At 41.4% G+C, this 72,089-nt stretch overlaps 1 protein-coding gene and 1 pseudogene across 1 annotated transcript; both read right to left on the reverse strand.

Annotated features, from left to right (window-relative positions):
* Positions 1-11,285: 11,285 nt before the first annotated feature.
* CYP3A211 (cytochrome P450 family 3 subfamily A member 211) lies at positions 11,286-43,853 on the reverse strand. The gene is made up of 13 exons (XM_012759052.3): positions 43,667-43,853; positions 39,955-40,048; positions 37,693-37,745; positions 36,015-36,114; positions 34,327-34,440; positions 33,976-34,064; positions 32,503-32,651; positions 21,052-21,179; positions 19,928-19,994; positions 17,682-17,842; positions 16,605-16,831; positions 14,133-14,295; positions 11,286-11,844 (listed from the first exon to the last, which is right to left on the reverse strand). The coding sequence occupies exons 1-13, from the start codon at positions 43,735-43,737 to the stop codon at positions 11,749-11,751; spliced, it is 1,512 nt and encodes a 503-aa protein (XP_012614506.1). The 5' UTR covers positions 43,738-43,853; the 3' UTR covers positions 11,286-11,748.
* Positions 43,854-69,555: 25,702 nt separating this feature from the next.
* Positions 69,556-72,089, reverse strand: part of LOC105868329 (uncharacterized) — a 9,813-nt pseudogene continuing 7,279 nt past the window's right edge.

A 72,089-nucleotide genomic window follows, 5' to 3' on the forward strand; every position in this document is an offset into this window, starting at 1 on the left:
CATTCTACTAAGTGAAGTATCCCAAGAATGGAAAAATAAGCACCACATGTACTCACCAGAAAATTGGTTTCACTGATCAACACCTAAATGGACATATAGGAATAACATTTATCAGGCATAGGGCAGATGGGAGTGGGGAGGAAGGGATGGGTACATACATACATAATGAGTGTGATGTGCACTATCTGGGGGATGGACATGCATGAAGCTCTGACTCAAGGGGGGGGAGAGGCAATATATGTAACCTTAAAATTTGTAACCCGATAATATGCTGAAATTAAAAAAAAATTAAAAATTACAAAAAAAGTGCTTAAGCTCTGACTCGGGTCAGGCAAAGGCAATATATGTAATCTAAACATTTGTACCCCATAATATGCTGAAATTTTTAAAAAGTGCTCAAGAATACTTTTTTCTTTTTTAAAAAAGTGCCTGTTCTTTGAATTCTCTGCTTTGGCATTTGATATAAAATACAGTGAAGCATCTCTATTCTCAAAGAGATTACATTCTGGAGAGTGGAGGTAGATAATAAACAAACTGGAAAATATACCGTGGTCAGAAAAGCAATGATGAAATTAAGCCAAGGGAAAGTGACTGAAAGTAATAGAGAGTAGTTCAGGTTAGTTGATCAGCAAAGGCCTTTCTGAAGAGGTCATGTTTGTGCTGAATCTTGAATGACAAGAAGGAGCTAGGAGAGTGTGCAGCAAAGGATTATCACAGCAGTCAGGCCTGTAAAAACTCTGCACATTCCTGAGAAAGAACTTGCCTGTGACCACCTCCAGGAATACAACCTTTAAGCCCTTGGAACATCCTGCCTGCTAATAGTATCTTTGTAGATCTGGCAGGTGTGGCCAGGCCAGATAGAGTTTTGGTAACAATGTGATTTAGGGTGATGTCTTGGGTCACAATGTATAACTATCACCGTGGTAGGGACAGGAAACTGAGTAACTAAGGTCAGTCACTGGTGTGCCCCATGCCTACCTGACTGGCCCCCAATAAGAACCCTGGATGTCAAGGTTCAGCTGAGCTTTTCTGGTTGGCAACACATGTGCATGTTGTCAACATTATTCCCTGGAGAATTAAGTGCTGTCATAAAACTCCAATATTAGGGGGAAAAGAGGAAGCTTATATCCTATGTGCCCTTTACCTTTTCTGATATTGATGTCTATTCTTTTGCTTTAATAAGCCATAATCATTAATAAAACAGCTTTCCTGAGTTCTGTAAGTCCTTGTCTAGAAGAACTAGAGGAATGTTAGGGACACTAAACACACAGAGGAACTGGAGGGATAACATTGTAGGCTAAGTGAATAGCTTGTGAAAAAATCCCAAGATGGGATGCAAATGAGATTTAGACAAAAAGCAAGCAAGGTGTCTGCCCAGGATTAACATCAATGAGAAAGAAGACTTGTCCCAAAGGGTAGGTGTGCTAAGATCCAAACCTCGGTTGTATCTGAAGCAACCTGAAATGGTAGAAATCAGACAGGTTTAAGAGCCACACAAGCATGATCTCAAATCCTGACTCTAACCTTATTTGCTGTGTGGTTCTAATGAATCTGTTTAACCTCTTTGAACTTCAACATCATCATCTGAGTAAGGATTTGCTGCATACTTCATGGTTTGTTTGAAAAGTAACGGACATAGTGAATATAAAATCCCTGGTACATAATGGGGCTCACAGTTTGAGTTTTCCCCAAAAGCAGACCCTGGAGTTAAGATTTGGATATCTCTATATAGTTATTCGGGAGTGAATTCCAGGAAGCATTTTGAGAGCATGGGGCTGTGACTCAAGGAAGGTAGAAACGTGTATGTTAATGAGCAGGTCACTGCTGCAGGCAGCTGGCATTGTCATTGGCATTGTCATTGTCAATGGCTCCAGCTGCCATTATCATTGACTATGTGGAATATGCCTCGGAATTGGGTTGAGGCACAGGGAAGCTGGGCTGTTTTTCCACAGCTGGGCTGTTTTCATTCTTTATTTGTGAAGGATTGCTCCTTTGGGCATTAACTAGGTGGCTCCTTTTGTCTGTCCCTCAGTGAGCCAAGCACATGCCAGGGGGCAGAGAGCGTCCTCAGTCACATAGGTATGGGAAGGCCCGAGCTTGGAAACCCTCTCAGGAAAGTGTGTAGGGCACCACAAGCATGTGCTGCAATAGATGCATAACTGAATGTTAATTTTCTTCTTCCTTGTCCCTTTTTGCCTGGAGTATATAACCTCAACTCCCCCAGGAGAATGAACTTATACATAAGGCACTGGAAACTTGATAGAGGTAAGACTGTTTTATTTCTCTACCAGAAGCACCATGCTTGGCAAAAGAGCTTAGGAATATAAATTTCTTGAACTGGATGACAGTTAGGGTCTTTCTAGGCACAGCCTTTCCCTCTTGGCCTGCTGGCTGTGATGCTGTATTCATCACCTGTTCCAGAGCCTTCCATAAGCCACTCTTAATAGCTTGTAGGCCTCTCTATGGAGTCCAGCACACTTTTGAGGGCAAAAATACCTGCAGGGAGAGAGCATGCAGGATTGCTGGACATGTCCAGAGGGATGACTGACAGAGCTAGAAGGAGCAGGTGACAGCTAGATTGATCTCCGCAAGGTCAGCTGAGGGTATAACTTGACCTTCTGCATCAGCTCATTTAAATCAGGGGTCACCATCAGAGGTGGACAATGGATGTCAGAAGAAAGTGATGCAAAATGGACAAGGCCCAGGCCTAATTAGCTTCTTCCAATACAGCTGGGTAGAGAGTAAGCCTTCATTGAAAGCACAGAGTCAAGGATCACAGAGGGTCTCTGAGTCACAGTGTGACTTATGAAAGGGGATGTTGTCGAAGGCAAGCTAAGAATGAAAGATGTAATTAGCCAGATTAGACCAGACATGAGGTTAGGAAAAAATGAAAACACAACTGGAACAGTATTGTTGGAATGAAATAATCACAGGAGTTTAGACTCCAGGGCCCCACTGCAAATCTGTGATTCATTCACTTCATCATAGGCAAGACCCTTTCATTTTCAGCTTACTCATCTGGCCCTTGGAATTACATGTTCTTCTGTCCAGCAGGTAAGTTGAAAATTTTCCAGGTTGCAGACTTTTAAGAGAGGTAAAATTCAGGCACAGTAGCTGTGATCAGCAGCTTGCTAGACTATGTTGCAATTCAAATAAAATAGCCAATGATGGCACATATCTGATATTTCTTTAAACAGCACCCTCCTGGTAGAATAAAATTAAATATTAAACAATGTCCTCAAATGAGCATATGAACCTTAGGAAGTTCAGATCATGATCAGACTACTTTAGACTGGTTGAGAATATGAAATCAGCTTAGCCCAGGTATGCACTATTAGGGTCTCTTCTTGTGGCTGCCACTAAATGTCAAGATTTTTTTGACAGCTCAACTGTCTCAGAATATGTACTTCAAAGTAGAACCTGAAAGGTAGCTACTTGTACGCCCAGGAATTATATTTGTCAAAGAAAAGACCTATAGATGCTGTCTGAAACATAACAGATTCCTAACCATTAAATTATTAGGAGGAATTTTATCAATAAATTTTATATCTGGTGAAGTTACTTTAGCAACAGCGAAAGCTATAATTTTCGAAATATTTTAAGACAGGAAGCAGGGGCGGTGGAGCATGCTGTGATTATTATGACACTCTAAGGGGTAGAAGTGATGGATTCTTTTATTTTGTTTCTTGCTTGACAGTGAGTGGATATAATACAAAAAATATAGAGTTCCTAGGTACAAAATATACTTGTGGAAGCCAAATAACCTGTATTATTGCAATTTTGGTTTTTAGCACCAGTTTTTATTCTGTCATATGAGGTAAAAGACAAGACAAAAATAATGAGAAGTCTATGTTAATGGGTACAGAATTTGTAAAGATGTAATTTGTGACATCAGTAATATAAAGAGTGGACTTCTGGCAAGACAGCCAACCTGAGACACCAGCTGCTAGAGCATCTCAGTAGGATGAAGTTTTAAATGAAGTAGAAAAAACAAACACACAGACAGACATAGAGCAAATGTGGATCTGAAGAATGGGTGCCAGAAACTTCAGGAGACTTCATGGGAAGAAGTTTCAGTGCAGAAGAAGGAGCAAGATATCAGCAAAGGTGAACCCCTGAGAAGTTTGGAGTCCTGTGAGAAGGGTAGGTGGAGTGGTTTCTTTCTTCCTCCCTTGCACCTCTGAAAATTGGTGGGGTCCCTAGCTGCTGGAGAGACTTTCTCAACACACAAACCCAGAGGCTTCTGCCACCAGAGAGCTGGGCATTGCTTTTGGACACGGTACCAAGCTATAATCCTCACTGAGGCACTTTCTGCCTCCATAGACCCAGGCAAGGAAAGCAGGTGCCATACTGCTTCTCCATCCACCATGCACCTTTGTCCTACCCAGAGTCTTCAAACCTCAGGTCTCATCCTGCTTGTTCCCACACAGACATTTCCCAACTCAGACTCCAGGAGCTGCAGGTGTTCAGTGGGTTCTGGGTGATCTGTCTGACTCCAAAACCTGGATATTGTGGGCAGCATGCCTCCCAGAGAGAAGGTTGGAGATGACAAGATAGACTCTCTTTACCCCCACTTCCCCTTTCCCACCAACTGTTGCTGAGAGAGATATTTGAGCCACCACACCAAGGCTTCCACAGAGAGTGGGGACCAAGCCTTTCCTTATGCAGCACATCAAGAGGTTCTCAGACTGTGATCTCCCTGCTTGCCAACCCTCCCTCATGCTACTTGCCTGGAAGCTCCATCAAGCAGGGCATGCCCAACAGTGAAGGGACATTGATCCTGCTCAAGTAAACCATGGGTGACTTGGGTTCATAGCACTTCTCCCTGGTATGGTCAGGGATTGACCTTCTTGATCCCAAGAGGTAAGGAAGTCCATATGAGAAGATCAAGGGGAGATTGCAAGTGAATGTTGGGTGTGGTGTGTTCTCTGGGCATCCTCTTCCCCCATGGGAGGACCGTACTCTCAGCTCAGGCTGGGATCCTGGGTGGGGAACCTCCCAGACTACCTCACAGTTGGCAGGGAGCTCAGCTGGCTTGGGCTCCTGCCTGCCAGCAGATTGCAGAGACAGACTGTGGAGCAGTGGAGGAGGGAGAGGAGGGAGGCCCACTGCAAAGTATCAGCATGTGAATCTTGGATAGACCTCCCTCCACAAGCAGTCCTTTTGGTTGAGTGGCGCCCCTTAGCTACTCCCTGGAAGCTCTGTCCAGAAGCTGGGAGCAGACCTTTAAACCCTGCCAAAACAGCTACCTTGGCAGCTTTTGTGGAGCCTGAGGGCAGGCTCACCCAAGCTTGCCCCATCCAGCTACCCTCCCCTACCTGCTTCAACTGTGACAGGAAATAAGGATTCACCTGGAAGTTCCAGCACCCCAAGCAACACCTAAAGATTTCAACTGCTTCTCCCAGGGGACTAGAGCCAGTCACAGGATCCAAAAATATCATTGTAGCTTGTTCCTTCTAGCAAGCTCCACCTACTGACAGGGAGGTCAATTTGCACATTCTTTACAGCATTTACTGACACAACAGTACAGCATGTGTGGGGGTCCAAGGAGTGGCCATTTGGGTGAGCAGCTCCACCTCCCCACAGAAAGACTGTGCTACTGATAATGGTGAAACAAACCCAACCTTAGCCTTAACATACAAGCATTTAGCCCCCTTCCCTGTGAACAGCTCTCCTGGTTTGGAGAGCTTGCCCTGACCTTCCTACCAGTGCCTCCCTCTAGTGGCTGGAAAAGCAACATCTGAGCCCTGCTGAGGCTTTGCAACGGGTTTCAGGTTCACACAATGTAGCCATAGACTGCCTTTCTTCTACCAGCTCCTTGAAGGTGGTGGGACAAAGAAATCCCCCCTGGAGCTACAGGGTCCATTCTAATGCCTGGAGCACTTAAGTACTCCACCTGGGAGGCCAAAGTCTACCATAGACACAAAAGAACATCTCAGCAGCTGGCTCTATCACATCATCAATGAATACCAGAGAACACAGTGATATAACCCATCAGGGAATCTCCCAACACAAGCAAAGAGTAAACTAGGGGGTCTAACTCACTACACACTGTTGGGAAGAGGTGAAGATAGCAAGTCAGAGGTAACCAGGGAGGTACCTCAAACCTGCTAGAACACCCCCTAGACAATTGGACCAGCACTCCTCTTCCTGGAACATTCAAGGATCAATCCTGGGGAACCAGAGGTGGGCCCTAGAGCCAGGCCTAGAACCCCCTGATCTTAACTGAGAAGCCATATGATAAGGAACCTGCAAAAGGACTCTGAAACATGAAAAATCAGAGCAAAAGGACACCCCCAAAAGAGAACAATAACTCCCTACAAATTAATACCATAGAAAATCAACAGATTGAAATGAAAGATGAAGAATTTTGAATATGAATTATAAGGAAGCTCAGTGAAATACAAGAGAAAATAGAAACCCAACACAAAGAAACCACAGAAGCAATGCAGGAAATAAATAAAAAAATTATTAGGGCAACCAACTTATTTTAAAAAACTAAATAGAACTTCAGGAAATGAAAAATTCATTCAAGAAAATGCAAAACACTGTGGAAAGCCTTAAGAATAGGCTAAATAGGCAAGAAGAAAGAATCTCAGAGCTTGAAAACAACACTTTTCAGTTACAAAAGTCAGCGAATTATACAGAACTTAGAACAAGAGGAAAAAACAAAACCTACAAGAAATATGGGGGTATGTAAATAGGACTAATATGTGAATCATAAGCATCCCCTGAGGGTGAAGAAGAAAATACACAAGGGTTGGAAAACCTATTAGAGGAAATAATTGAGGAAAATTTTGCTGGCCTTGCTAGACATTTAGATATCCAGGTTCAAGAATCTCCTGGGAGATTCATCATGAAGAGGAAATCACCACAAAACATAGCCATTATATTGGCCAAAGTAAACACAAAAGAGTACCCCTACAAGCCTTAAGGTGAAAGCAGCAGGTAACTTAGAAATGAAAACACATGAAACTTACTGCAGAGTTCTCGACTGAGACTTTACAAGGCAGAAGTGGTTGGGCCCCATTCTCATCTTTTCAAAGAGAATAATTCCTAGCCTAGAATTTTATATCCTGCAAAACTAAGCTTCTTATATGAGGGAGAAATAAAGACTTTCTCAGACAAGTAATCACTGAGGGAATTTGTCAAGACCAGACCTGCCCTGCAGTAAGTACTCAGGCCTGCATTATACATATATCAGTATGCTAGATAACCACCAATGTAAAACCACTAAAAAGCTCAAGGTCAGAGCCCAGGTACAGCAATAGCTACCCCAGCTTTCTTTTGGTTTCCATTTTCCTGGAAATTTATTTCCCATCCCTTCACCTTGAGTCTGAATGCATCCTTATGGGAAAGGTGCATTTCCTGGAGACAACAGATATTGGCTTTTGTTTCGTTTAATCCATTCAGGCAGCCTATGTCTCTTGTGTGTGCAATTTAAGCTATTCACATTTATGTAGACATTTGATATTTGGGCTATATTTCTGATTATACTGTTGGGAAGACTCTGATAGTTTTGCTTTACCTCTCAAGCCATTGTGGAATCAGGGTTCTTAACTTTAACTTTTTTGTCATTTGACACTGGTAGGTGTCTATTGTGCTGGTCAGTATATAATGCATATGTGAGTGCTTTCTGCTGGGCAGGTCTGGTTTTTGCAAATTCTGTCAGTGATTGTTTGTCTGGGAAAGTCTTTATTTGCACCCACATATAAGAATCCTGGTTTTGTAGTGGAAAGAATTCTAGGTTGGCCATTATTCTGTTTTAGAAGACTGAGGATGGGTGCCCAGTCCCTTCTGGCTTACAAGGTTTCAGTTGAGAACCCTGCAGTCAGTTTGATAGGTTTTCCTCTGTAAGTTGACTGCTATTTTTTACCTTACTGCTCTAAGGAGTGCTTCTTTTGTATCTACTTTAGCTAGCCTAATAACTATGTGATGTGGTGATTGCCTTTTCTCATGGAGTCACTGGAAATCCTGTGTGCTTCTTGTACCTAGATAACTAGATTTCTGTCTAGGCCTCAGAAATATTCCTCAATTATTCCTAGAAATAGATTTTCCAGCACTTCTGCAATTTCTTCTTCACCCAAGGATGCCAATTATTCTTATGTGATCTCTTTGCATAATCCCACATTTCTTGTATGCTTTGTTCATGTCCCCTCTTTCTGCGTTATTTTCCTTGATCTGATTTGTCTAGCAAAGAAGTGTTATCTTCAAGCATTGAGATTCTTTCTTCTGCATTATCCATTCTATTCTTAAGGCTTTCTGCTGTGTTTTGTAGTTTCTTGAACGCCTCTTTCATTTCCAGTATTTCTGTCTGGTTTATTTGTAATGATTCAATTTCTTTAGAGAATTTTTCCTTCATTTCCTGCATTGTTCTTGTGGCTTGTTTGTGTTGGCCTCTTCTTTTCTCTTGAATTCCACTGAGTTTTCTTTCAATCATATTTGGAATTCTTCATCAGTCGTTTTAATCATTTCATTTAAGTTGGTGTCTGTTGCTAACGAGCTGATGATTTCTTTTGAGGTGACTTTTTACTCTGATTTTTAGTTTCCTGAGTTTTTTTTACTGATTCTTTCTAATCTGTCTTCTTTGTCAAGAACTGGAGGTGTTAGGGCTGGTTTATTACCCTATCTCAAAGTCCCCAAGGGTCATTCCTTGACAGTACCAGGGAGGGGAGTGCGGGTCCCATATTGCCTTAGGGGTGTTTTAGCAAGTTTGATGAACCTTTTGGGTTATGTCTGACCTGTTGTCTTTGCCTCTTCCCTGTGGAGCATAGTGAATTTGGTCCCCCAGCTTAGGCTCCAAGCTGTTAAATTGTACCTGTTGGTATGAATTCACTGCTCCCTATTAAATTGAGTTTGAAGGCAATATGTTTAGCTATGGGGTTGTACCCTTTCTTATTGATTGTAGTTTGTGTGCAGGAGTCAGTTACCCAGGTAACCTGTTGTCTCCATGGTCGGCTGTGGTCCCCCAAATAAGGTACATGAATGCCCTAAGCTTTGGGAGAGGCCTGTAGCTCCTGGGGGTTGCTTGGACCCTGCTATCCCCTGAGATGTGATAGGATCAAGACAGGTCACAGCTGAAGTGCAAAAGCTTGGGTGTTTGAGCTTCTAAGCTTGCTCATGTGGCCACTAGGGGGAGCTGTTAATATGGATTTCAGGGCTATCTCTCCAAGCTTGGAGGGCTGCTCCAGATGGAAGAGATAAACTGGTGCAACTGCTGAGGTCTCCAGCCAGGTTTTTCCTTCCCTGTCCACAATGCTGGGCACTTTCCCCTCTGATATATCCACTTATGTTTCCTCTCCACTCACTGTTCTTGTGTCTGGCCTGCTGGCATGTATCTCCACATGTCAGTGGTGGATAGGGGGATCTCTAATTGTGCACCCTTTTCTACCAGTAGACCCCAAAGGAAGGAGAGTAGGCCTCTCAATCCTCAGGAGTCTCTGCAAGGTGGATGCTCCTACCAGGGCAAGGGTGGAGTGGATGAACCTCACCTGAAGATTCCTGCTCTCTTAAGCTCCTCCACACCCTCCAGGTGGGCATAGGCTCTCACTTGCCACCTGACCCTGGAACTGGGATGTCAGTCCCAATAATCGACATCCCACCATCTACGCTGTCAGCAAGTAAATGTGCCACATGCCTGTGCCAGGAGGATCACAGACTGAGGTTGCCCTGCCAGCTGGGGATGGAGAAACATCCTCAGCAGTGAAAGCAGGTCACTCAGCACAGAGAACTCTACCAGTTGCTTTGTATGGGGGCTGTGAACTTCCTGCAAGGCTCTTGAGTTAGGGGGCACCCATCTGCCCTCCTCTTCAAACCCCAGTCACAGCAGCGTGGCCATCCCCTCTCCATGCCTCTGTGGTGACATTGCTGACTGAGGCAGGCTCAGCTGGGAGTTCACTGCCCTTGTGGGGAGCCCAGGCCCTCAGCAAAAGGTACTTTGGTGGTTGTTGTGGGGGGGTGTGACCCTGAAGCTATGAGTGTCTTGAGCCAAAATTACATTCTGGGATGCCAGAAAGTGGAGGAGGTGCAGAGGAGGGGTGTCTAGAGGAGGGATCCCAACTCTTTGGTCACTCGCGGCAATCCCCCATGGAAAGAGTGCCCTGTGTCCCTTGCTGGTCCAAGGCACCTGGGTGAGGGTAAGAAGAGAAACCTCTTAGACTTTCATGGGCTCCAAAGGCCCTAGAGTTAGTTCATGCCGGTTACTCCCTTCTATCCTTCTCTCTCTCCGTTGCTCAGTTCCTCCTGGTGGTGATCCCAGACTCCACTCCTGTGTGTCCCTGTGGTCCACTTCTGAGCAGTAATCACTCTCCACTCTCCTCAGTCCAATCCTCAGCTCTTCTGCCAGGATATTCCAACAAGCTTTGTCTCTAGTCGGCATTCTTGGCTCTGATATCTTTCATTCAAATATTACTGAATATGATTCATTCTATTTTCTCCCTTTCTGAGTCAGTGGCTGTCTTCTCCAACAGTGAGAACCCTGGCTTCCATCCTCCATAATATATTTACTTATTGAATCAGGTTCTTTAACATAGCCACCGCCCATCCCTCCCCACTCACAGATGTCTCCTTACCTCACTTGGGTTCTCCACACCCTACGTGGGTTCTAGCTGCTCTTGCTCAGCCCCCTCTGCATGGGGTCCTCCTCCCCTTTCTTGGCTCCTGCACCCATGCCAGGCTGCCCCTGCATGTGGACACAACCATGACTCAATCCTCTACCTTATCCTGTGGCCACAACCCTGCTGCAACACACCTAATGTATTTGGCAGTGAATTTCTCAGAGAAGAAAGTGGAGGGAAGGAGCAGAAAGGAAAAGTAAGAACAATGTGCACTGTCTGATACCAGCTGAAACTGATAAGTGCTTTTAGTCTTGCTGCTAAACCGATTGACCAACTAACAATTTCTTATTCGATGTTTATTGTGCTTAGACATTTGGAAGTTGAAGATGGACTACAAGAAATAAAAGAAAACATGATTCCTGCTTTCCAGAAACATCAGGGAAGATGGGATTAAGATATTAAATCACAACTACTAGTATAATAATAAGTTCGTCCTGCGAGTATTACAAAAATGTGTGCTTCAAAAGGTTAAATTAAACCAGGAATATATATTCTAAGTAGTGGGCGAAGTCACAATGGCTTAACTCTCACCTATGTTAATAATCAAATTGGAGTTTTGAAATAGGCCCAGGGAACCAGTGGTTATGACGACAAAAAATTCTTAGTTGCTGGTTCTCAATCATTTAGTCCTATAGATTCTTCCTTAATGTGCATGAAGGCATCAGATAATAATTTTGTAAAGGAATGTTTATTGCTTTCCTCAGTATAACACTTATTATAGTGTATTATAAATAGAAAAGGTGGCACGACTGCCACGATTATAGCCACCACAATAATTCTTACTTTCATCAACAATTCTTGATAAAAACTGATGATAAATATGTATTTTCGTATGAGAGTGGAGAGGGAGTCAATGGTACTATCTGGGAGTTGATGGAGATTGCCCTATGAAGACCAGGGAATTGGAATTCACGTATGTGGCTTTGGTTTAGTCACCTCCTTTAAATCACACAATATACACTCTTCCAAAGTCACTGAGAGAGCACAATGAATGTACAGAATTCCTAGTCATTGATCAGGTACTCTAGGTCAAGTTCTTCTTCATTTCTGTGTTTTATTTACAATGTAAATTGGAATCTCTACTGTTCTTAGATGTTTCTAGAAGAACGAAGCAGAAGTCCTTTAGGGAAAGTCAGGCTCCACTTATGGTTCCATCTCTTGACTCAACCTTTAGAACAATAGGTTTTTCTGGTTGAAGAAGTCCATTTGGGCTTAATTTCACGGGGATCTGCAATAGTTAAACAAGCATATTGAGAAGTAATAAATGAAGCAAATGAAGAAAAGATAGATGCAAAGTAGAAAAGATACATTAAGGACAATAATGCTTTGCAAATTTATGAAACCTTCTTTTAGCATCATATATCTTGGATTCTGTACACTTATTCTGTAAAGTGTGTGAAGGTTGAATAGTAAAAGCATTCTTGCATCCATCATTTAATACAATATTTTTTCGCACCTCTTTTGTGCCAACTTGAGACAAACTAATGTTGGCTTGAGTTTTTTAAATTACATTTTATGTAAAATGAATGAGGCTTAAAAATTTATTCCAAATTTTTAGGCATTATAGGAAACTATTTTTGAATAGCCATATGAAGGTCATTTTATGTATGTTGAATTTTGTGTATGTTGAATATTCTCCTGAGTAGATACTATACACTTTAATCACATGGGCAGTCTTTGAATTCTAATCAATCCAGTCACTCCTCTCCAGGGAACCGTGCAGTATAATGATGGGAAGTTGAATTTAGAAGGTATTTTGTTTTTGTTTTGTAATATCTACTCCAGTTTTTTCAAATGTAATGCAAATGGGAAACTTCTCATGTTCTACAGTGTTTTGATTAATACTTTGGGCATAATTCTTACTGAGTCACTCGTGCCATCATGTGAGAGCCACCAACCTTCTGATGTTCTGATCTTAGTTGACAGCAGGGCAAACAAATTTTCATGGGGATTGAGAAATGCCAGCCTGTAGATGGCTGGGAACTTGCCTATAAGTATCTTCCCCATCCTAGGCATGCCAACAGCCAGCTTTCTCTACGACCTGAGCTGCCTATCTGTACACACTTATTGGACAGCTACACAGCTGCCCTAAAGCCACAAATAAGGCAAAACTATTTCCAGCATCATCCTCTCCCATGCTAAAAGCCTACATTAGAGGAGGAGTTGCATATGGAATGCATGAGTCTAGAAGTAAGACTTATAGTGCCTTGGTTCATATGAATTAATGACAATTATTCTTGAAGGTCTTCAGATAAAATATTTCCATATTCCACTCCAATATTTCCACAACTGCAACAAGTTATTTTTAATTTCAAATGGAATAAACATATTTTCCTCATAGAAAGACAGATGGACACTCACAGACACAAATGTCATTTGTTAAATTTTAAAAGTAAAAAGCTTAAAGTTTGTATCCATGAGATTCAAATAAACTGCAAATCACTCCTTAAACATTTACTGAATATTCACAATGGATGATCAAGACACCATTGTGATTTTATGAAAGCAATAAAATGAGATGATTCAGTTAAGGCAGTATTGAGTTAAGGTATTCTTAGACCCAGAGAAAATATAGAGCTGCATAATTAATGACAAGGTATAAAATTAGGTGGTGCTAACATCCTGCAGTAACCAAATACAGAGCAGAGAGTGGACCCTGGACTAGGTAGGGAAGATTCTTTGGAGGGACTTGGAGTTTGAACTAATACTTGAAAAGTGAGTGAAAAAGGAGGAGAGTGGGAAGAATATTTATGGAGTTATTAACTGGTTGAAAAGGAGCCAACCTGGTATGGAGGAGGGCACCTAAAAGGGCACCTAAAAGGTGAATTCAAACATTCGGGATGGTCCTAGTCTGTGGGACCCTTCATATCTGGTAGCAGTACATTAAATCAGTGATTTTCCAACTTGGTTTCAAATGAGAACCAATGGGGGAAGTTTTAAAGTCACATTCTGGGTCAGTTATTTTAGAGTTTCTGAGGTGACCCAAGGCAGATTGATATTTTAAAGCTCCCTGGTGATTCCAGTGTGGTGCCAGTGCTTAAGAAGCAGTGTCACAAGGGAGCGTCTCTAAGTTCGGGTGTAGGAAAGCACCGCTCGAAAGTCATGGTGAGATAATCACTGTATTGTGTGATGATGCAAAACACTTCCTTATCTTTCCAATTGATTTAAAACTCAATTTAACTCTTGCTCAAGTTCAAAGAGACTGAACACAATTATTATTATTATTTTTTTATTTCTTGCCACTGGTAACTGGCTATGTTATAGAGACTGGACAGACTTATGTTATGCTAATCTGCATTGATTTTAAATGATCTTTATAGTTTGGTCTTTATAAAGCCAAGTTTTGAACTGCAGAACCAAAGCACCCTTAAAGATCATGGATGGCTTCAAATACATTATTTGTGCCCATAAAATAAATTACTAAAAATATGAACAAGCATATTCTTTTTTAAAAATATACACACCACAGTAAACAAAATTCCTAATAAAACATGTGTGTACAGAAAGTTTACTGACCTGTGTTTCTTTACAAGGTTTGAAGGAGAAGTTTTGCAGTACTTTGACGAGAGCAAGTTTCATATTCATGAGAGCAAACCTCATGCCAATGCAGTTTCGGGGCCCGGTTCCAAAGGGCATGTATATATAAGGATCTATGTTGTCCTTGTTCTTCTTACTGAACCTGCCTCAACAATAATACATAAAAAAGTTAATGATATAAAAAAGACAAGAGCTATATGATAGGAGTTGTGACTTAGACTTCCTGTCCTCTCAGGAGTAGTAAACAAAATACTCTGGTGGTTTAGTCATGGGAATCCTGCTATGGTTATTTTGCAAGGAAAATGTAAGCTATAGATCCTTTTCATTCTCCTTGCCCTACAGGAGCTGTCCATTTTGTTGAGATGAGATGAGTACAGTTTTAAAAACATACCTCTAACTACTAAAATTATATTCCTGGTTATGGTGTGCTCACACTCTAAAAGGTACATAAGTAATGAGAATGATTAATGAAAAAGTAGTTTCCTGCCTCAAATCATACTTATGTTGGTCATATGTACATTGAGGTAAGAGCAGGAGAAAATATCTAGCACTATTTTAATTTGGCTCCTTCTTTTTCCTTCTCCTCCCTCTTTTCTGCTTTCTTTTCGTTGTAAATCTCCTGCTCCCTCCTCCTCTTCCCTGTCTTATACTTCTTCGTCTTCTTCTTTGTCCTTGTCTTCAATGTTCTCCTCCTCCTCCTCCTTCTCTTCCCCCTAGTGCTTCTTCTCCTCGCCCCCCTCTTCCTTCACCGCCTAGTCCCACTTCTCCTCCTTCTTGTCTTCCTCCTCCTTAACTCTCAAATTCCTCCCTCTCTCACTTTCCCCCACCTAGAATAATTTAAGTCAGGTAATTTACATGGGTATTTGATGTTATTCTCCTATAATATAATCATGATTTCTTTATCTATCTGTTCCACTAGGGTATAAATTCTTTGAAGGTTACACCTGCATTTTGTTCAAATTGATTCCTCACTATATGATTATATAAAGAAAAGACGTTGTGGGTAAAGTAATAATGACATTATAGTGATGTGTTTTATAAGATGACCTTATATTTTTGAGAGCATTCTGTAATTTTTAAGCTGATTGCTTCAAAATAGCAGGAGTTTGGGAGATGGTTATGCTGCTGTGTGGATAGGGCCGATGACACACATTGATCATTGTTGCATATGTACATGCAGATGCATTAAATTTCCTCTATACATTTGTTTCCATAGAATATACATGCATATATGTGAAACATCCTCCATAGTAGGTTTTTTTTTAATGTTTGGATGTCTCACATCGTGGCCCAGTTCCTGACACTCAGTAAGCACTTACTCTGTGTTTGGTGACAGAATGAATCAAAGAGGAGTACAGAGAGTGGTCTCTGATTTCTTTCTGTGCAGCTACAAGAGGTTCAACTGCTCAGGTTCAAAGAAACACAGAATTCTGTAGCTCCAGAAAACAGAGGACTTGGCAATTCTGATTACTCTTCCAACACATATGTGCAGACTCCATGCAAGCCCAAGGGACACCACGGCCAACAAGACAAACTCCCTGCCATCATCATGCCTGTACTGATGAGTCAAAAAAAGTCTAGCTCTGAGGCCTCCTGACTCACTAGCCAGTGCCCTAAATACTGTATTCTTAACTTTGATTACCAATAGAATAATGAAAAGGCATCAACTATTTCCAGAGTTCCCAAGCACAGTCTTGGCACTGTATTCCCAGAGCAGTCTCCTAGAATGCCTGAGATGTCTAATGAGCTATGACTATGCTTTGGAAGAGTCACTGACCACTGAGAGTACAAGGGACCTGGAACAGGACTGCAAGACTTGTGCTGTCCTCTGTTCTCAATGGAGAGGCTCACACCAACAGAGATGAGGACTTCTTAGGTCCTCAGCCTGTGCCTTTACAATTACCCTTGAGGGAACAGCAACCAATGTTGAACACAAAGGAATGTGGAAAAATTTGTTAAAGTTGGCAGTAAATTCAGAGGGATATAGGGAACAGCACAGAAAAGCTGTAAGGACTAAAAAGCCTACACTAACATAAAATAGGGATGAAAGAAATTATGGCAAATCCTACCAAAAATATAAAGTTAGAAATGATAGTGGATAGTTTACTCTTCAATGAAGTAAGAAGCAGTTCAAACCTAAATAAAACATGATAATACTCTAGTTTTTAAAAAGTCATATATGCATAGAACAATGTCCATCAGGACATATATCACATAATTACTGAGGCTTATTTTATGGTGTCTTGTGAGTGTGTGTCTATAGTTTTCCTTTACTAGTCTAAGGTTTATAAACTTTCACAATTAATACTTTTAACAGGAAATTTGCACAAATAAAAAGACTAACAAGATAATCACTGTATAACACATGATTATTATGCACACTAAGAAATGTCAGGATATGCTTGAGCCAGCCTGGTTCAGGGTGGGATCCCTTTCCCAGGGGCCTTGTACCTTTCAGGGCGGAACTCCTCAGGCTCTGGCCAGTACTTTGAGTCTCGCTGAAGGGCATAAGATGGTATCATCACGACTACCCCCTTGGGAATGAACACTCCCTTGATTTCAACGTCTTTCTTACAGAGCCTCTCAATTCTTCCGGCAATGGGGAATAATCTGAGAGTTTCATTCACCACCATGTCAAGATACTCCATCTGTACCAGGGCATCATAGGTGGCAGGTGTCTGGGAAGAAAAAAAAGCCCATATTTTACTAAATCGATACTTGGAATCAACTTTGAGTGCAGTCTATTGAGTATTATTAAAGTGTTAGGGGATCCAAAGAAACATATTGGCAAAAGACTTTCACATCCATAAGGCATTTTAATAACTATCAAGTACTTGATCTGCTGTATGTCCCATGAGACATGTGGAGATATTGCAGATGTGGGAGACCTGCAGGGGCATCCTTATGCAGGGACTGAAATACTCAGCATCACCACATAGTGCCTTTTCCTCTATCATGAGCAAATGTCAAGAGAGGATGAACATTACATTTCACTATAATATGTCAAAGTCAATGGTACCTTTTCAAAATGAGGCCACATGTATAACCAGAGAAGGTAAAGAGCATGTAAAGATAAAATCCCCCTTTCCACATAAGGCTCTTTAGTTTGAAATCCTGCTTGGTTACCCTTTTGATTACATATATAAAATTCAGGTGGAAACATGTTAACAAGCTTTACAAATAATTTTAAGATAAACTAGTCTATCTAAGCTAAGCTATCTATCAAGACATGTGGGCCAAAAATGCTTATTCTTAGATGCCACTAATGTTTTCTGGATTTTTTTTTTTTTTGCATTATTGCGGTAATGATGCACGAGGACCAGCACTGTTTTACAAATGTCTTGTATTTCTAGGAGCAGTGTCCATTACCTATATTTCTCTCTTTCCTCTCCTCTTTAGAGCCTTCCTAAGTAGTCTGTGAAAAAATCAAGGCTTACACATTTGGGAAACTCCTCCTAGCAAGTAGTGAGCAGGCGTTCTTGCTAAGGCTGCACCTCCTCCCTCCCTCTCCATTTACCATCCACTCACCTTGTTCGGCAAAGTCCCATCAATCTCCTCCTGCAGTTTCCGCTGGACATCAGGGTGAGTGGCCAGTTCATACATAATGAAGGAAAGAACACTGCTAGTGGTCTCATAGCCAGCAAAAATGAAGATAATTGACTGGGCTATGAGCTCTAGATCAGAAAGAACTAAAAGGAAAGGAAAGATATGTTAGGTAAAGATGGACAATGTAGAAGATCATGGTTTACAGGAAGAAAAATCCAAGTGAGCCCTCAAATCCCTAGTGAAAAAAGTGGAAAAGTAACTCAAAGTAACACTGGGAGTGGTTTTCATTCTGATGTCTGTGTTATAGAGCCAGAGCAAGGCTACATTTTATTAACCCAAGTTTATCTCAAGGTGTATATGATCATGGCCCATCCTCTCCTCATTATGCCGTCCTCAGCAGCAACACATCTGGGCTATTTCCAGAGAGCATTTCTGTCTAATATACTGAGTGTTATGGATGTGTCCCTTGGATGATCATAAAAGTACTTCAGCTGTAAGTCAAATATAGGGTAGCATTCTCCGACAGGAAAAATTTGAAGTGTTTTAGTTACAATAGAGCTTGAACATTTTTGAGAATTTGCAATAGTGAGGATTCAGAGAATATTGAAGGATCTTTTCTCTACACATGGTTGAGGGAACAATATTGGGCTATAGATAATCTCTTGCTACTCCAAGTGTGGTCCATGGACAAGTATAATCAACATGATCTAACAGGTAATTAGAAATGCAAAATCTAAAGACTCACCTAGACCTACAGAATCAGTAGCTGAACGTTCAGGAGCCATGATTTGTGTGCCTGAGAAGCATGGATTTTACCTTTAAGAGGCATCAAGTACTAGAAGATCTAAGGTACAGTTTTTCAAAATAGACTATCTCAGGATATACAGAAACTAAAGAAAGAGACAAAAAGCTCAAAGGGTGGTGATTGGCCATAGTTTCATGAATAGCACTAAAATAGCAAAAGCCTTTATGATTACACATTGGCCTCCTCCTTGATTGTTTCTCTGGAGAGAAGCAGAGCACAGTCAAGGTTTGGACTGTTTACTGGGACTGGATTAGGCCCTCTATGTGCCCAAACTACTGAAACAAATATGGTGCCCACCTCAACCATGTGATTAATTACTAAGAACAATACATAATTAGTGTGAGAAGTATCTGCACATTTTGATTTTGCAGTGATAGTTCTGTGATGCTTCAGGGAGTATGTTCAACTATCAAATTATTATGCGGTTAGCGTCACATGAAACTGAATTGAACTTGCAGTATAATCTCAAGGTTTAGAGCTCTGCTGTTCAGTGAGATAACCACGAGACACATGTACCTGTTTAAACTTAAATTTTAATTAATTAAAATTGCACACATGTTAAAATTTTTCTTGAATGGCTCTAGCCATGTATTCAGTGCCCAATAGTCCCATGTGTCCAGTGGCTACTGTACAGAACAGGGAAATGATAGACTATTTCCTTCACCACATAAATTTGTATTGGGATAGATAGATTGAAGATAGATAGGTAGATAATGGAAAGACAGGTGATAGAATAGATATACACATAGACACATGTACACTAGTGTGCTGGAACAAGCCCCTCCTTGCTCTAGAGAACAATTGTTAAATATTGAGGACTTTTGTGAGATGGTTGTTAAACCTTTGAAGCTTGAAACTGACCATGATCCTTAATTTGCCACCATCACAGTTGTTATAATTTGTGTCAGAATGATCTATGGATGGTGATACTAGTTGGTGAAAGATGAGGAGGAATAGGATATTTACATGGTGTAAAATGCTTCCCCATAGGTTACTTACTCATTATGAAGGGAATAATAAATCTTTACAGTAGATTGAGCTTGTGAACACACTTTCACCAAGTATTCTTATTAAAATCACCCTTATTGGGCCAGTGTGCCTCCTGATTTGATATCAGATGCAAATTTCTTAAAAGATATTCTGACTCAGTGGATCTGGGGGAGGCACAGAACCTGCATTTGTCCTGATGTAGGTGATCCACAGACCCCTGGCTGATTTCCAGGCATAAGAGGATTGTTCAGGGCTGCTCTTCGTATTTTGAACATGGCTAGTCCTGTGTGCTTCTAGAAGATGCATCAAGCTACCATTTCTTCTGCAGTGTGGCAGAAATTCTCCTCTTCCTGAAAAGCTTTCTGCACATTTTCAGAACAAGCCCCTCCCTCTGGGCTTCCTCATCAGGAATTCCCAGAAGTCCCCTGGTTACCTTTATGGGACTCAGTTTCTTTTGAATTCTGGGAGTCAATCATCAGCTGAAGTAAATCTACTCGGTGCTGGAAGCAGAAAGAGAAATTTCAGTGACAGAAAGTGACTTGTGAGGTCAGAAGTACATTAGGAGTACAGTCCTCACCCTCCATTCTGACGATATGGGCCTCTGAAGTCCAGAGTCTGACAGGTGTTGCCTGAGTCACTTGTGAACAAAAACATCCATCTAAGACCCTGGAAGGCAGGATGTTTCCCTGGGAGAATTCCAGCCACCATGTGCAACTGCTTTTTGGTCTTTGTCCTCCCAGATCCTTTGTTTCTCTGTCTTTTGTACACTGTTTCCTGGCCAAAGAGTGGTCTGTTCCTTTTCCCTTCTCACCTGCATGCTCAGGACTTAAGTTCTTTTTATTCTGAGGCCTTCATTCTGAACCAATGGTCACATAGATTAATTTTATGACATTTTCAGAGCTCCTTTGCAGTGTTTTTGTGGTAGGGTCTTCAACTGCTCCACCATCCCAGAACTCTATACAATCTTTAGTGACATCTGGGTACCCAGTTCCATCTCTGTGACCTGCAGAAATCCTTGGTCTGGTCTGCAGCCCTCATGAGGCAAAGCTGGGTCAGCCAGCTTGCAACACCAAGGCCCAGAGAAAACTTTGGCCCACCTCAGGCCTTGAGCGTGCTCATATTTAACATAGGCTATACTAAGCAGGTGACCAGAGAGGGCTTCCATGGGAGAATGTCTAACATAACCTGAAATGATTCCTTGCCAGTCGACAGTGTTGGGCCATTAAAACAGCAGTAAAATCATTGTTAAAGAGTAATATTTTCCTCTGACAATTTATTGAAGGGAAGTGGTTATGTTTTTTCTCACCAACATCTATGCTATGACATACTAATTACTGTGCCTAATATTAAATTTTAAATGCAGTCTGTTTCACTCATTCTTGTATGTCCTCCCATCCTCCACCTTCTTCATTCCTACAAAATGAATTCCTCTTTTGTTCTTTCCTTAAGTTTTATGTCTTCCTTTAAAAAATAGACTTAAATGCCCAAAGTATAATAATATTATTTCCCAAATTATCAAAAAGTGAACATCTTCATGGAACCACCATCAGATTTTACCTTTTGTTTATCTTGGAGGCGACTTTCTTTCATCCGTTTTACAGAGGTTTTTAAAAAGTTTGTAACATCTTTTGGAAACATAGAGATATTTAATGCTTCAAAAACTGGTGTAAGGAATGGAAAGAGTGCTATAAGGGAGAAAAAGAGAAAACCATCATGTAAATACAAAATTTACCTGGAGCAATTATAATTTTCTTTATGCATGTGAAAAGTAATAGACTTCAGGGTTCTCAAGCAGGAACCATTCCTCTAAGATTTTTGCTCATGTTCCAGGCCAATTGCTGAGCAATGCAACATCCACATTTAGCAGCCCCCCCATAGCTGTGAGATCAATGACCTCTTCTGCATTTGGGAACACAGGATTAAGTTAACAGAATTAAATTCCCTGACCTCTTGGTCCTTATAAAAGACTATGGTCTGCTGCTTTAATTAATTGTGCTTTTCATGAAATAGTAGTTGTGAAATAAATAATATATCCTATGTCTCTCATATACTGGAGGATGAAACTAGAAATCAATAACTAAAACAAACTTGAGAAACTCAGAAGTGTGTGAAAATTCAATAATGCACTTCTAAATAACCAATAGGTCAAAGTAGAAATCAATAGGGCAATTAGAAATTGTTTTGTGATGAATTGAAGTGATGATATGATATGCCAAAAAATATGGGATATAAGAAAAGCAGTACTTACAGAAAAATTTATAGCTTTAAATGTATAAATTTATAAGAAAAGATCTAAAATCAATAATCTAACACTATACCATAAATAGTGAAAAAAGAAGAACAAAATAAACCTAATTCGAGCAGTAGGAAAAACTACAAGAATAACTAAAGTATATACTAATCACATAAACACTTAAAACAATAGATAAAAATAAACAAAACCAAAAATGGTACTTAGAATTATACCATCAAAATTAGAAAACCTTTAGCTAGATTGACCAAGAACAAAAGAGAGATGACTTATCTTAATAGTCTCAGAATTGAAAGAAGTGAATTGATTACTCACATGAACACAATTATATGAAGAAGAAAGCAATGAAAAAGACAGTGAAAAATAGAGAAATATCATTGAAATCATTTGTAGGAAGTGTCCAGAGTAGCTAATATAGAGAGACAGAAAATAGATTAGTGGTTGCATACAGTGGTTGGGTTGAGCAGTTGGTGATAGCTAAAATTAGAAGTCTCTACAATTCAGATTCCTGAAACAAATCCTACTTGATCTAAACAAAATAAAATTCGATAGCACTATAATAACAGGAGACTGGAATACCCCACTGACAACAGGACAGATCATTGAAACAGGAAATAAACAAAGAAACAATGGACTGACACAGAATTTCAGATCAAATGGGCCTACTAGACATTTATAGGACTTTCTACCCCCAAACCACTGAACATATATTTTTCTCATCAGCTCATGGGAAATTCTCTAAGATTGACCACATCCTAGACCACAAAACATAAATAAATTTAAAAACTTTCTAGTTTCAATAAATTTAAAAACTAGAAATTATATGGTATATCTTCTCAGACCACAGTGAAATAAAATTAGAAATCAATTGGGATAGAAACACTCATCTCTACACAAAGTAATGGAAACTAAACAACCTAATGCTGAACAATTATTGGGTCAAGGAGGAAATTAAGATGGAAATCAAAAGATTCTTTGAACTAAATTATAATGGGAATACAAGTTATCAAAATCGGTGGGACATAGCTAACGGAGCCCTGAGAGGAAAACTGACAGCCTTAAATGACTACATCCAAAATATAGAAAGAACATGAATCAAAAATCTAATGAATTCACTCAATGAACTGGAAAAAGAAAAGAAACAATCTCATACCAAGTAGAAGAACATAAATGACCAAGATGAGAGCAGACCTAAATAAAATTGATAACAGAACAACTGTGTGAAAGATTAATGAAAGAAAAAGCTGGTTCTTTGAAAAGGTAAAGAAAATTGACATGCCTCTTGATAGACTAACCAGAAACAGAAAAGACTAATAAACTCAATTAGGAATGAAAACGAAAAAATTATAATTGATACCACAGAAATATAAGATATCATCCCTGAGTACTATAAAAATCTCTATGCACATAAGCCTGAAAATGTTGAGGAAATGGACAAATTCTTAGAAAGACACAGCATCCCTAGGCTCAATCAAGAAGAAAGAGAACCCCTGAACAGACCATATCACGTACCAAAATTGAACCATCAATAAAATCCTTCCTAAAAAGTAGTCCTGGACCAGATGGTTTCACACCCAAATTATACCAGACTTATAAGGAAGAACTGGTGCCTATCCTACAGAAATTATTCCACAAAATTGAGATGGAAGGAATCCTCCCCAACACGTTTTACAAAGCTGACATCGCTGTGATACCAAAGCCAGGAAAGGACTCAACAAAAAAAGAAAACTACAGACAAATATCCATTATGAATAGAGATGCAAAATCTTCAATAAAATTCTAGCAAATTGAATTAAGCTGCTCAACAAAAAAATAATCCTTAATGATCAAGTGGGCTTCATCCCAGAGATACAGTGATGGTTCAACATATGCAAATCTATAAATGTAATTCACCACATAAACATAAGTAAAAGTAAAGATGATATGATTTTCAATAGATGCAAAAAAAGTATTCTACAAAATTCACCATCCTTTTATGATAAAAAAACTTAACATGACAGGCATAGAGGGGACTTACCTCCAAATGATAAAAGCCATATGGGACAAACACACAGCCAACATCATACTGAATGGGGAAAAATTGAAAGCATTCCTGCTTAGAACTGGAACCAGACAAGGTTGTGCTCTGTCATCTCTTCTATTCAACATAGTGCTGGAAGTCTTAGCCAGAAAAGAGAAATAAGTTAAGGGCATCCGAATGGGAGCAGAAGAAGTCAAACTACTGATATTTGCTGATGATGAAATCTTATGCCTAGTAAGCCCCAAAGATTCTGCCAAGAGACTACTGGAATTGATAAAGAAGTTCAACAAAGTCTCAGGTTAGAAAATCAATGCAAGCCAATCAGTAGCAGTCATATGTGCTAAAAACAGTCAAACCGAGAACCAAATCAAAGACTCAATAACTTTCACAATACTAACAAAAAAACAAAGTACGTAGAAATATATTTAACTAAGGTGGTCAAAGACTGGTACAGGGACAGCTACGAAACACGGAGGAGGGAAATAGCAGAGGACATAGAGAGATGGAAAACCATAACATGCTTATGGATCGGGAGAATCAATATTGTTAAAATGTCTATACTACCCCAAGTGATCTACACATTCAATGCAAACCCTATTAAACCAACAACATCATTTTTCAGAGATCTAGAAAAATAATTCTAAGCTTTGCATGGAACAAGAGAAGATCCCAAATAACTAAAGAAACCTTAACCAAAAAGAACAAATTGGGAGTCATCAATTTATCAGGCTATAGTAATCAAACAGTATGGTACTGCCATAAGAAGAAAGACAAAGACCAGTTGGAACAGGACTGAGTACCAAGACATAAAACCATCCTCATTATAGCCATCTGATCTTTGCCAAAGAAGACAAAAACACACATTGAGGAAAAGAATGCCTATTCAATGAACACTGCTGGAAAAATTGAATGGCCAATATAGAAGACTGAAACAGGATCCATACCTCTCACCACTCACAAAAATCAACTCATGATGGATAACAGACTTACCTAAGGCATGAAATTATATGAATTCTAGAAGAAAACATTAGGAAAACTTATTGGCATAGGGAAAGAATTTATTAAGAAAACCCCAAAGCAATCAAAGCATCTACAAAAGACAGTCAATGGGACCTGATGAAATTAAAAATTTCTGCACAGCCACAGAGGCTATCAGTACAGTGAATAGATAACCTACAGAATGAGAGAAAATACTTTGATGCTATACATCTGGTAAAGTGTTGATAACTAGAATCTCTATAAAACTCAGGAAAATCAGCAAGTAAAAATCAAACAACTCCATTAAAATGTAGGCAAAGGTCATGAACAGAAACTTTTCAAAAGAAGATAGACTAATGGCCAAGAAACACATGAAAAATGCTCAATATCTCTACTCATCAGGGAAATATAAATAAAAACCAAAATGAGGTATCACTTAACACAAATTAAGTGATGCCGTATGGTGGTATTCTGAAACAAAGAGAAGAAAGAGTAAAGAAACCATGCAATTCACCACATAAACAAAAGCAAAAACAAAGACCACATGATTCTTTCAATAGATGCAGAAAAAGCTTTTGACAAAATTCAACACCCTTTCAGGATACGAACACTTAAGAAAATAGGCATAAGGCGGAGCAAGATGGTGGATGAATAACACCACCAGACAGAGTGTCTCTGCAGAAAAGACAGATTCTAGCTGAAATTAGAGGAAAGAAGCAAGAAGACGAGCTTACAGCGGACGAGGGCCGGAAGGAGGGGTACCTGAGACCCTGGGAGACTCCACGGCAGGAGGCTGTGGAGGAGAACTGGAGGCTGAGACCACCGGAGCAGCCCGAGACCAGCGGCAAGGGTAGGTGGATTTGCTGTTTCCCCTCCCCTGCATTTGGGACTGCTAGTGGGCTCCCCAGTGGGTGGAGAGACCTGCAGACATCAGCCCAGAGACGGCCGCTGCCAGCCAGCGGTGAGCCTGTAGCAGACGTGGCACCAGGTTCCCAACTTCCTACGGGCACCTCCGTGTGCACAGACCCGAGCCACGTGGCAGGCGCCATATTGCCTCCTCCTCCCCTCCGCCGACCCTACCCGCGGCTGCCCAGAGAGACAATACAGCCACCAGCCAGAGGCACCTCCAGGGAACGGGACCTTCCCTTTTGGGACCCTACAGCTGACTCAGGGGAACTCAGACTGTGAGCTCCCTACCCGCCCACCCTCCCAGGTGCTGCTGGCACGGTGCTGACTCAGAGGCTGAGAGACATAGACCCAGCTTGGGCTCCCTGTGGGTGAATTGGGACCGGAAATCCTCTCCCTGGTGGGGATACAGTTTGAACTCTGGGACCCAGAGGTCGGACCTGCAGACCAGATCCCCTGCACCGAGGGCTAGCATTGCCCGGGGCACAGAAGGGTTATACGTGAACAGCCTACTGAGGTGTGTGTGCCTCTAGGGGCAGATCGGCGTCCTAGAGGCAACCTTCCTCCCAGGAGGAGGCCGTGCGCCCAACCCAGGTGGTGTTCCTGTGCAGGGAACCTCCCCGCTGGCATCACAGTCCGGGGAGGCCTGGTGGCTTGTGGTCTGGCTTGCTGGCAGAGGCCCAGGAGTAGCTGCAGAGTTGGGGAGGGTGGAAAGAAGTGAGGCCCGCTCCAGACTGCGGGTCTCAGACAGCCCCACCCCCACACGCAGACTTTCTGGCTGAGAGGGACCATTCCAGCCCCGCCCTGACAGCTTTCCCTGGAAGCAGAGGACAGAACTTTGACCCCTGCTAACGGCCTGAGGGCAGGCTTACCCAACCCAGCTCCACCCAGAACGAGAGCTGATAACAGGACTCAAAATCAACACCATAGCCTGTTCCTCCAAGCAAACGCCACCTACTGACAGGGACGGCATCTTGCACAGCCTTTCCACGGCACCCACTGACTCAATATACAGGGAGTGGTCCAATTTCACCCACAGGCACCACCTAACGCCTCAGAAACTAAACAAGGTGTGTGAATACCCAAACAATAACTTAAGGAAAGAAACAACAACTGATCGACATGGGAAGAAATCAACGAAAGAACTCAGGAAATATGAAGAACCAAATGGAAAACACACCCCCAAAGAGGAGCACCAGCCCCCTAGAAACGGACACCGACCAAAATCAGGCAACCAATATGACAGAAGAGGAATTTCGTATGTGGATCATAAGAACACTCACCCAGCTGCAACAACAACTCAATAACCAACACAAAGAAACCACAAAAAGTCTCCAGGATATGGGAAAAGAAATAGACACATTGAAGAAAAGTGTAACCGAACTCCTGGAAATGAAGAATCAATTCAAGGAACTACAAAATACTGTGGAAAGTCTCAAGAACAGGGTAGATGAAACAGAAGAAAGAATCTCAGAGCTTGAAGATAACACCCTCCAATTAAATAAATCATTCACAGAAATAGAGCAGAGAAACAAGAGAAAAGAGCAAAGCCTACAAGAGCTGTGGGATTATGTGAAGAAACCTAATGTGAGGGTCATAGGGTTACAAGAAGGGGAAGAAGACAACACTCAAGGGTTGGACAAGCTGTTTGAAGATATAATAGAGGAAAATTTCCCAGGCCTTGCTCAAAATCTTGATATACAAGTTCAAGAAGGACAGAGGACCCCCGGGAGATTCAACGCAAACAGGAAGATGTCACGACATGCAGTCATCAGACTAACCAAAGTATCAACTAAAGAGGCCCTTCTAAGAGCTGTAAGACAAAAGAAGCAAGTAACATACAAGGGAAAGCCAATTCGAATAACATCAGACTTCTCTAATGAGACGTTACAAGCAAGGAGAGACTGGGGCCCCATTCTCACTCTTTTGAAGCAAAACAATGCCCAGCCTGGAATATTATTCCCTGCAAAACTAAGCTTCGTATATGAAGGAGAAATAAAAACATTCTCAGACAAGCAAAGGCTCAGAGAATTCACCAAGACAAGACCAGCCCTATAAGAAGTACTTAAAACAGCGTTATGCACGGAACATCATAATAATAACCCATGAATATAAAAACAACCAAAACCCAAAGATATTAAAGACCAGATATTACAATGGCTCAAGACAGAAATCATAGCAACAACATCCAACCCAACAGAATGATCAGTAATCTACCTTACCTATCAGTTCTCTCAATAAATGTGAATGGCTTAAACTCTCCACTGAAGAGACATAGGCTGGCTGAATGGATAAGAAAATATAGGCCAAGTATATGCTGTCTTCAGGAAACACATCTAACCTGCAAGGATCCATATAGACTAAAAATAAAAGGGTGGAGATCAATATTCCAAGCAAATAGAAGCCAAAAGAAGGCTGGCGTGGCAGTTCTAATTTCAGACGATTTAGTTTTTAAACCAACAAAAGTAGTGAATGACAAAGAGGGCCATTATATAATGGTGAAGGGCACAGGTCAACAAGAAGAGATAACAATTTTAAATAGATATGCACCCAACTTAGGTGCACCCAGATTCATAAAGCAAACCTTACTGGAGCTAGGCAAATGGATTAATAGCAACTCCATAATCGCCGGAGATTTCAACACCCCACTGACAGCATGAGACAGATCCTCCAAACAGAAAATTAATAAAGAAATAATGGACTTAAACAAAACTCCAGAACAATTGGGTCTGACAGACATCTACAGAACATTCTACCCAAAATCCACTGAATATACGTTCTTCTCATCAGCTCACGGGACATTCTCTAAGATTGACCATATCCTAGGACACAAAGAAAATCTCAAGAAATTTAAAAAAATAGAAATCATGCCATGTACCTTCTCAGATCACAGTGGAATAAAACTAGAAATCAATCCTAACAGAAACTCACATTTCTACACAAAAACGTGGAAATTATACAACCTCTTACTAAATGATTACTTCATAAATGAAGAAATCAAGATGGAAATAAAACAATTCTATGAAGAAAATGACAATGGAGAGACAAGTTATCAACTCCTCTGGGACACAGCTAAAGCAGTTCTGAGAGGAAGGTTTATCTCCATAAATGCCTATAACCAAAAGACAAGAAGATGACAAATAGACAATCTAATGAAACAACTCAAAGAGCTGGAAAAAGAAAACAGACCAACCCCAAACCCAGCAGAAGAAGTGAAATCAACAAGATCAAATCAGAACTAAACGAAATTGAAAACAGGGAAGCTATTCAGGAGATTAATAAATCAAACAGCTGGTTCTTTGAAAAAATAAACAAAATTGACACACCATTGGCTAAGCTAACGAAAAGCAGAAAAGAGAAATCTCTAATAAGCTCCATCAGGAACAAAAAAGGAGATATCACAACTGATCCCAAAGAGATGCAAGATACAATTTATGAATACTACAAAAATCTTTATGCACACAAACTGGAAAATGAGGAGGAAATGGACAAATTTCTAGAAACACACAGCCTCCCTAGGCTGAACCAGGAAGAAATAGATTCCCTGAACAGACCAATCTCAACAGCTGAAATAGAAACAGCAATTAAAAATCTCCCTAAAAAGAAAAGTCCCGGTCCAGATGGCTTCACACCTGAATTTTACCACACTTACAAAGAAGAACTAGTACCTATCTTGCAGAAACTATTCCACAACATCGAGAAGAACGGAAACCTCCCTGACATCTTTCATGAAGCGAATATTACTCTGATACCAAAACCAGGAAAGGATGCAACAAAAAAAGAAAACTACAGACCAATATCCCTAATGAATATAGATGCAAAAATTTTCAACAAAATCTTAGCTAACCGAATCCAGACACTTATCAAAAAAATAATCCACCACGACCAAGTGGGCTTCATCCCAGGGATGCAGGGATGGTTCAACATACGTAAATCTATAAATGCAATTCACCACATAAACAGAAGCAAAAACAAAGACCACATGATTCTTTCAATAGATGCAGAAAAAGCTTTTGACAAAATTCAACACCCTTTCATGATACGAACACTTAAGAAAATAGGCATAGAAGGGACATACCTAAAAATGATACAAGCCATATATGACAGACCCATAGCCAACATCATACTGAATGGGGAAAAATTGAAATCATTCCCACTTAGAACTGGAACCAGACAAGGCTGCCCACTATCTCCACTTCTGTTCAACATAGTGCTGGAAGTCTTGGCTACAGCAATCAGACAGGAAAATGGAATCAAAGGTATCCAAATAAGGGCAGAAGAGATCAAACTTTCACTGTTTGCTGATGATATGATATTGTATCTAGAAAACCCCAAAGATTCAACCAAGAAACTCCTGGAACTGATCAATGAATTTAGTAAAGTCTCAGGATACAAAATCAATACACAGAAATCAGAGGCATTCATATATGCCAACAACAACCAAATTGAGAACCAAATCAAAGACTCAATTCCCTTCACAATAGCAACAAAGATATTAAAGTACCTAGGAATATACTAAACCAAGGAGGTAAAAGACCTCTACAGGGAGAACTATGAAACACTGAGGAAGGAAATAGCAGAGGATGTAAACAGATGGAAATCCATACCATGCTCGTGGATCGGCAGACTCAACATCATCAAAATGTCTATGCTACCCAAACTGATCTACAGATTCAATGCAATACCTATTAAAATTTCATCAGCATTCTTCACAGATATAGAAAAAATAATTTTACGCTTTGTATGGAATCAAAGAAGACCCCGAATATCAAAAGCAATTCTAGGCAACAAAAACAAAATGGGAGGCATTAATATGCCAGATATCAAACTATACTACAAAGCTGTAGTAATTAAATCAATATGGTATTGGCACAAAAATAGAAATATTGACCAGTAGAACAGATGTGAGAATCCTGATATAAAACCATCCTCAGATAGCCATCTAATCTTTGACAAAGCAGACAAAATCATACGCTAAGGAAAAGAATCCCTCTTCAATAAATGGTACTGGGAAAACTGGATAGCCACCTGTAGAAGGCTAAAACAGGACCCACACCTTTCACCTCTCACAAAAACCAACTCACGCTGGATAACAGACTTAAACCTAAGGTATGAAACTATTAGAATTCTAGAGGAAAATGTTGACAACACTCTCCTAGACATCGGCCTAGGCAAAGAGTTTATGAAGAAGTCCCCAAAGCCAATCACAGCAGCAACAAAAATAAATAAATGGGACATGATCAAACTACAAAGCTTCTGCACAGCCAAAGAAATAGTCATGAAAGTAAACAGACAACCTACAGAATGGGAGAAAATTTTTGCATCCTATGCATCTTATAAGGGAGTGATAACTAGAATATACTTAGAACTCACGAAAATCAGCATGAAAAAATCAAATAATCCTATTAAAAAGTGGGCAAAAGCCGGACGCGGTGGCTCACGCCTGTAATCCTAGCACTCTGGGAGGCCGAGGCGGGCGGATTGCTCAATGTCAGGAGTTCAAAACCAGCCTGAGCGAGACTCCGTCTCTACCATAAAAATAGAAAGAAATTAATTGGCCAACTAATATATATAATATAAAAATCAGCCGGGCATGGTGGCGCATGCCTGTAGTCCCAGCTACTCGGGAGGCTGAGGCAGGAGGATTGCTTAAGCCCAGGAGTTTGAGGTTGCTGTGAGCTAGGCTGACGCCACGGCACTCACTCTAGCCTAGGCATGAAAGCGAGACTCTGTCTCAAAAAAAAAAAAAAAAGTGGGCAAAGGACTTGAACAAAAACTTTTCTAAAGAAGACAGAAGAATGGCCAACAAATATATGAAAAAATGCTCAACATCTCTAATCATCAGGGAAATGCAAATCAAAACCACAATGAGATATCACTTAACTCCAGTGAGAATGGCCTTTATCAAAAAGTCTCCAAATAACAAATGTTGGCATGGATGCGGAGAGAGAGGAACACTCCTACACTGCTGGTGGGACTGCAAACTAGTTCAACCTCTGTGTAAAGCAATATGGAGACACCTTAAAGGGATACAAGTGAATCTACCATTTGATCCAGCAATCCTATTGCTGGGCATCTACCCAAAAGATCCAATGACACTCTACAAAAAAGACACCTGCACTCGAATGTTTATAGCAGCACAATTCATAATTGCAAGGCTGTGGAAACAGCCCAAGTGCCCATCAATCCAAGAATGGATTAATAAAATGTGGTATATGTATACCATGGAGTACTATTCAGCTCTAAGAAACAATGGTGATATAGCACATCTTATATTTTCCTGGTTAGAGCTGGAACCCATACTATTAAGTGAAGTTTCCCAAGAATGGAAAAACAAATACCACAGATACTCACCAGCAAATTGGTATTAACTGAACAGCACCTAAGTGGTCACATAGGTACTACAGTAATTGGGTATTGGGCAGGGGGGAGGGGGAGGGGGCGGGTATATACATATATAATTAGTGAGATGTGCACCATCTGGGGGATGGTCATGTTGGAGACTCAGACTTTTGAGGGGAAAGGGGGAAATGGGCATTTATTGAAACCTTAATATCTTAAAACCTATTTTGCCATATTATGGGGGTATCCCCATAATATGCCGAAGTAAAAAAAAAAAGAAACCAAAAAAATTAAAAAGTAAAGTAATGTTAAGAAAATAAAAAAAGAATTACAAGTATTTTGGTGAAAATATTTTAAGTTGACAATGGTGATGGTTATACATATGTTTGAATGCATTATCAACCATTGAAATGACCATTTTAAATGTGTACATTCTATGATATTTGAATTATATTTCAATAAAGTACTTATTTTAAAAAGGAGAGAGAAATAGAAATAATAGTCCACATACTTATTATGAGAAAGAGTGGATCTAAGAAATCAAATCTTAAGAGCTTCTTGGTCTTTTCCACAAAAGGATCTTGTGGTTTGTTGAGGGAATCGATGTTCACACCAAATGATGTGCCCGTGATCACATCCATGCTGTAGGCCCCAAAGATGCTGAGTAGAGAAAGACATGAAAAATTGAAATGAGCACTGCTTCGCCATTCTCCTATTACACACGCAGCAAGTTGTGTGTGTCAATCCGTGTGAACTGTCAGCAGATGTCGAGAACCACAGTCTTTCAGAAGTACCTGCTGGATCATCTCCCATCACACTCACTCCTGATGTGGTTATCAGGTGCCAGTGATGCAGCTGGCCCCATGCTGAGGGTGCTGGGGACACTAAGTCAAGATAGTCCTATCTCTGAGCCCAAGTGCTTAGGCACAGGGGGACAGAGACCCAAAGTCAGACAAACTACAGCAGAGTGTTGAGTGTGGATAACATCAGGGGTGTAAGCACTATGATTTATCAGGACAAGAGTGGAATAATTAACTCTTCCTAGGGACTCAACAAGGAGTCCCTAGGAGACAATGCCTCAGCAGAGAGTCTATCCCAAGTGCTAATTCACCCCTAGCACATTACAGAACAGCAATACTCTGTTCTGAGTCACCACGAGCATCTTCTCTCCTCTTCACTATCTGCTAAGGCTCCTGAAAGGCCCACTTCCTCCAACTCCTATAATCTGGGGTTGGCCTGTGGGTAGGAGGATTTCTGTAAAAGGTAAGAACTACGAATGTTCCTAGGTAAAAAATGCATTAGATAACAAAATAATAGATCTCACCCAAATTGACTAAAGGAGATCCTATTATTGAGTGAGCACCTGTCTCCAATCTGTGTAGGATAGGCTCAGCGTACACCTGTCTTTCCTGCATAATTCAGAAGTGCGTCAGTTTAGTCATTAAATAACAGGATTGCTCTAAACACAGCCTTTACAGGGCCCTCTCTCTTTTGAGATTGAAGAAAGGAGAAGAGGTGGGAAGGTTTCGTATTTAGTATTTCATGGCATCCTCAATAAAATATGAAGGGATTGAAGTTCTCCCACGTTTTCCAGTGTTAATCTTCTGCCCTGTCCCTGCCAGCCAACTGGTACCAAGCCATGTGACCTCTCACCATTCCATACCCTCTGTGCTCATAACTTTAGGACAATCATGTTTCTTCTTTCTAACGTATGTATTTTGTCTTCCAGAACATCCAAAGAACACATAATCAGATTAATTACTCGCGGCTCTTGTTCACAGGGGAGAAGGCACTTCCCCATTTCTGCTGCCCTATCTTCTCATGCAATCTGCCTCAATCCCGGAGGGCCCACTGGAGTTGTAACACCACACCCCTGCTTCTGTCTGTTCACAGGAAAACATTAATCGTGGGAACATCAGCTCTGTGGCAGGCAGCTAGAGGGTTTCATGACAGCTCAGAACCCTGAGACTGTGCTCCTACTTACTCCTTCAAGGTGACAGTGTTGCCTTTCTCTGCTTCTTGCCTCAGGTTTCTCACCAACACATCTGCATACTGGCTCATGATGGTAAACATCTAAGCACAAAACACAACACCACACATAGTTAAACATGTACACTCAAGTCCCAGAAGGACATGGCTTTCCCTAGCATGGAGTAGTAAGTGATATTTTATAATGAACTTTGTCATGTCTCTTCTGGACATAAAGGTAAAAGGCCACTTTTAGGAAGCTCAAACTTAGTGGACTACCTCCTGGAAAGGGACCATAATGTTACTTTGTCCCTGTTCCCAGATTCATACTTTCAGTTTCTAAGTAGAAGTCCTTGTGTTTTCTTACCTCCTTCAGTTTTCCGCTGGTGAAGGTTGGAGACAGCAGCGCTCGTATTCTCTTCCATTCTTCATCTTCAGATAGAGAGATGGCACTTTTCATAAATCCCACTGGACCAAAAGGCTGGAGTTGAAATCAAAAACATTTTGTCCTTTATAAGTTTTGTAGATCTCCACAGACATAAAAATGTGTTAAATAGACATCACTTATTTAACAAATGTTTAGTGACTGTCTCCTGGGTGGCAGGCCCCATGCTAGGTGCTCAATGTATTATAGATTTTTTCCAAATGCCCACCCTCCTCTGAGCCTGTGTGTGTGTGTGTGCGCGCGCGTGTGTGTGTTTATGTGTGTGTGTGTGTGTGTGTGTGTGTGTGTCTGAGGTCACCCAGCCACCTGGTGTGCTTTCCAGCCTCTAAATCTGAGTCTCTTTTTAAATGCAAAGGACCTCCTGGTGGGTAACTTTTTCTTCCAGGGTAATAGAGGGGAACAAGATCTGTGCCTCCTCCAGGGCTGTGAAGAGAAAAAGGGGACTGGTGACAGTTCACTAGGTGGCCTTGGCAGACTGTGGGTTGCTTGACACTACTTGTATCTTTACTTACAGCATAGCATGAACAACTTGAAAAAGGAATACCTTGAGTTAGTAATTGTTAAAAATTGTAGATAATACATAAAAGATTATGAATCTATCTTGAAGAAATAATAAAATTACTTCAAAGTCTTTTTCTCTTAATTTTTTCTCGCAGGGATAGAGGAAAAAGAAGAAGATAATTCTATTTCCTAACTTGGGAATTGCTAGATGTCCTCTGGAAAAAAAAAATAAAATGGTGGGTGTGAATCCTCATGCTGTTCAGACTTACTGTACAGTTACTGAAGTCAAGACAGTGTGGTACTGGATGAGGGATAGACACAGTGATCAATGGAACAGAATAGAGAATGAGAAATAGACACACACAAAGAGGTCCAACTGATTTTTGACAAAGGTGCAAAAAGCAATTCAATGGTGTAGGTACAGGTTTTCCAAAACGGTGTTGGAACAGTTGGACAGCAACAGGCCACAATAAATAGACCTTGACCTAAACCTCATGGTTTATACAAAAATTTACAGAAAATAGACATAACTGCAAAGCATACAACTACAGAACCTTTAGAAAAAACAACAACAATATAGCAGGGCTCAGGAAGAATTTTCACAATTGACACCAAAAGCACAATGCATAGAAGGAAAAATTGATGAACTGGCCTACTCAAAGCTAAAAAACGTTTGCTCTGATACAAGCCCTATTAAGAGAAAAAGAGAAGCCATGCATCATGACTGTAGAAGGACAGCAGGAGGGAGCCTCAGGGTGATGGAACAGTTGTGTCATCATCGTGCTGGTGGCTACACAAACCTATGAATGTGATAAAGTTGCATAGAGCTACACACATAAACATCCACAAAAATGAGGCAACGTAACACTAAGGAAATCTGAAAAAAATCTCTGTGGATAATATCAGTGTCAATTTCCTATAACTATAGTGATAGGAATATAATAGGTTTATACTGATGCAAAATGTTATCGTTGGGGCAAACAGGATGAAGTGTACATGGAAACTCCCTGTACCTTTTTTAGACTATTTCCTATGAATCTATCAGTATTTCAAAATAAAAATTTAATAAATAAAAAATAAAGGTATAAAGTTAAGACATGGATGCGTACCCGCCGGTTTGTGAAGACAGAATAACACTCTTTCACTAGCACTGTTTTGATCATGTCGGGATCTGTGATAGCCAGCACAGGCCATTGACCTTCATACAACCTGTGTCAGGAAAACAGAGCTGATTAAACTCTACAAGCCTAATTCTGCAGCTGCAGCCACACCCAGGAATCCAGACTTTGATCCTGACATTAATAATCCATACTCCAGTTGTTCCATACACAGCAACATTAGGTCCTAGTTCAAGTTAGGGTAGGACACACAGCAAGGTTCTGACCACAGAAGCCCCTGGAGTCTTCACAGAATGAAGGGAAATGTGGCTCAAGTGGGGAAGACACATTTAAATACAAAATAGCTCTTCTACAAGATCATGGTGAGAAATAACAGGAAACCTTTAGTTATGAGGTACTAAGGAAGAAGGGAAACCTTCTCCCATTTGCTTGTAGTGTACACAGGATTGCACCTCTTCTGTGGCTCTCACCAAGCCCCCAGCAGCTTTGAAAAGGGAACAGCTGCTGCAGTTGGATGAGGCCACCCCCAAAATCATGAAGTCAATTAGCCCACTGGGGAACATGGTGGTGTAATATATTCCATATCTCTTCTTCAATGTCAATAGAATGGAGTAGACAAAGAAAAACTTGAATATACTTCTCTTGAAAAGTCTTCACTTCAATTTTAAAAACAACACAAAAGAAAGCTCCACACTTGTAGAGAAAGGAAAAAAAAAAGCAACTTATAAATGATTTCCCAATCTGTTCATCTCTACCTCCCAGCACTTCTTTGAAAAGCATGTATTAAATCCAAAAATTTAATTTAAAAATGTGGCTTTATTGAAAAATGAATCACTGTGGGAAGGAGTTAATGCCATGCACTTATGAGCACATATTGGAACAGTCTGAAATGATGCATTTCATGCAATTGAAGGTTACGTAACCTAAGGTAGGAAAAAGGGAGAAGAAGTGAAAAGCCACATACTAGACAGAAAGTGATGCTAGGAGTCCCTGGGCCATCAAACCTGGAGAAAAGTGGTCACTTGCAACATTATCAGCCTCATTGACCCTGCAGGCCACAACACCAGGTTACCTGTGGAATTCCTGGTGGGATAATCCTCCAAAAGCTTTCCAATACAGAGTGTGAAAGTTGTCAGAACCAAAATAGAGCCACCCTGATGTTATAAAAATAAATAAAACCTGACAGATCCCTGGAAGGGTATGAAGAGAGCATTCTCATGCTTGAGTGGCTAAAAAGAAAACTGTCACAAAATACTCTACAAAAAAAAAAACACACCTTGCACAAAGAGCACAGTATGGTTAAAGTACTTCAGGGAGGACATCTGCCCAGTAAATTCCTGTCCAACCTTGGACTGGTGTCCCCTTGTTATTGATCTTTGTAGCTACAGTTAATTACTTCAAAATAGTTATATATCCTGCTCATTGTTCCCTTTAACAACCTTTTTCTTCCTTTACTTCCCTGAATAGGCACAATGTTTGCTACAGTATGCACATTTCCATTGCAATGTTTTAGTCTCAAATAAATATCTTCTTCTTTCAGAGAGCCTCTCTCTGTTTCTTCAGTTGACAGCAGCTTTATCCCAAGAGGCTCCGGGCTGAGATTGTCCTTCATGTGGGGTACATCATCAAAGCAGCAAATCTACCTGAGGGAAGTTTCCAGAATACTCACCCCCACATCTCCCCATACTTTTTGTAACATTCTTCATCAATTTTCCAAAATCCCTGGGAGGGGAAACAAAATAAAATTCAATCGTTATTTTAAATATCCTCAACCCTGCCTCTAATTCGGGCAAAAAAGAATGGAATATGAAGAAATCAAGCTCACGACATTTCACTGGAAGTTAGAGGAAACCTTTTGTTCAGAGATGCTCAGGGAAATGAGGGGATATGTAGGAGATAATTGCAAAGGATGATTTACTGTCACTCTTGAATTTTCTCCAAATATTGTAGATACAGAACGACTTTCCCTTTTTTTGAATACTAAATAACTCCTTGTATTTCTGAAGTGTTTTTGCACATGCATGTATTCTTTCTAACGTCTCATAACCTTTTGAATGGTGACTTCCATGGGCATGTGAGGAAACTGAGGCTGAGGGAGAGTGAGCAAGTGTTTAGGGGGATGCACATCCTTTCATCTCATTCAGCATCCTTTTCATTTATCTCAGGAACTTTCTCTAGAATTCTAGTGGAATTGGGAAGTCAAAGACATCAGGGACCTCTTTTGGTCTACAGGTTTATAACAGTCCAAGGCATGTTGTTGAGTGAGAAAATTAGTAACGAGTGACTGAGGAAATGGCAAAATGGGCTCGCCTCCTGTTGTCCAATTGAAAATGGAAAAGATTAGGAAAAGCAGCTTCTTCACATAGGACAAATTACCACACTTGCTGCAAGTCTTCACATCTGCAGCTTAAAAACAAATCTTCCTGGTGCTGTGTTTCAGTTGTGATATTTTCACTATGCAAAAGAAGGTTGCACAAATATGGATTTTGGGGTCCGCTTAGTAAAGCGCTGACCTTAGCAAGGTGAACAGGATATGACTGCTTTTGCAGAGGGAAAAATATGGAATCTTAGGCAGTAATTAGGCAAGAAATTCCTGAGTTGGGAGAATTAGAATCTGAGCAAGAAGCCTGAGGTGTGTGGGAAAGGAAATTGGGGCCAGAGAGCAGCCTGCACACAGGCTTTGCTGGTCGCCTCGTGGATGGGAGCTGATGACTTTATGTTCAGGGTCCAGGCCCTGGGGTGAAGAATTAGCTACAATGGCTTGGACAAAATTCATAGTTCCCATGACCCTTATAGTACAATTAATTTAAATTCTTGGTAATTATGATTATTATTTTTTTTGAGACAGAGTCTTGCTCTGTTGCCTTCGCTAAAGTCCGGTGGCATCAGCCTAGCTCTCTCCAACCTCAAACTCCTGGACTCAAGAAATCCTATTGCCTCAGCCCTCTGAGTTGCTGGGACTACAGGAGCACACCTCCATGCCTTATCTCCTGCTATGTTTCATAGAGACAGGGGGTCTCACTTTTGCTCTGGTCTTGAACTCCTGACCTCAAGTGATCCTCATGCCTCGGCCTCCCAGAGTGCTAGGATTATGAGTGTGTGCCACCAGGCTCAGCCAATTCTTGGTAATTTTGTCAAATCATCTCCTTAGTAGACATTTTGCAAAAGCGAGTCTGCTTTTGTTAAAACAAAACAAAACAAAATTAATTTCATGGCTTCGGTATCTGAAGTCCATGGACAACAAACATCTAGTCTCAGTTATATCCACTCCCTGCTCAGACGCACCCAGAGCCTGCCGCCTTTCAAGGAAAAGAAACAAAGTAAAACTCTCTTCCTCTGCCTGGTAAAGTTCCAAAATATACCATGGAGAGCAAAAGCTGGGGTACAACTATGAAGTACCCAGAGGGAATTTAGCAGTTCTTGAGAGATTTCAAGCAGGTGCAAATTACCCAATGAATACAAGGGCTGCCTAATAAACTGAAGTTTCCAAGCTGTGCAGAAGGAAGGGAAACAAGGCTACTCAATTGCTCTTGCTAAACAAGAAAGATTGAATTTTCTGCACAGAGCTTAATGAGCCACTACTGGGGGTCCCCCTTCCTGCATGTCTCCTAATACTAAGTATGACTGTACCTTCTTGTGAATATACAGTAGGCCAAAAAGATTTTGCTCACAAAGTCGGAACATCAGGCCCTGAACATTAAGTCCGGATCTGCCAGAGATCTGGGCTGTTCTGCTGAGGCAAATCTCAGGCTGCGGAGACTAGACAGCAGAGCCCCAGGTTAACCTGGCTATACTCTGGCTGGGGTCTACACATCATTTCTGAGGTATATAAAACCTCAGAACTTCCTCCTGAGGAGAGGCATTTTTACCAATGGAATAAGCTGCGGTTTGCAACAATAAGAAGCAAAAGAGAGAGTTCAAAAAAACTCACCTTGCGGTAAGACAGAACATTTCCCACGATAGGCAGAGGTGTGGGCCCAGGAATTCCCAGCTTCTTAAACACTCCATGTGAATGAGTCTCATATCTATAAAGTGAAAGAGAAAGCCAAGTGACAGGGATTGTGGTTTTATAGCTATGGGAGCTCTCCTGTCCCTAACTAAGGAACTGTGTTGGAAAGAGAGACAAGTCCTGCCTAGGCAGCACCTAATAGCTGCAGCAATAGCTACAATCACCCATCATCTTCTTTCCTGCCTCCTGTGTGAGACCCACCCAAGGTAAGAATGATCAGCTAAAAGGAACTGAAATCTTCAAAGTTCCAATCCTGGAATAAATACTTTATAAATGTCCCCCAAATTCAATGCTCCTTGAGTGGTTCAGACTGGAATTCTTCCAGGGAATTTCATTCTCTTATGTCCATTTGGTAAATTAATTCTTCCAAGATTTGGAAATTCTTATTCTCAGTAAAAAAGATCTGAAGTATTTTTCTTCTTCTCCAGTGATTTGATTTTGTATAAGTGCATGTGCTCAATCATACAGGGTCACCCACAGCCTACAGTGACACTGCTCTTATCGTTTCCTCAGAGGCTTATGCTTTCCCTTCCCTATAAAATATGACCCTATTTTAAGATCTGGCCCTTTGTAAAACTGCCTTCAGAAGGAGGTCTTAGAGGAGTCACAGCATTCTTATTTTTATTGAATGACAACAGTGTTCAAGGCTTCCATTGAACTTGTAGAGAAGTGAGCACTTTTTATCTATACCCAAGTGTCTGTGATCAGAGGATCTGGTTAATTTGAGCTTCAGAAAAGGATGGTTGACCTGTATGTTCCCAGAATGACACTCTGCAGAGGGACCAATGACTACAGAATCCATATCCAGGCCCTTCCTCCCCTTGTGGAATGTGGTCCTCCAACAGGTGATCCCTGAGAAGCACAGGTCAGGCACACTCATTGTTCCCAGGTGGCCAATTACAAAGCAGTCATTTTACTGCCTCTGCACATCAACTCCTCTGTAGGAAAATCCATTAATGCTGGTGCAGACATCACTGGTGTGTCATGTATGGCCTCCTCCAACTGGGGCTTCTGAATCCCTGAAGACCTTCCCACTCTGGTGCTACTGAGTCATTGCAGATGGGAGGATGTGGAGAGGCTGAGGAAAGCGGCTCTCAGGCACTGAGCTAACCTTGAAGCTTCTAGGCCCACAAGGTTGGCCCTATAGAGGCAAATGAGGAAAGTGTGGCTGAGAAGTATGGTGTGTATAAATGGTTCCACATTTCCCACTAGCACTTTTAGCTGAAAGAGAAGGGCGTTTCAAAGTTCAGCTTCCTTCTTCTTGATACCAAAAGATGTATTATGTTACATGACATAAATAACACTAAAATGTTCTAGATAATTGAATTAAGACCTTATTTCCTCTTCTTTACAGGTTAGGTTTTAGGCCAGTATAGTTTCCAAATATTCTGTACAAATCCAGTAAATCTTATGTGATAAAATAAAACTGATAACTGGTGTGAAAGTATGTGTATTTGAAGGACCAGCAGAGGCAGCTCACCTAGATCCACTTGGATCCTTCCCTCAGAAGAATTAGTGGAAGTGTGTACACCAACTGCTAAAACCAGGGAGGCTTTGGTCATTTCTACTCCAGTTCTTTCCCTTTTCATTGTAACTGTGACAAATCCATTAAACTAATCTCTGTTCCTGAACTTCGACATAATATATGAACTCTCAAGTGAGGCCATGCAATGAAGCTCATTTGTCAACAGCATTGGCCCCCAAGGAAAGATCTAGTCTAGTTTGTAAACTCGCATGGTACCATATAAAGCAGAGGATGGGCTGGGTGAATTCCTTAGTTTCTTTCCAGCTCTCCTCCTTTTGGTAATGTTCCTTTGTACAATGAAGGCTGTCAGAAAAAGCCAATCATTTCTCTTGTGTTTTCTTGTGCTACCATAAAAAGGGCATTGTCTGTGCTATAGCTACTGACTCCTGGGCTGCACCAGTGTCTTATAGAAGTACGGTATTGTTTGCCAGGCTGCCTGAATGTCTAGGATAGGTTCAATACCAGACACACCACACACAGAGTGACACAGATTGTGTGCCTGTGCATAGGCTTTAAGCAGGCGAGATGCCAACCCATCTGCCATGAAGTATCTCTAATGGGGCCCAGGGCCTACAAGTATCTCTGGGGGTGGAGTACTAAGAGATGAGGTATTTTCTCTGAATTTATCCTGCCTACTCCCTGGGTGATTTTTATGTCCTCACTGGCTCACAGTCCCACATAGTACTTTAGACTGACAGATTAAGATAACCTAAATTGGATTTTGTGGTTCCTGCCTTTTCAGGCTGCTTGAAGATTAATATCAGGGGAGAAATAAAGCTCTATACTAATACTAACCTCCCAGACACTGGAATAAAATGGTGAAAGAAAAGATTAAAACTGGCCAGGTGCGGTGGCTCACGAGTGTAAACCTAGCACTCTGGGAGGCCGAGGCAGGCGGATTGCTCGAGGTCAGGAGTTTGCAACCAGCCTGAGCAAGAGCGAGACCCTGTCTCTACTAAAAACAGAAAGAAATTAATTGGCCAACTAATATATATAGAAAAAATTAGCCGGGCATGGTGGTGCATGCATGAAGTCCCAGCTACTCGGGAGGCTGAGGCAGGAGGATGGCTTGAGCTCAGGAGTTTGAGGCTGCTATGAGCTAGGCTGTCTCCACGGCACTCAATCTAGCCTGGGCAAGAAAGCAAGACTGTCAAAAGAAAGAAAGAAAGAAAGAAAGAAAGAGAGAGAGAGGGAGGGAGGGAGGGAGGGGGGGGAGGGAGGGAGGGAGGGAGGGAGGGAGGGAGGAAGGAAGGAAGGAAGGAAGGAAGGAAGGAAGGAAGGAAGGAAGGAAGGAAGGAAGGAAGGAAGGAAGGAAGAAAGAAAGAAAGAAAGAAAGAAAGAAAGAAAGAAAGAAAGAAAGAAAGAAAGAAAGAAAGAAAGAAAGAAAGAAAGAAAGAAAGAAAACTTCAAGATTTCCTCCAGGTCTCCTCTGCTCTAAATATCCAACATTTAGAGGTAAGTAATTCGGCATATTCCTGGGTGGAGGAGTAGAATTATAGGATCATGAAGAGTCCAGCAGATGGCACAGAAAAGAGGTACAAGTGAAGGAGAACCTACCATGAAGTCTGGGGTACCCCATGGTGCCTGTGTAAATCGTGATGGGGTGGAAGGCAGGGGAGAAGGACCCACCTCCGTTTACAGGGAACAATTCCTGTACACATATCTTGCAGCAGACACAGAACCCAGAAGGGAAAGTTAAAGAGACACTCACTAAGCCACCCCTCCTGTGCCTACAATCCCCAGAGCTTGGGAAGGGGGTGAGGATGCCGAGCACACAGTGCCCCATTGTTTGTAATTGGCTTCTGCTGAATTCTGATTGATTAGTCTAGGTCCAAACTCATGGTCAATCAGAAATCAGCCCCAGGACCAAATGCTGTCACTAAACACTGCTAGTTGGAGAACATGGAGATGGATAGTGTGGGGGGAGTTTTATTTAATCCTTTCACAGATCTATATAAGATCAACAACTGTATGCTTTGTAGCTTCCAACATTTAAGCAACTTTCCCTCAATTATCTCTTTCGATATTCACCACAGATAAGAGAAAGAGGGGCCAGATTGTACCCCACGTCTAAAATTACACAACAGTGGGGCCCGGACAGATACTCACAGATAGAGGAGCACTAGGCTGGTAGCCAGGAGAACCCAGGTTCCCAGGGCAAAGTCTGGGATGAGGTCCATCTCCGCTTTCCTTTTTCAGTTCTCTCCTCTGAGTTGTTCTCTGAACTGTGTGCTGCTCTTTGGTGGGCTATGCCTGTGGAGCTTCCCTTCCCAGCACAGAGGTGAGTCAGTGGGGCTGGCTGAATGTTTATGTGCTGGGAAAGGAGGCAGCGCCAGAGCTGCAGCCAATAGCAGGGCCACCTGTGCTCTCTGGAGCCCTCTCCACCTTGGCAGTTGGCAAAGACTCACAGACACAACCACGTTGACCTCCTAGAGTTCATATTCTGTAGGAAACCATAGCAATGCAATCAGTGTTATCACTAAGTCCAAAGGTTATGGGTTCATATTATAAACTCAAGTAAATCCATTGACATTAAATCTCCTCTAATCTGCCCTTATTTCCAGGGCTGCCCTCATCTTGAAATACGATGAATCCATCCTAAGGAGCTACAGTTACAGATCTTTACCCACACACTTTCCTCTGCCTACACTGCCCCTGAGGTTCCTGGGAGACTCCTACTCATCCTTCAAACCCCAGAACACAGACCCTTCTCTTAGAGTCTTCCCTTCCCAACCTCCCCACACAGCTATCGCCACTTCCTCCTCTGGGCAACTCCTATCCCCGTCATGCAGTTCTGCTATTGTCCACTCTACTCTCTACCGCCATTGTGGGTTTCCACATCTGCAACGTTTAGCAGATGGTGAGCTTCTCCAGAGCACAGTTAGGACACAATCTGTTATTTTTCATAACTATATGCCCAGCCCCTAATAGAGTGCTTCACACACAGTGGGCATCCAAAAAGGCTATTGGAGTTGAGCTGGTGAGATGGCTGGGCCACTGTGTGTCCTTTCCCTCTGACTGTCATAAACCCACCATCTTCCTCAATTATTAATCTTGTAAAAGCACTTGGCTCTGCCTCAGGCCCCATCTCTTCATGTGCAGGCTGATCAACTGTGGTTCTGTAGGCAAGAGGGTTCCTAAGGGAAGGATAGGGGGTGGACAAGATGAAGTTGATGGCTGCACCCAACAGTATCATTCCTGCTGCTTCCTATGCACCTGCAGGGGTCTTGCAGTAGACAGCAAGGTAGACATATTCTTGAACAAAAAATGGCCTCCTCTCTCAGGGAAGACTGCAGGTGAGGGAACAACGAGTGTGAAAGGAGAGAGGAAGAGAACAGCAGCCTGGATGTCCAGGTGGACTCCAACCACCATAGCCACCAATGAGGGGGCAGAGGTTGCTACAGGCGCAAACAGCACCCGGGACTCCAGACAGATTATCTGAACCTTGTTATGTGGGCAGTGGTGTTCAAAGCAGGTGCTTTTCTGCATTTTGAGGAGTGGAGGATTTTCTAATGAAGAAGAGTACGTCTCAGGAGTTGGTAAGGAGAGGGCTACTATTGTGACAGTTCCTGTCCTCTGGGGGGCTCCCAGATGCATTGCTGATGGGAGAGGGTTGGACTGAGCATGTGAAAACTACATCAACTCATTATCATCACGTGGATTGCTTGGCCTGAAGAATCATGAATTACATGACAAGTGAAGTCTCAAAGTTCTTAAAACTCAAAAGAAATAGAAGACAGTTAAGCTAAGCTTGTGCACTTCCTTGTCTTGTTATCCTTTCTCTCAGCCCTACTACAAAATTGTTACTCAGCCCTCACCAACTCTTTCCTTCCAGTAGAGGGAAAAAGACTCATAAATGCTCTCGGTGGGAGTGTGCACATGGCATACCTCTGGAACCTAGGGGCTAATGGAGTCCTACAGAAAGGTAATTAAAAGAAGAGCAGTGCAAAGCCTGAATATCAACAAATGACAGACATGGGAGGCTGGGAGAAAATTCCCAGGACAAGTAAGATAAAAAGTCCAGAGAATTCTGATAAATTTCTGTCTCTTTTCAGTGGCTCCCGTGGCCTGTGTTAAATAGGATTATGCTGCTATACCTGGTTTATAGATGTAGGAACTGAGGCTCAGTGATTGCAAGTGTTTTTCCAGACAGTATTGATCAGAAGAAAATATTGTATATAAAGCTAACACGAAGGGAGGTGAAAAGTCCTCTGCTGGTCTTGTACGTCAGTATGAAACACCTACTACTCTCTGGTAAGGTTCACTGTGGGCCATCGTGAGACACAGAATGAAACAGCAAATTGTTCAAGATTCTTGTTCATATCTCCATGGTTATTCCCACCGCAGCTCCCCTCTGGGTCTATCAGAGCAAAGGACTCTATCTCATTCCAGCAGGGAGAAAGATGTAAAATCTGACCATAGTAATGGTATTGTTGAGAGTATCTCCCTCTTCATGCTTCCAAACAGAGAGGTCCACATAATACATTCACACTAGGAAAGGTTATAGTGTCATTTGATAACTATCAACAACTTAACTGGCTCACCTAAACTGAAATCCCTTCTTATCCTTTTGGAAACAAAACCACTATAAAAACTAATTTGTTCATCTTCCTCCAAAACACATGCTTGCCTATGAGTATTTTGTAACTAACCTAAGCCTGACATGACTGTTCATTTCTCCTGTGAACCTTAGGAACTGAATTGATTGGTTGGAATCCACACCAACACTATAGACTAGTCATTGGTTGGAACAAAATGTAGCTGGCTCCATGCAACAACCATTGTCAATGGATGTGCTCTGCAATGGTCAGCAATAGAAGCTATATTCTTTCTGCTACTTGTTCTAGAGAAGGTAACACTCTCTAACTTGAAGAGATTTGCATAGTGAGAGTCATGTTGAATGAGTGAAGTAAGACATTGCATGTCAGAAGAACACCCCAACCACCCTGTGTCTGTCATGTGCTCACTCCTCTATCAAAGCATTCGTCATGTACTTTTAAATCTCTGCTTGAAGTGTACAAAGAGTACAAAGGTGGCTAAGGCCCAGGAATTATTCTGTTTGAAAATAAAGACAAACAAATAATTACCACACAGCCAAGGTTCAGTAATTATAGATGTATGAGGACACAGTGTCCTCATCAACATTGAGTCTGTTATCTTCTTTCTTGGTGTTGTTATCATTGAATCAAAGTTCAGTCTCAAAAAACATACAGAGAAGCATTAGGCTCAGATTATCAGTATCAGTGCACAGGTTGCCCAGAGACTTAGTGATGTCAGAAGCATCATCACTCTGATATTTCTGTCCTTTAATATTGTTAGCCCAATTGCTGGGAATCCAGTCAAGACTTCCCACTGAGCAAGGAATTGGTTGCTGTATAGGAGGTCAATATTGTTCAGGAACAATTTGGTAATAGATTCAAATTTCCAGGTCACAGTCTTGAGGGTTTAAACAAATGAACGTAAGATTACTCTCCTGTAACTCACACCCAACTCCCCATTCTACTGAGCAGGGCCAAACTTGGTTTGACCAAATGTGTGGCATCTAAATTTTGGTAGCTGGAGGAGAGAAGTAGCCAACACTTCTGGCCCTCATTGTTGAGGGTGGTGGTGAAGACAGTGGCAGGTCCACAGACATTTTCTCTAGGCTTGGGGGAGGTGAGGATCTCACCTGAGTATTATTGTGCATTGGTTGGGGTGTGTGTCTGCTGTGTTCAGGGCACATGTCAAGCACTAAATATGAAACAGTGAGAACCATCGCTGTCATGAAGCGTATACTATAACATGAGAAAGACAAACTGGAAAAATAAATACAAATAATTATTGGATTGAAAATTGGGGTAATATCAATGAATTAAGAGCATCTTTTACTTAAGCTTCCAGCAGCATTGAGCAGTTAATCTTTCTTTCTTTCCTTAAACACTATCCTCCTTGGAAAGATATAAAGACAACAGAATTGACAGGACTTGGAGGATGGGAAGTGTGAGACCTTGGGCTTCCCTGGGCCTGTTTCATCATCTGTTCATGAAGAAAACTGACCAGACTTGACCCAAGAGTACCAAGGACTTCCTCATCCCAATGAGAAGACCCCTGCAGGACTGCACGCCTCTCTGGACTCTGGGTTCCTGTATCATTTTCTGCCACATCCATCCCCTTTATTCTCCTTCACATGTTGATATCATTTAGGGTCCCCCAGGTCTTCTAGCCCAGTTTAAGAGCAAGAGCTCCTCTGGTCAAGAAGCAGAACAAAGATGGAACAGGATGAACCTAGGAGATGACAACTGCCCATTTAAGGCAGTAGTTCTAACTTCTGGAGTGGTTTTTCAGCTGGGACTACTAAAACTATTCTCACATGCAAACTGCCACTAACACCCTCACACTTGCTTACACATAGGCCTTAGCTCAGTTAGCAATAGCTTATATGTGTTACTCTAAGTGCTTTCCCTGCATTAACTTACTTAGTCTGTCCAACAACACTGTGACATTGATATTGTTACAAACGCTATTCTACAGATGAGCAAACTAAACCACAGAGAGGTTAACTGAGATCCAACATTATATCTGTAATTACTAGCAGAGCCAGGATGGAAGTTTACGTCCTCTAGCTTTAGAGCCCAAAGTCTTACTCTTCAGCACAGGGTCAGCCTTGCCCAAGGCCACACAGAATTCCTGGGGGAGCAGCACTGCAGCCTAGGCCTTCTGAATGGGGGTGCCCAGAGCTCTGCCCCCTGCACAGGGACCTGGTCAGAAAATCCACTGATCAGTGTTGGGTCATACAGAGGACGTCATTTCTCTGCTCTGGATGCTGGGGTACAAGCACTTCACTGAAATTTATGGCAAAGAAAAGAGGTGGAGGAGGGAGAGGACTTAATCACAACTGCTCACTTTCTACTCCATCCTAGAGCATCTATTTCCTGAATGAAATGATCACTAACATTTCCATGGCACCTCACAGTTCCTAAAGTTCTTCCCATCATTGATCCTCATGACAACTCTGTGAGATAAGTCGTGCTGGGATGATTTCCATTCCCAATTTATAGATGTGGAAGCAGACACATGGAGATGAGACTCGCTCACATGATTAAACCACCAAGCCAGGGCAGGGAGGCAGATCTTATGATTCCAGATTGTGCCAGTGGCAGGCTTGGTAGGATTTCAAGGGGCCTCCTGAAATAACTTGGCAGATTGTGTCAGCCTCACCTAATGTAAATATTTCCTCCACCCCTCCCAGCACATTGCCAATGTAATTAGAAATGCTACAAGACTTGTTGTGACTACAAGCATGACATGCACGTTCTTCTACACATTATATAATGTGTATTTTCTGAACTCATGGTTTCAGCAGAAAGTAGGATGTTGCAAATAGTTCTGACATGTTGCAATCAAAATCATTCAGGTTTCTCAGAAAGGAGAAAGTAAAAGGTCATGAAATGAATCAGCGAAACAGAAATCTGAAAATTTCGATCAAACTTTAGAAGACCATGTGGAAGGAAATTCATGACACAGGAAATTAATGCAGGAAAAGACAAGGATGAAGATGGATCTGTTACAAAATGAGAACAAAGCCTGCACCATCTTATTCTCATTGTTGCAGTAATAGCCTAACTTGTTTTGCCTGAATTTGGGCAGAAGTATTGCAGAGAATACACTCCTCAGTCACCAAAGCCTCAGACTACATGGATATTATGACATTCCTGCTTTGCAGAAATTCCTCCAACTGCTCCTGTCACCTGTGGAATAGTATGTAAACACCTTTGGGTAGCAGGACAAGACTCTCTTCATCTGACCTCAGCTGGCTACTTCAGTCTTGACTCAGTCTAGTTCTTCACATGTGCATAATGTTTTAAGCAAATTATATGATTGTCTACTCCCTAAGACCCCCAAATGTGACATGTCTGTGTCTCCTTGTATCTTCTCGGGCTGTTCTTCAGATCCCAAACAAAATAGTGGTAAACCAAACACAGCCATGATGAAAAGATGATGTGCCATGACCAAGTGGAATGTTACCCTGGGACTCTAAGGTAGTTAACAGAGAAAAAAGGTAAATACCAATATTTCATCAGCAGATTAAAGGAGAAAGGTAATATCAGCCTCTCAATACTTTTAGGGGAAGCATTTGGTAATATTCATCTCCTATTATCGATATAAGAATATAAGAAATCTTAAATTACTAATAACAGGCCAGTCACGATGGCTCAGGCCTGTAATCCTAGCTCTCTGGGAGGCGGAGGTGGGTGGATTGCTCAAGGTCAGGAGTTCAAAACCAGCTCTGAGCAAGAGCAAGACCCCGTCTCTATTAAAAATAGAAAGAAATTAATTAGCCAACTAAAAATATATAGAAAAAACTAGCCAGGTATGGTAGCGCATGCCTGTAGTCCTAGCTACTCAGGAGGCTGAAGCAGCAGGATTGGTTGAGCTCAGGAGTTTGAGGTTGCTGTGAGCTAGGCTGACGCCACAACACTCTAACCAGGAAAACAGAGTAAGAGTTTTTCTGAAACTCTTTCTCAAAAAAAAAAAAATTACTAAAACAGGACATTTTCTTAATCTGGTAAATGTATCAAAATAATTAAAAATTTATCCTTAATAGTTTTAAATCATTATCCTCTATACTTTTCTTTTTTGAGACAGGATCTCACTCTGTTGCCTGGGCTAGAGTGCAGTTGCATCATTATAGCTCACTGCAAACTCAAATTCCTGGGCTCAAGTGATCATTCTGCCTCAGCCTCCCGAGAAGCCTGGATTACAGGTGGGACTAGCATAGCTGGATGATTTTTGTATTTTTTGTAAAGATAGGGTCTTGCTATGTTGCTCAAGGTGGTCTCAAACTCTTGGCCTTAAGCAATCTTTCTGCCTCGGCCTCCCAAAATGCTGGGATAACAAACATGAGCAACTGTGTCCCGCAGTGTATACCTTTTTAATGTCGGCAATGTATGAATATCACCTTTCCAAAAATAGTAACTTTTTTAAATGAATAAAATTCCATCTATTAATTTAATTTTTGCTGCAAATTACAAAAATGCCATTAATTATTTTTGTCACAAATCTAGTGACACTGTTCACTTGGGGTGATTCACCCCAAGTGAACAGATGGCAAGGTTTATAATCACTGAAAAAATTAGAGATTTCCTCTTTGTGAGACTGCTTAAACTCACCTGATTCCAAGGGGGGCGGGAGGAGAAGGCCAGGAGGTTTGTTCAGCTGAGCTCACCTCTGTCCAAAAGCTGGAGTTTTTGACCTGTAGTTGGGACATGGAGTCTTTTGATGATCAGAGGAAAGTAATGAACCCTCTCATCAGGAAATAAACAAGCACTCAGCATTTTTTAATGCAATTTCATGAAAACTTGTCATTATGGCACCTGCCAAGCCCCATGACTTTCTCAAGGAGCCAGGCCCAGCCAAGCTCAGCCCACCTCTGCCCTAATCTGATCTGTTCCATGGTTATCCCCAGAACCATGGGGCCCTCCCTGAAGTATGCATTGGTTTTCCCTGTGCCCAGTCCTATGATGCATCGCAGGGGTAAGAACCACGCAGCAAAGTGTGAACAAGACTGTCAGAGACGGAGTCATAACCTGAGACCCTTAGGTGGGGTTCTCTACTGCAAGGAGATGACTGGAAAGATCTGGGGAGTTAGGGAAGGTAGAGATAAGGGAATGCAGTGCCTTCTGTGGTGGGGGTATCCAAATGAGTCATACTCAGCTTGCAGAGCCATGCACAAAGGAGTGCCTGGACAGAAGGGAAGGAGAGAAGCATTTCAGGCTGTGAGAATGGCCCAGCTTAACCACCACTATCATTGTTCAATATGTCATTTCTTGGTTGCAAAGTACAGTGTCTGAAGTGAAGCGGTTTTAATTACCCTTTATTAAGTAGTAATCCAGTTACGGATCATGCTATGGACCTTGTACTCCTGGAGTCAGCAGGAGGCTTATGCCGGACGGGGCCCTTGATAAAGTGACTGGGCTTGGCAGGACCCATGGGGACATGTCCCATGCTTTCAGCAAATATTTCTCAGTGTCTAGAAATGCATATTGGTAAAATTTATATAACATAAATTAACTATGTTAAAGAGGACATATCAGTGGGGTTTAGTACATTCACAGTGTCATGCAGTCATTGCCTCTATCTAGTTCCAAAACATTCCATTGCTCCAAAATTAAATCCTGTACCCATTTAGAAGTTTCTTCCCACTCTCCACTATGCCCAGCTCCTGGCAACCAACACTGTGTGTTCAGTCCCAGTAGGTTTGCCAATCTAGATATTTCATATAATACCTATGATGAAGTTTGGTGTTTGGCTTCTTTCACTTAGCATAATGTTTTCAGGACTTATCCATTTTATAACATGTGTCATTACTCCATCCCTTTTATAGCCAAATAATATTCCATTGTGTGGATAGACCACAACGTGTTTACCCACCTATCTGTTGATGAGCACTTTGGTTGCTGCTTACAGCTTTTGCCTATTGTGAATTGTGCTGTTATGAACATGTGAGCACATGTGTTTGTTGAAGTAATTGTTTTCAATTCCTTTAGGTATATAGTTAGGAGTGGAATTGCTGGGTAATATGGTAATTTAATGTTTAACATTTTCACAATCCCCCAAACTGTTTCCCATGGTGGCTGCACCATATTATATCCTCACTAGCAATGTGTGAAGAATCCAATTTCTGTACATGTTTTTCAAAACTTGTTGTTTTCCTTTTTTTTTTTTTTTAAATATGGTATCCTAGTGGGTGTAAAATGGGAAAATTTTCTGTGATTTCTGACTTGCTAAAAAACTGTGTGATCAGGTCAGAGACAGAGGGTGGCAGAAAAGGCTGTGGTGTGGACCTGAACCAGGTGGTCTGTGGGCTTTCTCTGGACTCCAGGGACAGCTCTTCTGTCTGCTCTGTGGACAGCTGGCAGGTTGGGATCCTGAAAACATGACTGATGTGCAGGCCCTGTGTGAGCTATTTAAGGTTGCTCAACCTCAGTTGCCTAAAGTATAAAGTGAGTGTTAGTACCTGCTGACTTTCTTCAGGTGGTTAAAAAAAATAAATAAATAAATAAAGTGAGTGTTAATGATCGTGTTTCTATCCCAAAGGAGCCCAGCCCAGCCCAGACCCTGGCCTGTGGCCTGCAGGGGGCTTCAGATCTAGATCTGTGAGTGTGGCTTGTTTCGGCCCTGGGCAGAAGGAACAGGGCACATAACCAAGGCTGGTACTGGCCCCTTGGCTGTCCTACCATACATGTTGTCTCAATATGAATAAAGTTCAACTCATGGCTAAGAGAAGACAAGAGTTATAGAGTAACTCCAAAGTACATTGTATGTTTTCTTTTATCAAGAAAGGGAGATAAGAGTTCATATTTTACTGAAAAAATGACAGGTTGGGACTTTGCTGAGGGTGGATTGTTGAACTCTTTCCTTCTCATCACACATGCTTGAAGAGTTCTCATACTGACTGTTGTGTGAAGAAGCACACATGTCATAAATGTCCTGGGACTTAATTTTCTAGATATAATTGGGGCTGGCTGTGGCTGCTCAGCTGTGTGGGTGCAGGTTTGGAGTGAGAATACCCAGCCCCCCTATTTCACCCCCTCAGGGTCTGGAAGCCCCCACCAGTTGAAAGTCCTTCCACTCCCCTGCCCTCATCTAGGGAAAAGATTGTCTCTACACACTTCCCCAAACTGAGCACTCTGTAAGCAAGAAAAAGACAAATCCCAAAGGAGTCATAGAAAGGAGCAGGGGAAGCTCATTCCTTCTGCACATACGCAGTGTATTTATAAAACTGGTCGAGATTTCAGCTGAGCAGAGTGAGTTATTCCACTTAAGCACAAAGTCATCAAAAATCACAGTAGTCAAGATCAATTATATTCAAAGGCAAAATTATAAAAATCTCCATATTAATGCAAAAATCCATGATGAACTAAATGTCAAAATTTTAAATAAGGATGGATGCATAGGTTATTTTTGTTTACACATCAGGTTTGTACAAGTCGGAACATGTGTGCACGCAAGACATGCAGTGTTTGGTGGTGAAGAGTCCTCATCCTGTCACTTGTACTGAAATGCATCGTATGGGCTGGTGATGGATAGAGGGGTGGAGAGATGGGTGACAAAGCAAGGAAAGCAAAATACTAAGTGACGGCTTTGTGGCTGTTAACAATTCTTTCCATTGCTCTCCTCTCATTGTGTATTGTAAAACTGTGATTATAAAATTTTGGAAGACACAATTAGCAATATCTTTAAGAGTTTAAATGCCTTCGAAATATCACCCGCTCCTCCGCCCCATTACCCCTGCCCTGGTCAGATCCTCACCAGCTCCGTGGCCATCACCTTGGCCCAAGCAGTATCATCTTTTCTCCAATGCCAGGATCGCATGCGCCCCACCTCCCACTTCCACTGTTGCCCCTCCCAGACAATCTAAAGACCCTCCAGAGGGTTCTCGAGGTACTTAATAAATGTGAGACTCTTGCATTGGCCCTGAGGTTCCTGCCCCTGCCAGCCTCTTCTCCTTTCATTACCTCACCTCACTCACCACCTTCTAGGCACACAGGCCTCCTGTCATTCAGCAAACAAAGCCAGGCCCTTTCTTGCCACAGGACCTTTGCACTTGCTCTTCCAGCCAACTGGGAGGCTCTTCTGGTTGTTCATGAGATAAGCACTAATTTTTCCTGTCTCTGCTTAAAATACCAACTCCTCAGGGAGTCCTTCCTTGACCCTCTGAGCTAACCAGATTCCCATTACTTTGGATCTCTGCACCACATTCATTTCCTTCTTGGCACTTAAACAATATGTGATTGCTGGATTCCTCTGCCTTCTTGTTGGATATTTCTCTCCTCACTATGAAGTGAGCCCCTCAAGGGCAGGAACCCCCAAATGTCTAGGTTACCTCCATATCCTTCACACAAAGACAGTGCCTGGCACACAGGGGTTCAACAGTTATTGATGCAATTAATCAAAGACTTGGAATGCTACGGAACATACGCATGATATTCCAGGTGGCTCCAGTCTCCTTTCACAGGCTCTATTGCCTCTGAGAGTAGCTGATCCCCAGCATGGCCTGTTCTCCTGCAAGGGCATTTCCTCTCTTCTCTCTGAAGGAGTGGGCTGTTCAGCTTCCCTTAGGTCTGATGTCTCTGCAAGAAATGGATTACTTTTCTGCTGATTCAGCACCTATCACACCTATAGGAGGGCAGCCTAATAGAAGGTGAAAAGTTTGGAGCATTTAGGCACAGAGCCACCTGGCCCATAGCTGATCTAAACTTCCTATGTGGAAAGCCACTCTAGTAACCCTCCCTGGGAATTCAGGAATAATTCAGCAGCAACAAAACACGCCTTGGCCAGCATGTGTCCTACACAGTAGAAATTATTCAGAATGTCTTCTGTTTTTCATTAATTGAATCCCCAAATGATTCTATGAGGTAGATATTATTGGTATCTTTATTTTACAGAAGAGGAAACTAAATCACAGAGGAATGAAGTTACTTCTCCATGTCCTAGAGCTGATCCATTGGGAGTGTGATTCAGACCCAGGTCATTGGACTCCAGAGTTGTTCCAGACCCCATGGCTATCTTTATAAAGATGGTCTTTCGGGAAATATTGGCAATTTTTTGTGTGCAAAAATCCACACACAAGTCTGTGTCCTCTACTCACCTTCACTTGTTGACAAAAACCTGTTGAAATAAAGTCCATGGCCTTTTGAATCCTTGATCATGGGCTGTCCTTTCCTGAGTCCATCCTAGACTCCCATTCAGATTTCTTTTCCTTGCCCAGGTAAAGCTAGCCCCGCGCTGTTCAAACAATGGCCACTAGCTATTGAGCCCTTGGAATGTAGCCACTCCAGATGGACATTTGCTATAAAGTTTTATATGAATTTCTGGTAGAGATAAGTCTTCAGAGAGCCATAGACGTTATGGGAGAGACTTGCTTGTCATCTCAGGAAGAGCCAATTTGTGGAAAAGAGATAAGAAAAATAGAGGAACTGCAGGTTAGGAAAACAGTATAATTCACTAGTCACAGAAGCAAAACAAGAGAAGAAGAGGGAAGGCAGGGGATGGGAAACACCCTGGAGGGCATGGATGGGTGGAGCATTAGAGAAAGGTAGATGCCACACACTGTACAAGCTTCTCTCAACTATCTGCTCTTACTCAACCCTGCCTTGAGAACTTTCAGGTAGAATAATCATACGAAAAATAGTCTTTGCTCATAAGAACTCAAAATCTAATTAAAACATAAATTAACTTAAAAATTTCACATCTGTTCATTGTCCAGATTCCTTCATCAAAAAGTGTTGATGCTCTGACTCAGGTGGGGTAAAGGCAATATATATAAACATTCTTACCCAGTAATAGGCTGAAATAAAAAAAAGTGCTCATGAACACTTGTTTTTTTTTTTTTTAAAGAAGTGCTTGTTCTTTGAATTCTCTGTTTTGGCATTTTAGATAAAGTACAGTCAAGCATTTCTACTCTCAAAGAGATTACAATCTGGAGGGTGGAGGTAGATAATAAACAAACTAGAAAATATACTGAGGTCAGAAGAGCAATGATGAAACTAAGTCCAGGCAAAGTGACTGAAAGTGATGGAAGGTAGTTCAGGCAGGTTGGTCAGAAAAGGCCTTTCTGAGGAGGCCATGTTTGTACTGACTCTTGAATGACAAGAAGGAGCTAGGAGAGTGTGCAGCAAAGGATTAACACAGCAGTCCTGGCCTGTACAAACTCTGTGCTTTCCTGAAAAAGAACTTGCTCATGACCGCCTCCAGGAAGACAATCTTTAAGCCCTTGAAACATCCTGCCCGATAAAAGTATCTTTTTAGATCTGGCAAGTGTGGGTAGGGCCAGATAGTTTTTTGGTAACAATGTGATTTAGGGTGATGTCTTGGGTCACACTTTATAACTATAACCCCTGTAGGGGCAGGAAACTGAATAATGAAGGTCAGTCACTGGTGTGCCCCATGCCTACATGACTGACCCCCACTAAGAACCCTGGATGTCAAGGTTCAGCTGAGCTTTCCTGGTTGGCAACACATGTACATGTTGTCACACATTATTCCCTGGGGAATTAAGTGCTGTCATAAAACTCCAGTATTACAGGGAAAACGGGAAGCTTATATTCTATGTGTCTTTTACCTTTGCTGATTTTGGTGTCTATCCTTTTGCTTTAATAAGCCATAACCAGCTTTCATGAATTTTCTAAGTCTTTTTACAGTAACCTTGAACCTGAGGGTAACCTTGGGACCCATGACACACAGAGGAACTGGAGGGAGAACATTCTAAGCTAAGTGAATAGCTTGTGCAAAAATCCCAAGATGGGATGCAAATGACATTTAGACAAAAAGCAAGCAAGGGGTCTGCCCAAGGTCACACATCAATGAGAAGGAATATTTGACCCGGAGAGTAGGTGTTCTGAGCCCCAAACCTGGGTTTTATGTGAAGCAACCTGAAATGGTAGAAATCAGACAGGTTTAAGAGCCACATGGGCATGATCTCAAACCCTGACTCTAACCTTATTTGCTATGTGATTCTAATGAATCTGTTTAACCTCTTTCAACCTCAGCATCTTCATCTGACAAAGGGTTTGCTGCATACTTCATGGTTTGTCTGAAAAGTAACTGACATAGTGAATCTAAAATCCCTGGTACATAATGGAGCTCACAGTTTAAGTTTTCCCCAATAGCAGACCCTGGATTTGGATATCTATATTGTTATTTGGGAGTCAATTCCAGGAAGCATTTTGAGAGGATAGGGCTATGACTCAAGAAAGGTAGGACCATGTGTGTTGATGAGCAGGTCACTGCTGCAGGCAGCTGGAACCCTCCCACTGGGGATCATGTCATTGACTATGTGGAATATGCCTCCGAATTGGGTTGCAGCGCAGGGAAGCTGGGCTGCTTTCCCATCAGTTTTCATTCTTTATTTGTGAAGAATTGCTCCTTTGGGCATTAACTATGTGACTCTTTCTGCCTGTCCCTCAGTTATCCAAGCACTTGCCAGTGGGCAGAGAGTGTCCTCAGTCACTGAGGCATGGGAAGGCCTGAGCTTGGCAACCTTCTCAGGGATGTGTGTAGGGCACCACAAGCATGTGCTGCAATAGATGCATAACTGAATGTTAATTTTTTTCTTCCTTGTCCCGCTTTGCATGGAACATATAACCTCAATTCTCTCAGGAGAATGAACTTATACATAAGGCATTGGAAACTTGATAGAGGTAAGACTGTTTTATGTATCTACCAGAAGCACCATGCCAGGCAAAAGAGCTTAGGAAGATGAACTTCTCGAACTGGATGACAGTTAGGGTCTTTCTAGGCACAGCCATTCCCTCCTGACCTGCTAGCTGTGATGCTGCATTCATCACCTGTTCCAGAGCCTTCTATAAGCCACTCTTAATAGCTTGCAGGTCACTCTGTGGAGTCCAGCACACTCCTGGGGACAAAATCCCTGCAGGGAGAGAACATGCAGGATTCCTGAGTTCAAGCAGGGGGACATGTCCAGAGAGGTGACTGACAAAGCTGGAAGGAGCAGGTGGCAGCTAGATTATCTCTACAAGGTCAGCTGAGGGTATAACTTCACATTCTGTATTAGCTCTTTTAATGCAGGGGTCACTATGAGAGGTGGGCAATGTGTGTCAGAAGAAAGCTATGCCTAATGGACAAGGCCCAGGGCTCATTAGTTTATCTCAGAAAGCTTGTAAATGGAGACTATACATTTATTTAAAGAATACAGTCAAGGGCCACAGAGGGTCTCTGAGTTACAGTGTGACTTATGGAAGGGGATATGTAGAAGGCAGGCTAAGAATGAAAGATGACAAGAGCCAATCAGAACAGACATGATGTTATGAGAAAATCAAAAGACAACTGGAACAGTATTGTTGAAATGAAATCATCACAGGAGTTCAAACTCCAGGGCCCCCCTGCAAAGCTGTCATTCACTAACTTCATCACAGGCAAGACCCTTTTACTTTCAGCTTTCTCATCTGGCCCTTGGAACTACGTGGTCTTATGTCCAGCAGGTAAGTTGAAAATTTTCCAGGTTACAGACCTTGAAGACAGGTAAAATGCAAGCATGGTAGATGTCATCAGCAGCCTGCCAGACTATGTTGCAATTCAAATAAAACAACCAATAATGGCACCTATCTGATATTTCTCCACAGCACCACCTTCCTGGTACAATACGGTTAAATATTAAACAATGCACTCAACTGAGCATATGAACCTTAGGAAGTTCAGATTATGATCAGACTACTTTGTGCAAGTTGAGAATATGAATTCAGCTTAGCCCAGGAACACACTATTAGAGTCTACTCTTGTGTCGACCACTAAATATCAAGATTTCTTTGACAGCTCAACTGTCTCAGAATATGTACATCAAAGTAGAACCTGAAAGGCAGCTACTTGCATGCCCATGAATTATATTTGTCAAATGAAAGGCCTATAGATGCTGTCTGAAACAAAATAGATTCCTAACCATTAAATTATTGGGGGGAACCTTTATCAATGAATTTTACAGCTGGTGAAGAAGTTACTTTAAGCGACAGGAAAAGCTAGAATTTTTGAAATATTTTAAGATCAGAAGCAGGGGCTTTGTAGCATTCTGTGATTATTATGATACTCTAAAGGGTAGAAGTGTGGATTCTTCTCTTTTGTTTCTTGCTAGACAGTGAATGGAAATAATATGAAAATATAGAGTTCTCACAGAAGGCCACTCTGGAGGCATTTTCCAGGCATTCCCTCTACCCTGAACTGCTCGTGCTTTGGGAAAATGTAGCTTTTTGAGTTCCCAGTGCTCCGCTGAAGCTGTACTGCTGGGGAAAATATCTGAACACAGCAGCCGCTTCCCAGTCTTGCAGCCCCGCCCCTGGAGACGCCATGGAAGGCAGCGTGGGAGGCGGTTTTCAGGCATCCCCACTACTCTAGGCCTGCTGAACTGCTCGCGCTTCTGGAGAAGGCAGCTTTTTGAGCTCCCAGCGCTCTGCTGAAGTGGTAGTGGGTGGGGAAAAGGTCCGAACCCAGCAGCCGCTGACTCCTCGCCCCGTAGCTTGCAGAAGCCGTGGAAGGCCACACTGGAGGCATTTTTCAGGTATCCCCACTACCCTAAACCAGCTGAACTGTTCGATCTTCTGGAGAAGGCATCATTTTGAACTCCCAGAGCTCCACTGAAGCAGTAGCGGGAGGGGGTAGGGTCCAAACCTGCAGCCGCATCCTAGCACTGCTGTACTGGCCCATAGCCTGGAGATGCTGTGGGGGCCACGCTGGAAGTGTTTCTCTGGCAACCCCTCTACCTCAAACTGACTGAACTGTTTGGGCTTCTGAAGAAGGCAACTTGCTGAGCTCCCAGCGCTCCACTGAAGTAGGTGCAGGAGCTGAACCTACAGGTGCTGAACTCAGTGGCCGCCTCCCCGTACCCCACAAATGAGTGCCGAATTGGGCATTCCACCTCAGGATGCTTTCAGGTCCAAGAAGTGGGGACTCTACCTTAAAGAAGGCTTGACTTTTGGATACCATTGAAGCTTTGGCTGGCACTGGGTAGACAGAGGGCAGTTTCCCACACATAAACCACTGGGTCTCTGCAAGAAGGGGAATTAGGGAGGGCAGTGGTCATTTGAAGCCAGCCTGACAAACCCAACCTAGTCCTCTGCTGAATAGGGGGCCCACGGCGTCAGCACCGCCAAAGCATGCCACCGCCACCCCTTAGATTGGAAATGCTGTGGAGGCCTTCCCTGGTAGTGAGCTCAGTCTTACCCTCTGCCCTAACCTGGCAGGTGGCCTCGGAAGCTGAATTTAAAAGGGTGGAAAGGTGAGAGCAGTGTTTTGTTTGGCGGCTAGGCTATCTCGCAAGTTAGAACCTGGGTGGTTTCTTGCTGCATTTAACTGTTTGTGATCTGTGCCCAGAGAGCAGAGCCTATCGTAGCAAGGTGGAGTAGCGAAGGAGGCTGCTATTCCTGAGGACTCAAGGAACCCTTGGGAGTGGCAAGACATTCGCTTAACACTCAGATACCTGTATATCCTATTTAGAGGCTTAGAGCGCAATACAAAGATCTTGGGATACATTGATAACTGACTCATTCCAACAAACCACAGAGAACAAAACAAAGAGTAAACTCAGTGCTTAACACGGTGCCTCCCATTTCAACCTAGTGGTGGAAACTGGTCTCCACCTCACTAGAGTGAATGATCCCTTGGGTGTCTAAGCAAGGGACCCAAACCCACTAAACTCTGTGGAGAAAAGGTGAAAACATCAGGTCAAAGATAATCCAACAGGCTCAAACTCCTCGTAGACGATACAGGACCAGAACACATACTCCCCAGCTCTTCCAAGGATCATTCCTTTGGAACCCAAGAACACAGCTCATAATCAAGTTCCAGCACCTCTGGTCCTCAACAAAGTATCCAGATGAGGAATAACCAGCGAAAGACATCAGGAATCATGAAGGATCAGAGAGAAAAGTCACCTCCAAAAGAAAATACTCATGTCCCACCAACTGACACCAACTTACATGATATGATTAAACTAACAGAGGAAGAATTCCAAATATGGATTGTTAGATAGCTCAACAGAATTGAAGAGAAAATAGAATCCCAGCATAGAGAAACCACAAGAACAATCCAGGAAACGAATGAAATATTCTCCAAAGATATGGAAGTAATTCAGAGAAACCAAGCAGAAATTCTGGCAATGAAGGAAACATTCAAGGAACTCCATAATACAGTGGAAAACCTCAAAAACAGGATAGATCATGCTCAGGAATGAATCTCAGAGCTTGAAGATTATACCTACACGCTAAACAAATCAGAGGAAGAAAGGGCACACAGAAACAAGAAACAAGACCAAAGCTTACAAGAAGTGTGGGATTATGTAAAAAAGTCAAATCTCAGATTGATCAGGATTCCAGAAGGGGAAGAGGAACATTTACAGGGGTTGGAAAACTTATTTTACAGCATACTGGAGGAAAATATGCCAGGCCTAGCTAGAAACCTGGATATCCAAATACAAGAAGTGCACAGAACTCCTGAGAGACACAACGTGAATAGGCAATCGCCTCGTCATGTGGTTATTAAGCTGACCAAAGTAAATGTGAAAGAAGCAATCCTCCATACAGCAAGGCAAAAACAACAAATAACCTATAAAGGAAAGCCTATCAGACTAACCGCAGACTTCTTATCTGAAACCTTACAAGAAAGGAGGGAGTGGGTGCCTATCCTTAATTTTCTAAAACAACAAAGCCCAACCTAGAATTCTTTATCTGGCAAAATTAAGTTTCATCTATGAGGGCGAAATAAAATCCTTCTCAGCAAGCAATCGCTGAAGGAATATGCAAAGACCAGACCAGCCCTACAAGAAATTCTCAGACCTGTCTTCCACAGTGAACAGGGCAATAGACACTCCTCAAAATAAAATCCTCAAAGAATTAAAGTCTAGACCTCGAACTTCATGATGGCTCAAGGTCTAAGACTAAGCAACAGGACTTCATCCATCAATATGAATGGAAATCTTACTCCAATTTCAATCCTCTCAACAAATGTAAATGGTTTAAACTGTCCTCTGAAGACACATAGGCTGGCAGAGTCAATAAAATTCCACAAGCCTAGTATTTGCTATCTACAGGAAACACATCTAAACCATAAAGATGCCACCCAGCTGAAGATCAAGGGATGGAAAACTATCATCCAGGCAAATGGAAGTCAAAAGAAAGCAGGGGTAGCTATATTATTCACAGATAACATTAAATTTAAATTAGCAAAAGTAAAAAAGGATAAAGATGGCCACTTTATAATGGTGAAAGGGAAGATCCAACAAGAATATCTAACAATTTTTAATATTTATGCACCCAACACAGGAGTACCCAATTACATAAAGCAAACCTTGTCTGAGCTAAATACCACTTTAAACAATACTACTAAAATAGCAGGGGACTTCAACTCACCACTAAATGACCTGGATAGATCCTGCAAACAGAAATTAAGTAAAGAAATAAGGGGATTAAACAAAGGTATTGACCAAAAAGGTCTAACAGATATATACAGAACATTCCACCAAAATAAAGCTGAATTTACATTCTTCTCAACAGCCCATGGATCCTTCTCCAAAATTGATCACATACTAGGCCACAAAGCAGATCTCAAAAAATTCAAGAAAATAAAAATAATACTATGTGTCTTCTCTGACCATAGTGGTATAAAATTAGAGTTCAATTCTAACAGAAATACACACCACATCACTAAGTCATGGAAACTAAACAATCTACTGTTGAATAACTATTTGGTCAAGGAAGAAATTCAGAGGGAAATCAAGAATTTCTTCGAACAAAACAACAATGGAGCCACATCTTACCAAAACCTTTGGGATACAGCAAAAGCATATCTGAGAGGAAAACTAATAGCAATAAATGTTCACATCCAAAAAACAGAAAGACTAGACACCAATAACCTAACGAATAGACTCAAGGAATTGGAAAAAGAAGAGGAAACCGAATCAGAAAAAATGGCGGAGTAGAGGTAACTCTCCGGACTTCTGCTCCCAGAGAAGGAGACACAGACCTTGGTCTCCTACACACAAGTGGATTTCCCCACTACAAGCATAGCATTGAGAATCCGCAGAGGAGCAATGTGGAACTCTCATAAAAGGATAAACAAAGTGATCAGGAAATAAGATCACATTCTCTGGAGAGTACAAAGCAAACAATAGGGTGAATGGGAGGGCGCCGGCCCACCAGGCCAGGTGGTGAAGTGGGATCAGACCCACAGGAGAATTCCTTGCTTCCCCATTGACCTCCACACCCACCCAGCCAGAGACTTGTCTGAAACTGGTGCAAAATTGCAGCAGAAGAAGAGGGTCCTTGAGGGTACAGTTGATGGTGAAAGGTGGCGGCATGGTCCCCCCTGAGCTCTGTGCTAAGACGGGTCCAAGATGGGAGAAAACTGATCTGTGCGGACTGGTGAGGCGGTTAGAGGTCTCGCCTCTGGTAACCAGGGAGACTAAGTGGGGGCTCTAAGTTGGAACTGACCTGGGCGAATAAAACCACACAGGGCGGGTCAGTAAAAGCCAGGGCTCTGGCTGAACAGGCAGTCGGACAGGCGGTGTGGAGGAAGCTACGGGGTGTCCTATTGACCCAGGCCCCCAACCCAGCACCAGCTGCAACCTAATCAGTCACCCCCAGTACTGGTGCCCTACGAGTGGGCTAGTGATTGCCATTGAGGGGGTCCACAGCCCAGCCGTCAGTGGCCAAGTCCCCCACCCCCACCCAGCTTAGAGTCTCTCCTGGCAAATCCCGCCCCTACACAATCTGTGATCGGCTCATCAGGCCTGGCTTCATCAAGGATCTACTGAGAAGTCTAGCAGCCGAGGGGAGTTACAACCACTGGGGTGCAGGGCGTGCAGGGCAGACTGGGAGATACAGCCTCCCCTCAGCCTGCATCTCTCTTGCCCAAAGTGGTAGGCTCCACCCCTGGAGACAGGGCAAGACAAGAAAACCCACTTCCCCAAAAGCTACCCCTGTCAGGGGAACCTTCCAAGTGTGGTGGAAGAGCTCTCTCCAGTGGTTGATCAAAACTACAAAAAGTAGGTGACTGAGCTCTAACAACTGACACAGATGAGGAGGGCCCAATGCAATTCAAACAATCAAGCCGAAAATAGTCCCCCTAGGAGATACACCAGATCTCAAGAAATGGAGTCTGAACAAACCCAAAACACAAAAATGACAGAAGAAGAATTCCAAAATTGGATTGTAAAAAAGCTGAATGAAATGCAAGAAAAAATGGATAACCAACACAAAGAAACTACAAAGAAGATACAAGAATTGGAAGAATGTCCGGGCGCGGTGGCTCACGCCTGTAATCCTAGCTCTCTGGGAGGCCGAGGCGGGCGGATCGCTCGAGGTCGGGAGTTCGAAACCAGCCTGAGCAAGAGCGAGACCCCATCTCTACTATAAATAGAAAGAAACTAATTGGCCAACTAATATATATAGAAAAAATTAGCCAGGCATGGTGGCTCATGCCTGTAGTCCCAGCTACTTGGGAGGCTGAGACAGAAGGATCGCTTGAGCCCAGGAGTTTGAGGTTGCTGTGAGCTAGGCTGACGCCACGGCACTCACTCTAGCCTAGGCAACAAAGCAAGACTCTGTCTCAAAAAAAAAAAAAAAAAAAAAAAAAAAGAATTGGAAGAAAGATTGACTAAGGAGATTGACATCTTGAAGAAGAATGAATCAGACATCCTCGATATGAAGAATTTATTCAGGGAAACTCAAAACACAGTGGAAAGGCTCAAAAATAGAGTGGACCAAACAAAAGAAACAATCTAAGAGCTGGAAGACAACTCTTTCAAATCAAATAAGTTAATCACAGAGTTAGAGCAGAAAAATAAGAGACATGAGCAAAGCTTACAAGAATTATGGGATTATGTGAAGAAAAATAACCTGCAGGTCCACTGGATTCCGGAGAAGGACGAAGAAAAACCCAAGGGTTAGATAAGCTTTTTGAAGAAATAATTGAGGAAAACATCCCAGGTCTAACCAGTAACCTAAAATTAGAAATACAAGAGGCCAAAAGGACTCCTGGCAGATACAATGCAATCAGGAAAACACCAGGCCATGTAGTCATCAGACTGACCAAAATATCAACAAAAGACGCCCTCCTACAAGCTGTTAGATGCAGGAAGGAAGTTACATACGAAGGAAAACCAATCCAAATAACTCCAGATTTCTCAACTGAAACAATACAAGCAAGAAGGGAACGGGGACCCACTCTCACTCTTTTAAAACAAAATAACGCCCAGCCTAGAATCTTGTAACCCCTGCAAAACTAAGCTTGATATATGAAGGAGAAATTAAGACATTCTCATAAGCAAAGTCTCAGAGAATTCACCAAGACAAGAGCAGCCCTACAAGAACTACTCAAAACAGTGTTATGCACGGAACACCATAATAAAAACTCACAAATATAAAACAACCAAAACCCAAAGATTAAAGGCCAGATATTACAATGGCTCAAGAGAGAAAACAAAGCAACAACATCCAACCCAACAGAATGAACAGTAATCTACCTTACCTATATGTTATCTCAATAAATGTGAATGGCTTAAACTCTCCACTCAAGAGACATAGGCTGGCTGAATGGATAAGAAAATACAGGCCAAGTATATGCTGTCTTCAGGAAACACATCTATCATGCATATAGACTAAAAATAAAAGGGGGGAGAACAGTATTCCAAGCAAGTGGAAGCCAAAAGAAGACTAGCGTGGTAGTTCTAATTTCAGATGATTTAGTTTTTAAACCAACAAAAGTAGTGAAAGACAAAGAGGGTCATTATATAATGGTGAAGTGCATGGTTCAACAAGAAGAGATAACAATTTTAAATATATATGCACCCAACTTAGGTGCACCCAGATTCATAAAGCAAACATTACTGGAGCTAAGCATATGGATTAATAGCAACTCCATTATCATCGGACATTTCAACACCCCACGGATGGCACGAGACAGATCCTCCAAACAGAAAATTAATAAAGAAATAATGGACTTAAAAACCCTAGAACAATTGGGTATGACTGACATTCATAGAACATTCTACCCAAAATCCACTGAATATACATTCTTCTCATCAGGTCACAGGACATTCTCTAAGATTGACCATATCCTAGGACACAAAGTAAACCTCAAGAAATTTAAAAAAATAGAAATCATACCATGTACCTTCTCAGATCACAGTGGAATAAAACTAGAAATCAACCCTAACAGAAACTCACACTTCTACACAAAAACGTGGACATTCAACAACCTCCTCCTAAATGATTACTTCATAAATGAAGAAATCAAGATGGAAATTTAAAAATGCTATGAAGAAAATGAAAATGGAGAGAAAAGTTATCAACTCCTCTGGGACACAGCTAAAGCAGTTCCGAGAGGAAAGTTTATCTCCATAAATGCCTATAACCAAAAGTCAAAAAGACCACAAATAGACAATCTAATGAAACAACTCAAAGAGCTGGGAAAAGAAGAACAGACCAACCCCAAACCCAGCAGAAGAAGTGAAATCAACAAGATCAAATAAGAACTAAATGAAATTGAAAACAGGGAAGCTATTCAGGAGATTAATAAAACAAAAAGTTGGTTCTTTGAAAAAATAAACAAGATTGACATGCCACTGGCTAAGCTAATGAAAAGCAGAAAAGAGAAATCTCTAATAAGCTCCATCAGGAACAAAAAAGGAGATATCACAACTGATCCCTAAGAGATACAAGATATAATTTATGAATACTACAAAAATCTTTATGCACACAAACTGGAAAATGTGGAGGAAATGGACAAATTTCTAGAAACACACAGCCTCCCTAGGCTGAACCAGGAAGAAATAGATTTCCTGAACAGACCAATCTCAAGAGCTGAAATAGAAACAGCAATTAAAAATCTCCCTAAAAAGAAAAGTCACGGTCCAGATGGTTTCACACCCAAATTTTACCACACGTACAAAGAAGAACTAGTATCTATCTTGCAGAAAATATTCCACAACATCGAGAAGAATGGAAACCTCCCGACACCTTTTATGAAGCAAATATTACTCTGATACCAAAACCAGGAAAGGATGCGACAAAGAAAGGAAACTACAGGCCAATATCCCTAATGAATATAGATGCAAAATTTTGCAACAAAATCCTAGCTAACTGAATCCAGACGCTTATCAAAAAAATAATCCATCACGACCAAGTGGGCTTCGCCCAGGGATGCAGGGATGGTTCAACATACGTAAATCTATAAATGCAATTCACCACATAAACAGAAGCAAAAACAAAGACCACATGATTCTTTCAATAGATGCAGAAAAAGCTTTTGACAAAATTCAACACTCCTTCATGATACGAACACTTAAGAAAATAGGCATAGAAGGAACATACCTAAAAATGATACAAGCCATATATGACAGACCCATAGCCAATCTCATACTGAATGGGGAAAAATTGAAAGCATTCCCACTTAGAACTGGAACCAGACAAGGCTGCTCACTATCTCCACTTCTATTCAACATAGTGCTGGAAGTCCTGGCTACAGCAATCAGACAGGAAAGTGGAATTAAAGGTATCCAAATAAGGGCAGAAGAGATCAAACTTTCACTGTTTGCTGATGATATGATATTATATCTAGAAAACCCCAAAGATTCAACCAAGAAACTCCTGGAACTGATCAATGAATTTAGTAATGCATTGTATCTCAGGATACAAAATCAATACACAGAAATCAGAGGCATTCATATATGCCAACAACAATCAAATTGAGAACCAAATCAAAGACTCAATAACCTTCACAAAAGCAACAAACAAATTACAGTACCTAGGAATATACTTAACCAAGGAGTCAAAGACCTCTACAGGGAGAACTATGAAACACTGAAGAAGGAAATAGCAGAGGATGTAAACAGATGGAAATCTATACCATGCTCGTGGGTCGGCAGACTCAACATCATTAAAATGTCTATACTATGCAAACTGATCTACAGATTCAATGCAATAGCTATTAAAATCACATCAGCATTCTTCACAGATATAGAAAAAATAATTTTACGCGTTGTATGGAATCAAAGAAGACCCTGAATATCAAAAGAAATCATAGGCAACAAAAACAAAATGGGAGGTATCAATATGCCAGATATCAAACTATACTAAAGCTGTAGTAATTAAATCAATCTGGTATTGGCACAAAAATAGAAATATTGACCACTGTAACAGATGTGAGAATCCTAATATAAAACCATCCTTATATAGTGATCTAATCTTTGACAAAGCAGACAAAAACATACGCTGGGGAAAAGAATCCCTCTTCAATAAATGGTATTGGAAAAACTGGATAGCCGCTTGTAGAATGCTGAAGCAGGACCCACACCTTTCACCTCTCACAAAAATCAACTCACGCTGGATAACAGACTTAAATGTAAGGTCTGAAACTATTAGAATTCTAGAAGAAAATGTAGGAAACACTCTCCTAGGCATTGGCCTAGGCAAAGAGTTTATGAAGAAGTCCCCAAATGCAATCATAGCAGCAACAAAAATAAATACTTGGGACATGATCAAACTGAAAAGCTTCTGCACAGCCAAAGAAACAGTCATGAAAGTAAACAGACAACCTACAGAATGGGAGAAAATTTTTGCATCCTATGCATCTGATAAGGAGCTGATAACTAAAATATACTTATAACTCATGACAATCAGCAAGGAAAAATCAAATTACCCCATTAAAAAGTGGGCAAAGGACTTGAACAGAAACTTTTCTAAAGAAGACAGAAGAATGGCCAACAAATATATGAAAAAATGCTCAACATCTCTAATCATCAGGGAAATTCAAATCAAAACCACAATGAGATATCACTTAACTCCAGTGAGAATGGCCTTTATCAAAAAATCTCCAAACAATAAATGCTGGTGTGGATGTGGAGAGAGGAACACTCCTACACTGCTGGTGGGACTGCAAACTAGTTCAACCTCTGTGGAAAGCAATATGGAGATACCTTAAAGCGATACAAGTGGATCTACCATTTGATCCAGCAATCTCATTACTGGGCATCTACCCAAAAGATCCAATGACACTCTACAAAAAAGACACCTGCACCTGAATATTTATAGCAGCACAATTCATAATTGCAAGGCTGTGGAAACAGCCCAAGTGCCCATCAATCCAAGAATGGATTAATAAAATGTGGTATATGTATACCATGGAGTACTATTCAGCTCTAAGAAACAATGGTGATATAGCACATCTTATATTTTCCTGGTTAGAGCTGGAACCCATACTACTAAGTGAAGTTTCCCAGGAATGGAAAACCAAAAAGCACATATACTCACCAGCAAACTGCTATTAACTGAGCAGCACCTAAATGGACAGATAGGTACTACAGTAATTGGGTATTGGGCAGGTGGGAAGGGGGGAGTGGGTATATACATCCATAATGAGTGAGATGTGCACCATCTGGGGGATGGTCACGCTGGAAACTCAGACTTGAGGGGGGGAAAGGGCATTTTTTGAAACCTTAAAATCTGTACCCCCATAATATGCTGAAATAAAAAAAGAAGAAGAAATCGAAGCAGCAATAACATCTTTCCTAAGAAAGTAGTCCTAGACCATTTGGTTTCATACCCACATTCTACCAGACTTACAAAGAAGCACTGGTGCCTATCCTACAGAAATTATTCCACAATATTGAGATGGAAGGAATCCTCCCCAACACGTTTTATGAAGCTGACATCACTGTGATACCAAAACGAGGAAAGGTCTCAACAAAAAAAGAAAACTACAGAACAATATCCCTTATCAATAGATATGCAAAATCCTCAATAAAATTCTACCAAATGGAATTTAGTTGCTCAACAAAAAAATAAACCATAATGATCAAGTCGGCTTCATCCCAGAGATGAAGAGATGGTTTAACATATACAAATCCATAAATGTAATTCACCACATAAACATAAGTAAAAGTAAAGACAATATGATCTTCTCAATAGCATAAGAAGCATTCTACAAAATTCACCCTTTTATATTAACAAAACTTAACAGAACTGGCATAGATGGGACTTATCTCAAAATGATAAGAGCCATATATGACAAACTCATGGCCGACATCATATTGAATGGGGAAAAATTGAAAGCATTCCTGCTTAGAACGGGAACCACACAAGATTGTGCTCTATCACCACTTCTATTCAACATTCTGGAAGTCTTAGCCAGACAAGACACAGGAGTCAAGGACATCCAAATGGGAGCAAGAAGAAGTCAAACTACTGATCTTTGCTGATGATATAATCTTATATCTGTAAATCACCAAAGATTCTGCCACGAGACTACTTGAATTGATAAAGAATTTCAACAAAGTCTCAGGTTATAAAATCAATGTAAGCAAATCAGTAGCATTCATATACAGTAAGAACAGTCAAACTGAGAACCAAATCAAAGACTCAATGACTTTCACAATACTAACAAAGAAAATAAAATTCATAGGAATATATTGAACTAAGGAGGTCACAGACCTGTACAGGGAGAACTATGAAACACTAAAGAGGGAAATAGCAGAGAACATAGAGAAGTGGAAAACCATACCACGCTGATGGATTGGCAGAATCAACATTGTTAAAATGTCTACAGTAACTCAAGTGATCTAAAGATTCAATGGAATCCCTGTTAAACTACCAACATCATTTTTCAGAGATCTAGAAAAAATAATTCTGTGCTTTGTATGGAACCAGAGAAGAACCCATATAATTAAAGTAACCTTAAGCAAAAAGAACAAATTGGGAGGCATCAATATACCAGGCTATGGTAACCAAAATGTTATAGTACTGGCACAAGAACAGAAACAAAGACCAATTGGAACAGGACTGAGAATTCAGACTTAAAACCATCGTCATTATATCCATCTGGTCTCTGACAAAGAAGACAAAATCATACATTGGGGAAAAGAATACCTGTTTACTAAATGGTCCTTGGAAAATTGGATAGCCACATGTAGAAGACTGAAACAGGATCCACACCTCTCACCACTCACAAAAATCAACTCGCGATGGATAACAGACTTAAACCTAAGCCAGGAAACCATATTAATTCTAGAAGAAAACATTAGGAACACTCTTATAGTCATTGGCCTAAGGAAAGAATTTGTGAAAAAAAACCACAAAGCAATCAGAGCATCAACAAAAACCAATAAATGGGACCTGATGAAATTAAAATTTTCTGCACAGGCACAGAAGCTATCAGTAGAGTGAACAGGCAATCTACAGAATGAGAAAAGTATTTCCATGCTATACATCTGATAAAGGGCTGATAACTAGAATCTATATAGAACTCAGGAAAATCAGTAAGTAACAATCAAATAAACCCATTAAAAAGTGTGCAAAGGTCATGTACAGAAACTTTCAAAAGAAGGTAGACAAATAGCCAAGAAACATGAAAACATGCTCAATATCTCTAATCATCAGGGAAATGTAAATAAAAAACACAATGAGGTATCCCTTAACTCAAGAATTATTTTTATTAAAGAGTCAAAAAACAACAAATATTGATATGGGTGTGGAGAGATAGAAACACTCATACACTGCTGGTTGGAGTGCAAACTAGTAAAAATTCTATTAAAAGTACTATAGAAATAGAACTAAAAGTAGAACTAGTATTTGATCCAAGAATCTCACTACTGAGCATCTATCCTAAGGAAAAAAGGCATGATATAAAAAAGACATCTGCACTGAAATGTTTATAGCAGCACACTGATAATTGCAATTATTTGTAAACAACCCACCTGCCCATCAATATATGAGTGGATTAATAAAATGTGGTATATGTATACCACAGAGTACTACTCAGCCCTCAAAAACAATGGTGAACTAATACCTCTTGTATTATCCTGGATGGAGCTGGAGCCCATTCTCTGAAGCAAAGTGTCACTTGAATGGAAAAACAAGCACCATATATACTCACCACCAAATTGGTACTAACTGATCAACACTTACATGCACATATTGAAGTAATATTCATTGTATGTCAGACAGGTGGGAGGGGGAGGAGGAGATGGGTATATTCACACCTGATGGGTAAG

Source organism: Microcebus murinus, chromosome 19, assembly GCF_040939455.1.
Source record: "Microcebus murinus isolate Inina chromosome 19, M.murinus_Inina_mat1.0, whole genome shotgun sequence".
NCBI classification, from domain to species: Eukaryota; Metazoa; Chordata; class Mammalia; order Primates; family Cheirogaleidae; genus Microcebus; species Microcebus murinus.

Coding starts and splice junctions, on each gene's coding strand:
- CYP3A211 (XM_012759052.3), bottom strand. CDS start 43,737: ATGGACCTCATCCCAGACTTTGCCCTGGGAACCTGGGTTCTCCTGGCT. Junction 37,746..39,954: donor ATGTTCTGTCTTACCGCAAG/GTGAGTTTTTTT, acceptor TTCCCCTCCCAG/GGATTTTGGAAAATTGATGA. Junction 16,832..17,681: donor ATGGGACTTTGCCGAACAAG/GTGAGTGGATGG, acceptor TTTTCTTCCCAG/ACACCTGCCACCTATGATGC.